A 72,089-nucleotide genomic window follows, 5' to 3' on the forward strand; every position below is an offset into this window, starting at 1 on the left:
CTCTGGCTGCTTCTTTGATTAATTGTGCTGGGCAGTTGTCGCCATGGTATCTAGATGGTTTCAGGGAGGAGATGATTTTCTCCACTACAAGGATAGAGACTTTTGAGAATTTAAATTGATCTGGTTTGTTAGTTAGTATTTTGGGGGTCAGAGTGTGAGCATCTTGTTTGGTAAGAGAGGATTTCTTGTTCGCAATCTTTCCTTGAAGGAGTACAATTTTATTGGCTTAAGCATTCTGTATTTTGGTACACCAGACTTTGGGCCTCATCACGAGTTGGGCAGTATTACTGCTGGGGCTATTAGCCCTACCGCCAAACCCCCGGCGCTATTAGCACCGGATCACAGGTTTGTCAGAATGGTTTGTTCCCATTCCCCATTGGGCCCATTCAGGATTCCCCATTCCCCATTGGGCCCAATGGGGAATTTTCACATGCTATTACCGCCGGCGGTATTAGCGCCGGCAGTAATAGCACTGAAAACCGGCAAAATTGCGGTGGATTTGCCATCAGCTCACAGCTGGGGGAAAATCTGCCAAGCCCATGATCTGGCGGACCCTTAAATGCAGCTGTAATAACGCTAACGCAGCATTTAAGGGTTACTGCCAGACTCGTGATGACGCCCTTTGTCTTTAGTTATGTTGTCAGCTGGAGGGATGGGGGCTTCCATTTCTCTAAGTATGTTAAAGAGCTCCTTTGTGTTGGAACTGGCCTTAGCAATCCTGTCGTTATAAAGGTCTTTCTTTGTGTTGATTATTTCTTTTTTGTAGTGGTCAGCAAATTTGGTCAGGTTCGTTTTATTTTCTACTGAAGAGGTGTGGTGCCATAAGGCTTCCAATTTTCTTTTTTTTTTTTGCATAAGTTCTTTTAAATGTGGGGTGAAGCACGCATTTAGATCGGCTCACGATTTGCTTTTGCGTATTTTGAGAGGTGCGATGGAATCCAAGGGTTTGGTCATAGTTGTATTGTAGGTGTCAACTAGTATATTGTCAACTAGTATATGGGGGTCAGTGGATGACGATAATATTACTAATAAGAGACATAATACCTTTTAATAATTGAAAAACATCCTCAAAACAGTCAATGTCTTATGTGTAATATAATACTCTTTACAGATAGCAATGTATGAATTTCACCTTAAAACAGATACACATATTTCATAATTATTATCGCAACAGGTGATTTGAGCAAGGTGCCTATTGGGCTAGAATATCAAAAACAAGCACAAATAAAGAAAGAGGGTTTCCATTTTTTTATTTGTGCTTCTTTGAGTAATCCTCCGGTCACCTTATTCTCAAAGGTGACCTTTGCGCTAATGTATGACTGGCTCCGAGCACCACTGTAGGTATTGGGAACGCATTTCACAGTGATGGGTGTGTCATTTTGAAATGTAAACAAATCATTAGATGCATTTCTATTCCTGTTTCATTGATACCAATGCAAGAAGCACAGGAAAGGTTCATTCTGCTGACGATGAACTTGACAAAATGCGTGGGAGCGTCAGGAAAAACCCTTTCATACGTTGACCATTCCCCTGCGCCTGTTAAAACAGGCGCAGGGGGATGTGTATCCTTTCTGAGCATTTCAAAGTGCATACCGCTTGTGAATTCGGGATCTAGAATGATATGCCCAGAAATGCATCCTTACTTGAGCAAATGCGCAAAGGGGGACAGAAAGGATATCTAAATGTACACATCTGTGATGTGCAGACTCAGATGTCATTTGTGATTAGGACGCAAACATTTTGCTGCAAATGACGGGATGCATGAGCGCATCTCACCCTTGCACCAAAACAGGTTTTTAGAATCTGTCTACGTATTCCTCTGCGTAGCAATAAGAAGGGGGTGGGATCTGCCTGAAATCAGCTGTAATGTAAAATGATGACATGCACGTTTCCAACATTATGGCACATAAGAGCGTTCTGGGCTTTTGCAATTATTATAACATTTGGGCTGTTCGAGGGTCAGAGGCTCTAGTTGTAAGCCAGTGTACTAAGGGTTCACCATGAACTTTAGCAGACACTGTTGGTCTTGGCACTCTGGTTATGGGCACGAGGCACTTGCTTCTATTGATTGATGCAGGCAATGGATTAATCAGCAGCCATTTTGGCAATTAGATTGGTTGGTTCTGGTCAATCATGGTGTGCTTTAATGGCACTGAGTTACTTTGTGGTGTGTTGAATACCAGGGACCATTCACAATTTGAAGAATATGCCTACTGTTGCAGTGCCAGTGTTCCAAAGGGGCACTGGAGATTGTGCCATCGCAAACAATATCTTACCCCATAATACTATGCCTGGGTAATCATCTGCAGTGCATTAACTCGTATCTGTTGTTGTACAATGCTCAGCTGCGTCCTGAATGTATTTGCTTATTGTACGAAAAACAAAAGTATATTTAAAAAAAAATGTGTTGGCTGTGAGGCATGCGTAAGTGTTCCGCTCGCCTATGAGGTTCACTCTTGATCCTGAAATTAAGCAGATGGAATATGGTGTAGTCAGAGATTGACGGTGAGCTTCAGACGGATCACCAAACTGGATCTTTGACTTCTCTTAGTCTAATCTTGGGTCATGCTTAGGTGGATGGGCGGAGAGTTGGGCAGCGATATGGAGGGTAATGGGGTTCAGCTAGTTCATGAAGGGGAGCACAGGGATACATGGAAATAAAATCATAAGACATATGTTAAGAGGGATTTTCTGAATGAGCCCTGTGGACGGATTCTGAGGGGCCACTCTGTTCTGGTGAACAGGGAAAGACACTAATGTTTAGTCAAACTGCTTCTATCTGGGTAGTGTGACTGGGCAGTACTGCTTAGACTTAGGTGGGTGTGAGAGTGGTAAAGGTTTGAGTTAAGCACACCAAGAGCACTCCTAATAACACCAATTAGACAGACTGTATACAAAGATAATTATTTATTTAGGCCTTAGAGAAACTCTAAGCAATTAAAACCCATTGGAAAGTAACACTCTAATCGGTCATTACTATTATATACACATTCACATTTGGGGTGTTCTGGCTCCTGAGCACTAACACTTATCTTTTGAAACAGCTGGACACTCAGTGATGCTAGGAGCTGCCACAGTGTTACCTGAGTGAATCGGAGTACATCAGGTGAGTAAAAATACCTGTTTTTAACCCCCCTTACATCCATAGAGTTTAGCAGGCATAACGTTCTGGTCAAAGATCCACCCTCGGGCTTCACCTAAGGTGGTTTGATTGAAGGTGGGTTTGCTAATAACTTTTCTACAATCGTTTTACTACTTTGAAATACTTACAGGCTGCCAGTTGGCCTTTGCCAACTCTTGTTCTGACTTGTTTGAAGGGTTCTCGCCTTCTGAAAAGATTTGCATTGGGACCTTTGACTCTAAGGGCACGAGGCACCCTCATGTTAGCCACAGAAGGGTATTTTAAGGTGTAGTGCCTTATTTTATGAGGCTGTGTATGGTGTGTCTAACATCCTTCTTTTCTACATATTAGTTCTCAAATTTGGTTCTTACTTGTGCTCATTCACTTGCTTTACTACACTACAGTTGCTAAGATTGCTTTAGCTTGACTCAAATGTAAAGTGTTAGTGCCCCAGTGCACCCCAAATGTGTATCTGCACATAATGGTAGTGAATGTTTAGTGTATTACTGACTTTTGGTTTTTAACTACTAAGCGTTTGTCAAAGGCCTACATAAATAATGGCATTTTTATACATGCTGCCCACCTTGTGCTATTAGAGTGCTCTGTGTGTGCTTAACTGAGCCCTTCACCATGCTCACACTCACCTAGGTGTAAGCCTTGCTATTCAGTCCCACTACCCACACATAGTTTGGTTAGATATTAGTGGCTTTCCCTGTCCACCAGAAAAGGGTGGCCAGTCAGAATCTGTCATCAAGGCTGATTCAGAAAATCCAGTTTAGCACCATACATGATTTCATTTAATAAGTGTTCACTCTTTGATTCACAGGGTGTAGAGACCGTTTAGACATGCTTAATGCCCTAAAGGGGACTGTATCTTGTGCTCTCGAACAAGACACATTAAATAAGAACATGCTGCTAAGTGTTTTTTTAAATGTAAACACTGGTGTCTGGGCACAGGCCCAATGGAAATGTAGGTTCCAAGTACATAGTTATCAAGAATGCTGCTGTTAATCTCTACAGCGAAAATAATAAAACAAGTTAGACATGTTCATGCACCTACTGGATATTATACGAAAAACAAGATTCAAGGCCGGGCCATTGTACCTATCCCTGTGTGAGGCAAACAAACTCAGTATGCCAAGACTGGATTACTTCTAGTGCCATCATCGGTGTTACAGATGTGTCAAGACCCCCCTACTCCTCCCACCTCCGTCTGAATTGTTATAGATATCCCAGAGATAATTTTCTCAGTCACCACTGTAGTCTCAAAGACCCTATATACTAATCTGTGTTTAACTGTATCAGTAATGTCAGGACTCAATCAATCTTTCACATGATCAATCGAAAGAATATGGATTGGTATTAGGTGTACTAAAAAACAATGTCTGCATTGACTTTTGGCAACACAGATTCTCAAAATCTCAGTTCAACAGCATGCACACACAACCAGAAAAGGTCCACATTCCTAGTGCACCAAGAGGCAGGTTTCGGGACTGGAAGTGGACGTTTTGCCCCAGATAGTTGCTATGGAAGGTCTACTGCTGTTCATCAGATGTGGTACACCAGCTCATCAGAAAAGATCTTTGCTTCTTTACACACTGCTACCCAAATATCACATATAGAAATCTTGGAGGCGCATTGGTGGTTGTAGACACAAGCAGAAAAGAAGGCAGCCAGGTTTGGGTGGAGTTGGCAACTATGGTGGTTGAAGTTTAAAGACATGTGTTACTTATAGGCTATCACATGATGGTGCTGGAGTGTAGCAAGAAATTCAGGGTGTTTTGCGATGGCTGCAGGGCGGCAGTCTGTGACTGATTGTTTGCATATCGGAGGGTTGGGATATGAGGGCACAACCTGGCAGCTGGTCTGTGACCCAGTTGTTTTTAGTCACTGAGAACATTTGCCAAGGAAGATAGAAACTATCTGCTTTGAGAAATTGTAAGGGGACGAATGTTCTTGTGTCATAAAAGCCTAATTTCAGCGACTTGCTTTACCTAAGGAACTTTCTGCCATCTTGTAATGAAGAGAAAGGGTCTTTCCCCTAGTGCAGCAATGGCTGTCTCTGGTTAACAGAGAGAGGCGAGGGCTTCCCGAAGGGTAGGACACTTAGAAGGTAAACCTCCAAGGAGGAAAACACCTCTGAGAGAAGTCCAGTAGTAAGTAGTGGAGGTAGTGTGATTGAGCAAGAACAATCGATGGTTCAGCTGTGGAGAAGTCCATAAAACAGAGAGCACGGGGAAGCAGCAAGGAACGCGTTGGTGTCAGAAGAGCTGACGAAAAAACAGGCTGAGCAGGGAAGGAGAGGCACTAGAAAGGGGAATAAGCAAGAGAAAAACTAGCGGCATTGCAACAGAAAATGTTGCGATGTGCCACTTACCGACTGCTCTCGGCATTTCTTCACTTTTGTTTTTTAAACTTTATTTGTTAAGATTCACATCTCATACAGGTACAATCGTAAATAACACAGACAAGTTAAGCAATGCGATTTACAGGGATGCCCCTATCAGCAGTTCACCAGCCCTTTTCACCAACACACACTAGCACTATACAACCAGCATGGTCAAACATAGCTATGCAGAACCCCACCAATGTTCTTCCAGCAACATAGCATTCCACCAACCCGTGATAGGTACCAAACATCTCTGCACCCCTCAGAATAGGCTTATGGTTGCAGTCCACCATGTTGTTGAGCGCTAAGCAACAGCCTGTCTCCAGAGCTCTGGTTCTCTCTAGGATTGACTACTGCAACAGCCTCCTTCTAAATCTACCTGCCTCTACTCTCCGTCCTCTACAACTCATCCAGAACAGGACTGCGAGACTTGTCCTTGACCTTAAGCCCAGGATCGTATCTCGCAGCACTGAAATCTCTTCATTGGCTCCCAGTGGCAGCAAGGAGCAAGGTCAAGACCCTTTGCATCATCCACAAGGCTTTCTGAGGCCAGGGACCGAAATACGTACACATCTGTCTACCGAAATAGCTTCCTACTCATGCTCTCTGCTCCTCCACCTCCAACTCCTTGAGGGTCAGTCACTTCTCCAAGCAACAAGTTGGGGGCAGATCTCTTTCTTCAACTGGTGCCTCCCACTGGAACAGCTTCCCTGCCTCTCTGAAACTTGATCAGAACCATCTCTGGTTGTGGAAGCACCTCAAGACCTTCCTCTTTGCTTCTGCTTTCTCTCTTCCTCTTTCCTGCTGATCTCCTGCCTGATCCATGCACTGGTCACATGGCCACCCTCTGAATTCGGGCCCAGGTCCCTGCCTGTCCAGCTGCAAACAAGCGCTGCCTCTTGGCACCCCCTGCACTTGTGGTCTGTATCTGTAACCCTACAGTCCCCACTCCTGCACTTATTAGACACTTGTTGTCTACATTTATGAGCACCCACACTTACCACATGTTGCTGCACTACTTGCCATTTCCTGTTGTTTCCTTTGGCCTGCACTTGTCCATCCCCCCATCACTTCTCCCCTCCCCATTCCCTTGAACTTGCACGAACTGAATGTCACTAGGCCTAGTAAGATTGTTATATTTGTTGTCCTCCCTCTGTTCCCCCCCTTGCCTTGTCACGCCCTTACACACTTGTATATAGGCGTGTTATAAATGCCATTTCATATCATAGCCTGAATGTTTCTAGGTTTGTTAACCACTGCAATCATTGCGTAATACTCTATGGTCCATATCACAAAACCTAGTCATGGCCATCAGCCTTGCCTTAGACGTGGGGGGAGTAGAGCCAGTCCACTTCAATAACAAACACTGTAAAGACTGGAGGGGGCTGTCTGTACTCCTGCTCTCTGTTCTGTATGAGGATCCCCCCAGTTGGAAAACCTGTAAAGGAAGAAGCACTACAAGCCCAGTCCATGTATTGTCTATTAGAGTCTTATATCCTTCTATAAAAGTTCTAGCACCACAAAGTACCTGGTTTCATAGAGTTCTTCGGTGCTGTGGGATGTATTTACCCATGCATCCGAGCCGTACCTCAAAACTGTGCAGTACTGACATGAAAACATCATGATGGCCAGAGCTTCCAGAAGGGCCTTTGACGAACTGAATGCAGGAAGGGGAGAGAATTACCAAATTCCTCTCACCTCTCTTCCGGGACAACTACAGAACTTTGACGGGAAGGAAATTCCCGTTGAGGGGACTGCAGACTTGGACGTTAAAATTGGGCGACATAAGTTGAAACACCCGGTCATAGTTGTGACCCCAGAGGGCACCCCTTGTTTACTAGGGAATGACCTCCTGAGAAGGTTGTCACCCCTAATAGATTGTGTAAACAAGGTCCTCTGGACCCAGACTAGCCGACCAATAAAATTAAAACAGAGTGTTAACCATGTTAGTTTAAACGGCACCTGCCACATGGTTGAACAAAAATCTGACCAAGTAGAATTTCACTTCCAGAACAACCAGATTCCAGACGTGACAGTAATAGCAGTAGGACAACAGACTGGTGATGGGGGGTCCTCTCTATTTCTGAAAATCAACCTTCCTTCCAGTCTAAAGTGGTATTCCACGCTGGAAGGAAACACTCTGAAATTCTATACCAATCCACAATCTGAAACTCCCACTCCTATAGTCCAGAAAGATGTGAAATCAGCTCAGAGCCTGGCTGATATTCAGCAAATTGGAGAGCAGTTGTTCATCCCTGTTCAGTTAAATGATGGGAAGGACTCTGTTCTCGCTCGAGTGTGTGTGAACAACGGTAAGAGCTTCATCAGCGAAGCCATGTTTCGCCAACTCCCAAAAGATCCAGCCATTCCCACCTTCAAACTGATAGACAAATGGGAAATGGACCTGGAAGCACCTAATTCCAAACATCTCCTGCCAAGCAGGTGTATGCTCAAAATCTCCATTGGCAACAAGAGCATAGTCCACAATTGTTGGGTCGTGCGAGACGTCCCTGCCGCCTTTTACTTAGGCAGTGACATTCTCAATCGCTTTGCCATTAGTTTGGACCTAATAAACTTCAAAGCTTGGTCCCGATTAGCGGATAATCCCATGGGCTTTGATGATCCAGAAAAAGCATTTAGGTCAGCTCAATTGCTACCTTATGCAGTTGAAATTCAGGTAAAAGAGGAAGTCACCATCCCAGAAAGGACCCGACAATTCTCCCTGGAAGTGAAAGTTAAAAGGGGACAAGAGTTGAAAAACCCTGATGCTTACATACATCTAAATGCTTCTCTCCAACAGCAAGGGTTGGGGGTAAACCCAACTCCATTAGTCAACATAGAACATGACACCATTCCAATAGAGGCGGATAACAGCGACTTAAAGAGTATTACTCTAGCCGCAGGCACCATTATTGGAATGGCGGTTGATGACCGACATTTTTCCATCGACTTAGTAAATGAACTGTTAGGACCAATCCCCAAGGACTGTTTTGACAGTGACAGTGATGACAATACAACACCAGACAGGATTTTTACCCGGCATGGGGGGAACTTCCTGGTGTACACTTCCTGCCCCTATGGTAAGGAAGATGTGACGTGTGACTTCAGGAGGGATGAGGTGATTTTCCAGGTACATGAGGGCTGCCTTTCCCACCTGAAGCCTCCGGTCCAAATCAGCACTCTGACCAGGGACTTCTCCACCCAGCTGGAGGAGGCCGCGGAGATAGCCAAACCAGAAGTCTTTCCAGGCTTCAGGCAGATGGTGGAAGAGAGAGTCAACCTAGCTGATGCCTGTGTGACTCTGGAACAAAAGCAAAAGTTGAAACAAGTTTTCTTGGATTTCCAAGATCTCTTTGCGGTAGACTCATATGACTGTGGTCGCACTGACATCCACACAACAACAATCCCCACGGACCCTGGCATGACTCCTGTGTTTGTGAAGCAATATCGCTTGCCTCTCGCATCAATGGAGTCCCTTACTGAAATAATTAAGAACCTTGAGTCCCGGGGAATAATCCGTCCAGTCCACAGCACCTTCAATAATCCGGTGCTGGGGATATTGAAGCCAAACGGCCAGTGGAGACTCTGCGCCGACCTCAGGGAGCTCAACAAACGGGTCCATACTTCCCGATGGCCTCTGCCCTACATTGACCAAGGGCTGGCCCAGATCCAAGGGTCACAGGTATTCACTGCAATAGACCTGACCAATGGATACTGGACCGTGCCTGTCAGCAGGGAGGACCAATACAAACTGGCTTTTACCTTTGGGGGCCAGCAGTACACATGGACCCGGACTCCCTTCAGATACCTTAACTCCGGTAATGAGTTCAATATTTTCCTACACAAGGCCATGCCCGACTTGGGTGCAAGGGGTAACCTGGCTTATGTAGATGATGTCCTCATCAAAAGCTCAACTGTTGAGGAACACATAGCGGAGATCCGTTATGTTCTGACACAGTTGAGGGCCGCCGGAGCAAAACTTTCCTTTCAGAAAGCACAGTGGTGTAGAACCCGTGTTAATTTCTTGGGGCATGAGATTACTCCTCAGGGCCTCTGTCCCCAGGAAAAGAAAGTGGAAGCACTTCAGAAACTGAAAGACCCCACAACTCTGCGGGAACTAAGGAGCCTCCTTGGACTGACTAATTACAGCAGAAAGTTCATTGAGGGCTACGCAGAGATCACCAGACCCCTGATTCATCTCCTGAAGGGGGGGGTCAAGTGGGAATGGGGTCCAGAACAAGCCGAGGCCGTAAAACAACTCAAAAGAAGCCTCTCACAAGCGCCTTGCCTAGCTTACCCGGTCAGAAACAAGGAGTTCTTCCTGGAGACAGGGTTCTCTAATACGTGCTTGATGGCAGTATTATATCAAAAGCATGACAAGGTCAATAAAGTAATCTCCTATGCGAGCAAAACTTTATCCTCTGTGGAGGAAAAATTCAACGATTGTGAGAAGGCCCTCCTGGCAACGGTGTGGGCATTGAAGAATTACCGCCCGTTTATCCAGGGGGAACACATCATAGTGGAGACTCCACACCAGCCTCTGCAATATCTCCAAAGTGACAGAATCCGGGCCGGAAATGTGAGTAATTCCCGAATTACTTCCTGGATTCTGTCAATGCAAGGCTTTCCTGTGGAGGTCAGATATGGCCAAAACAAGAAGAGTCCCCTCGCGCAAGGTCTGGCTGACTTGCATGATTGTGCCAGAGAAAACTGTCTCGAGGACGAGAGTCTAAAAATAAAGGACAACATGGAGGCATACCTTAATTCCCCACACAAAGTCTTTGAAGAAGACAAGTGTGAGGGAATGCCCACTGTCTATGTGGATGGATGCTCTTACCATGTTGACAACAACGGGGAGAAAGAACTGGTGGCCGGCGTAGGGAATGCATGGGTGAATGAGTCCCCAGAACCCTCCGCTGGATACAAAATTGGTCCCCGAAGTAGTCAGGTGGCAGAATTGATGGCTGTGCATCAGGCCATCCTCACTGCTGTCCAGCATCAACTCCACGAACTGGTCATAATCACAGATTCGGATTATGTACGGAACGGGTTCGTGGAGCACCTGGTTAATTGGAAAACCAGAGGCATGTTATGTGCTAACAACAAACCCTTGAAACATGGGAAGTTGATCCAAAACATTGATGATCTGGTCACCTCGAATGAGATGACCATCTATTGGAAAAAGATCAAGGGTCATTCCAAAGTAGAGGGACCAGACAAAACTGGAAACGACTTAGCTGATCAGCTGGCCAAAACCGGGGCCATCCAAGGGGATCTAATTGAGATTGAGTCCCTGTTGGGGGAAATCCAGGTCACTGCAATCACTAGGTCCCAGACAAATGCTCACAACGACCTTTCAATTGCACAATGGAGTAAGGAGACCCCTGATGCTGATTTGATTACCGCTCAGAAGGGGGATCCAATTATTGGTAAATTTTACCAGCACCTTGAGGACCCTGAGAACTTTCCCCTGACGGATACCGATTACATTGGGAAAGAGGACCTAAGAGTGTTGATGAAATGTCCAAAAATGTTCCGGATCCAAGACGGTTTGTTGGTAAGGAAATCCAAAGCTGGCCACGATCAGTGGGTGGTTCCTACCTCATTCCGAAGCCTGATGTTAAGTCACGCCCATGATGCGGCCACCGCCGGTCATAGGGGGTTTCACACAACATTGGAAATCTTAAGAGAGGTTGCATACTGGCCACACATGGGCCAGGACCTCAACCAATATTTGAAGGGTTGTCTTGTGTGTGCACAATTTCAGCCGACATCCCTCATGCACCGGGCACCTTTACAAAAGAGGGGAATGACACTGCCATGGTCAGATTTACAAATCGACTTTGTGGGCCCTGTGATTCGCTCGGCTAGGGGGAATAAGTACATGTTGACTGTGACATGCTTGTTTACCAAGTGGGTGGAATGTCTCCCAGCCCCAAATTGCAAGGCAGAAACTGCAGCTGCCTTGATGATTAACCACATCTTTTCCCGTTTTGGTCTACCTCAAAGGATTGAGTCAGACAGAGGTAGCCACTTCACCAGTGAAGTAATGACAAAGATGTGGGAGATACTGGGGGTCAAGAGAAAGCTGCATATTGCTTATAGACCAGCTTCTTCTGGGGCAGTAGAGAGATATAACCGGACAATTGTGAGCATATTAAAGAAGTTTGTGGCAGATTCTGGGCCAAGTTGGGATATCCGATTACCTCTGGTCCTAATGGCTATCAGATCTACCCCTTCATCTGCAACCAAAATGTCACCATTTGAGTTGATGACTGGGCGCAAGATGGTGCTTCCTCAGCATTTGCTCTACAGGACCCAGGAGCAGACACTGATAAATGCCTCCACTACTCATGAGTATGTAGAGAATTTAAGGAAACACCTCCAACATGCTTTTGCTTATGCTCAGCGGAATCTAGAAAGATCAGCTGATAGCATGAAGACCCACTATGACCTGAAAACTTAACTTCCAGGAAGGAATATCAGGTGGGGGACCGGGTCTATCTATACAACTTCCAAAGGAACCAGGCCAAGCAGCGCAAATTTTTGCCTACATGGAAAGGACCCTTTGAGATCGTCGATAAGATCTCCCCTGTGGCCTACAAGATCCGCATCCCCAAAGGCGGTTCGGCAGAGGGGGAAGACAGGTGGGTCCACATAAACCAGTTGAAATGTTGCCATCCCAGGCACACTCTGCAACAACTGGAGGAATCCTCTGGAATCCTAGCGGGTACTGTCTCAGACTAATTCAGTTCCAACCATAAAACATACCACATCTAGTCTCTAAAATAGTGTGATTTGCATGAAACTGTCTCTTAGTTATACTGTTTTCTTTATCAAAATAAGAATGTAATGTTTCGTCATGATGAAATGCATATGCTGTCCCACCATCTCAACAGTGGTGGAAAAACGTCTATGAATAGGTATTGCCGCTCTTCCTTTGTCGTCCTAGGAGAAAGAAAACCTTGAGACCGGCGAGGAGAACCGATCGATCCGACCGGATGGAGGAAGAGATGCTGAACTGTGCCATCTATTGGAAGAAGATGAGGAAACATCCCAGGTCTTGCGAGTCCCATTCGTGAAATAGAATGGCCATCGCAAGAGGGGGGCTTGTGGGATGTATTTACCCATGCATCCGAGCCGTACCTCAAAACTGTGCAGTACTGACATGAAAACATCATGATGGCCAGAGCTTCCCAGAAAATGCACAGGGAAATGCAGGAAGAATAGGCTGCCACCCATTTTTGCCGATGTTATGGGCACAGAAGGACGCTGCCTAAAACCACCATTGGACTACCCGCACAGTAGTCTGAAACCATTGGGAATGGCAATGCTGATTGCCAAATGCAACCTAGAATTGTGGGGAATTCATTCTTTAATCCCAAAAATGGGTGCAGTACCAGTACTCACCACTATCCAAAAGCCGGCGTTTTAAAACCACTTTGTTTCCCTGAAGGCAGGTCAAAATGCCTATTTTCAAACATTGCAATATGTGCAAAATATTCACTGAACACCAGCAGACATTTGGTAGAATGGAGTTTTGTGTGCCTACAAAATCTGGGAAATGAAGAGCCCAGAACAATGCTTATAACAAAACTAGCTGAGCTATGGAGTCAGCAGTTTAAGTTGCACTGGATTTAAAGACACTAAAATCTAAATGTTTAAATTGACTGAGTGACCTACTTTTGAGTGTCACATAGGTTGCAATTGTTTAAATGTCATAGTTTTGCACTTAGAATCAGCATTCTAGCTGCATGTGTAAAATTGCAAGTTAATTTAAAAAGCAACAAATAACATGACAGTAGCTGAAAGTCTGGCTTAAGGAACTTAATTCTGCCTGGCCACTACCCCCATCAGGAGTGAAATTTGAGTCACAACTGTGTTCCCAGGCCAACCTTCCTTTTGCTGCCCACACCAAGGATATGCCATCTATCTGATAATTGAATTAACTGGTGCTCTGCAGGAGAGTGAACAAAGCCCTCTTCACTCAGGCAAAGGTTTTTATTACCGCAGTCGTAAAATGTAGCTTCCTCTTGGCAGGAGCTGGGAGGGGCACTGCCTGTGAGAGCAAGCTGGCTTGGCAGAACTGGAAAGAACCAGAAATTCAACCTTGTGCTGAGGGTAAACCACACCCCTTTGGAGCCAGAACATAACTTTAAAAAGATGAATAACTCATAGAGCAGACATGTGAAAATTTTATAAATGACACCATAATTCTTGTGATTTTTCTGCCCACATTTTAAGAGGTTTTTCGACCCGGTGGCGTGTTCAGGGGGGTGTCAGCGGAAAAGTGGATATAACTCTAAATGTATGCATGTTAAAAATCTGAAACTTCATCAGTTAATGTCCCTACTCCCTGCACACATGTATGTAAAGTTGGGTCCATGTCAGAAATTGCAAAATCAGTTAAAAAGTGAAATATGTGCCAGTTCTGAATGCAAGCTCCCAGGAAGAGCAGAGTTTGAACAGGGTATACCTCCTGTAATGCATGATGGGTGCATATGATTTTAAAACAATATGTACCTCTGCAAATATGTATTTGTTTCAAATCTAGATTTGTGTGTAAGTTGACAGGAGGAGTGGACTTTCTGCAGGCTGTAAAATGACATCACTCTGACTCACAGTTCATTCCCCAATCAAATAAGAAATGGAAGTTTGACCAATTAGAAGCTGAGAGAGAGGTAGGGTCAGTGATGCTAGAACACACCCACATTCTAAACACATAAAAGCAGACAGACAGGACAGATAGGGAGCTTCCAAATCCATCTGCAGCGGGACGCTCTGCCGGAAAAATCCATACTTACCTCCATACAACATCCAGAGATCCAGACTTCAAATTCATCAATCTATCCAGAACTAAGAGACCAGACCAGAGAGAAAGCAGTGCTGTACTAAGAGACCAGACCAGAGAGAAAGCAGTGCTGTACTAAGAGACCAGACCAGAGAGACCCAGACCAGCAGAGAGAGTGACCAGAGCCCAGTCTAAAACCCTGACCAGATCTGTGATGAGGCCCATTTAATTCAAGAATATAGTGTGAGTACCCAGCAGAACTGTGTAGAACCAATCTCTTAGTTTAAATTCATCTAATTCAATCTATTTAACCTAAGTAGAACTGCCTCCTAGCTGTCACCTGTCATTTCTAGTTGCAAGCTGCACTTGTCATTTTGAGCTTTTGAAATTTGCAAAACCAAAAACGACCTTTATTAAATCGCTCATATCTCCGCGACCGTTTGGGCTAGAGACTTGCAGTAACTTTCCTCTGATAGCTTAGAATCGTAGCTTTGAATCGCACCAAGAAGCGCATTCCTACCCCTTATAGTTTTACCGCAATCGCGGAACACGCATCCGCGAATTTTACCGCGATTTGCAATTTCTTCACATGTAAAAACTGCTGCTGTTTGCTTTCCATTTGCCAGAAATTCGTTTAACCTGCTAACTATCCCTGCATCATTGCTAGTGTGAGCCTGGACTAATATTAACTAGATACCAATCACCCTGAACCTCTGAAAGGAAATTAAAAAGCGTTTCCAGCATATTTCTCATTCATTGCCAGCACATATCAAAGCATTTGGGCCTGTGTTTTCAAAACTCCTATCTGTGTTTTAAACTTCTGTTGTCTAAGCTTGGGGGGGATTGAACTGATTACATTGATTGCATTTCTGAGAACTGTGTGCTTTCCTCCCATTTCCTTGCTTTACAAAAGAGGGGGGGAGTGAATAGCCAGAGAAAAGTGATTACATTGTTTGGTTGAAATCATATTGCGTATTTTCTGTACTGCATTCATTGAATATTGCATCCACCTGAGCTTACATAAAGCATCCTCTACCACATTATACTTTTGTTCCTATTTACCAGTGTGCTACCTTATCCATTTCATGTCAACTCATTAGTGATTATAAGAAGTGTGTGAGTGCCAGATTCTCCGTTGTTAATCTTTATCATATCAGATTAAGTGTGCTATTCAATTATTAATTTATTATAAAGCGTGATATATATATCTATTTTAAATTATCAAATAAACCTTTTAAACTTGCAAAACAGAACTACTTCTTGGCTCAGTGGGGTCAGGGGGATTCCAACAGAGGGGTGTTATATAGGGGTAGTCATCCAGAACGCATGAACTGGACCTAAAGATATATCAATAAGGGTTTTCATTCAGTATTCTAGACTAGGCGTTAACTTAGCTGTAGTGCTGAATTGAATCCTCTTACAGTGCGTCGTTGACAGGCCCTTCTTAAGCACACTTCCTTTAACGCAGGAGCTGCAGGTCGTCGAGATTTGGTGAAGAAAGAGGTGAACGTTGTCATTAAGGGAGCAGCTTCAATCTTCGCGGTGCTCATTGACGAAAGCTTGTGAACGTCCTGTGAAGAAGTACTCTGCCATTAAAAACTTCACACTGCATTCATACCATTTTCGGGCAGGGCTGTCTCATTCATTGTGTCAAACACCAGATAGTACACACCCACAAGATGAAATGCGTTTTCGTCACACACTCCATTCACCCAGGTCCCACACCACAGGCGTACCCACAACATACAGTCATTAGGAAGGCTCCAGCCAGACTGGCCTGGACTTCCCCACAACACCATATATGGAACTTCCACCCAACAGCCAGTCAGGGGGAAGGGACAGAGTCAGGGCTTCCCGGGACTTCGGGAAAAGTAAGGTAACAGGCGATAGAAAGCAAGAGGCCATAGGGGCCTTCTTGTTTCCTATCAGGAATCCATTTATTCCAATGACAGGGCCTGGACATCCAAAAATGGAGGACGCTCAGGGCACCCGTCAATTCAGCACAGAGCTGCCACCAGCCGTACCCTGCTCTGTGGGCCACACACAGGTGCCCAAAAACATACACTAGGAGTACAGGGTCACACTCCCACCCATGGGTGCCATAAGGGCATCCCAAGGGTCTGTTCACCAAACTAAATACAGGAAGAGCCACACCTCCAGGAGTCCCACGTGAACCCCTGCACAGAAAACATGTCAGAACAAACATGTCAGAACATACATGAATAAAGGAAAAGGATATGGAGGCCCTGTCCCTCCAATGCATTTCCAGCATCACAGTCACCCCCCACAGACTGAGGTTAGGGTGTCTAATCTACCACGAGATAGACACCCTCATCCAGATGGTCAACATACCTTCTGGAAAGGCCATCTGCGTTATAATGACTCTTCCCTGGTCTATGCTCTATGGTGAAGTCTAGCCCTTGCATGCTAATGGACCACCTGAGCAGTTTCGGGTTTTCACCCTTCATCTGTATAAGTCACTTTAAGGGCTATGGTCTGTTTGGACCTTGAAAGTAGATCCTGTAAGGTAGGGCCTAAAACGCCTAAGGCTCCAAACTATACTGAAAGATTCCTTTTCACCAATAGCCCACCTAAGTTCTCTACCCTTGAGTTGTCTACTGATGAATATGATCGGATGTTCCCTCCCTTTGTCATCTTTGTCATAAGACAGCTCCAATTCTGGTGTTGTAGGCATCCGTCGGGACGATAAAGGGTTTGCTGTAGTCAGGTGCAAACAACACAGGTGCCCTACACAGACTTTCTTTCAAGCCAACAAAGGCCCTCTGGCAGTCAGTCTTCTGTCCAATTAACCTTCCTTGGTTGTTTGGGTGAAGTCAGAGCTGTCAGAGGGGCAGCTATGGTTCTATAGTCCGCCATGAAGTTGCAATAATAGCCAGTGGGGCCCAAAAAGGCTCTCACCTGGGTTTGAGTAGTGGTAGTCTCCCAGTCATGTACATCCTGAACTTCACTGTCGAGAGGTTGGATTTGACCCCCTCCTACCTCATGACCAAGATACGTGACTTTCCCTGAGCTATCTGGCACTTGGTGGCCTTAATAGTGAAGGTAGTCCTTTTCAAGGCCTGCATCACTTTATCCAAGTGACTCAAATGCTCCTCCCAAGTGGAACTGTAGACGGAATGTCGTCTAAGTAGACCACACAAAAGGCCTACAGCCCACAGAGTGCATGATTGACTAAACGTTGGAAAGTGGCAGGTGCATTTTTCAACCCAAAAGTCATGACTCTAAACTGGTAGAGTCACTCAGGTGTTGAGAATGCAGTCTTTTCCTTGGCATGGTCCGTCAGAGCTATTTGCCAATAGCCTGAGGAAAGGTCAAAGGTGCTCACAAATTTGGCAGCACCTATGGTGTCCATGAGCTCATCAGCCCTGGGTAATGGGTGCGCATCAGTTTTGGTGATGGCATTGACCCCTCCAATCCTTGGTACCTGTCTGGTAACTTGCCTTGGGGACAAGGACCACTGGACTGGACCAGGGACTGGTTGAGGGTTCAATAACACCCAGATCCAACATCTTGGCGACCTCAGCCTGGATGTGGTTCTTAACTGTATCTGACGTATGGTAGCACCTGCTTTTGACAGGCACACTGTCACCAATGTCATGTTCCTGCCTACACCACAGTGTAAGGCCTGGTGTCAGTGGTCCGGTGTCAGTGAGAACAGAGAGACATACTGCCAGAGCAAAGCCCTGCAGGCCCTCTGCTGCTCTGTTCTCAGATTTGAAGAGAGATGCACTCCCTCCACTGAGATCCTGAGGGTTGCTATGCAGAAAATCAGGAAGGGGCTCACTCTCATACTCTTCTTACTCTGATGCCAGCAAGTACAATGAGACTTTGGCTTGAGCCTGTTAACATGGAATACCTGAGGGGCTACCACAGGGACTCCCATGTCAAACAGATAGTTTGCCCATCTTGGAGATGATCCTGAAGGGTCCATTCCACTTATCTGCCAAAGCTCTAGGCTTGGTAGGCTCCATTACAAGGATCTCCTATCCTGGAGTCCAATCCACTTGCGAGGCTTTAAGGCCATGCCAGTACTTGTTCAATTCCTGGCTGGTCTTGTGATTTGCTGTCACCTGACCCTCACTGGATGGCCAAAGAGTAACTCAAAGTGGCTGACAACAACACCCTCTTGAGGTACCTCTCTGTAAGCGAACAACAGGCATGGCAAGAGGAGATCCCATTTCCTCCATAGAGGCTCTTTCAAAGCACCTAGCATGCCCTTGAGAGTTTTGTTAAATCTCTCAACCAGACCATTGGTCTGGGGGTGGTAAGAGGTGGAGAACTTGTAGGTTACCCCACACTCTTTCCACATGGTTTTCATGTAACTCGACATGGAGTTGGATCCTCTGTCAGAGACAACCACCTTAGGTAATCCAACATGGGTGAAAATGCCCAGGAGAGCCCTCGCAACAACCCTGGCAGTAATAGTCCGAAGGGGTATAGCCTCAAGGTACCTGGTGGCATGATCTACCAAGACCAGGATGAACCGATGTCCACCTGAAGTGGGAGGGTCAAGGGGACTGACAATGTTGATGCCCACCCTCTCAAATGGTGTGCCAACCACTGGCAACCATTTCAGTGGGGCAATGACACTGCCTCCAGTCTTGCCAGATAACTGACAAGTGGGGAAGGTCCTGCAGTGGAACTCCACTTCTACTCCCATCCGGGGCCAGTAGAAATGGGCAGAGAGCCTCTGCTTAGTCTTCTTGGAACCAAGATGTACAGCCAAAGGCACCTCATGTGCCAACTGCAGTAGGAAGGGCCTGTAAAACTTCAGTACCACCAACCTCTTGAGGGCACCAGAATCAGGTTTAGTGGGTTCACTAACAAGCTCACACTCCCAATAGATCCAGAATGTCCTAGGCACTTCTCCCTGTGCCTGGGACAGGGCCTGTTTCCTCAGGCCATCGAGTGAGTGGCACTCTCTGTCCCCTACAGAGATCTGCCCGGGAGGGTCCCCTTTCAGCCAGCAGGCATTGAAGGTCGGGGTGGTCCTCCGGGTTGAGCACCTCTCCCGCAGGAGGGTCTTCTGTCTCTTCTTCCTCAGGAGTTGAGTTTGGGTTGTCAACTGGACCTAGCCCACCAGAGCATAAATCACAATGGGTGCAGCTGAAGCAGCAGGAAGAGAAGGGGTCCCTTTCGCAGAGGCGGCCTTCTTTCTCTTCCTTCTTTGTGCCTTAGGTCTCGCCTTTGGCTCGGGTACCTAACTCACAGCCGGACCGTGTGTCACCTGTGACCTAGTGACTGCAGCAGCAGTCATGGGGAGACCATCAGAGATCAACCCCTACTCTACTAGATCATTGCCTAACAATATGTTAGCAGGGACCTTGTCCTGAACTAGGACAGGAAGCTTTGCTGTCTTGTCTCCAATCGTAATGTTGACTAAGGCTACAGGCGATAATTTGGGAGGCCCACCAGCTAACCTGATAGTTCTCAGAGGAGCACCTACATAGTCATCTGGCTTGAGCAGGGTCCTGTCCACCACTGTCATGCTTGCCCCAGTGTCTCTCAAGCCAGTAGAAGGCTGGCCATTCAAGAGGACACTTCTCAAAAACCTACGGGTGTTCGGTGGGATTGTCGCCAGTACTTTTTTATTTTTTTATTTTTTTTATTTGTATATGGCTTCAAAGAAACCTTTACAAAATTTGTATACAAAAGTTAAAAGCATACAATTTACAGACACATCAATTCATTGTTTTCCATACATATTGAGCCTACAGATTGACTTAGCAGTGTAACCTACACATTATGATTTTTTAACCGCTAAACAAACTATTAGCAATTAGTACAAAATTACAATAGTTTACATTCTACTTTTAAAAAACGTACTACTGCCATTTGTAAAGGTATTTTGTTGTCAAAGAGCATACGCTTCCATAATAGCTCCAAATCTACTTTTGACGCAACGGGGACAAAGCGCTTAAAATAAAGCTGCCTTTTCTGACTCAGCGCAGGACACTCAATTAAGAGATGTTTTAATGTCTCTCTATAACCACTGATTTTACAATGGCTACACAGTACTATTGCCTCAGATGGTTTAGTTCTAACCGCAACAATTTCTCCTGTGAGGAGAACATTAAAACGGAATCTCATAAAAAAGATTCTCCAACTTTTCTGTGGAAAAGAGTGTAGGTACAGTTCCGGAAGACCCATACATTTATAAAAAGATACCCTATGCCTATATAGTTTATAATGACACAGTTTCTCCATTGTGCCGTCCCAGTCTGCATTTCTTAGTAATAGTTTGACTGTGTCCGGGTGATTTATAAGTGAGCTCACTGGAGCCCCTACTCTGTCCAGAAGATGTTTACAAATTTCCACCAATTTTCCCATAAAGACAGATTTAGACGTACCGTTAATAAACTTGGTTGCCATATCATTGTATAAAGTCTCTCTGTTCTTACTTACGATATTCCGAAAAAGCAACAAGCATTTCCATTCAATGGTACTTTTTAGTGACTGTAGCCCTAGTTCATATCTTATAGCTACAAGCGGCACACTCTTTGGAAGATACCATACCATTTTCCGCAATAGGATTGATTCCAATTTGTCTGAGTCAATTTTGCCATGAATAAACGGGAATTCAATACCGTAAGTAATTTTCGGGATGACTTTAAGGATGTAATATTTCACAAGTGGTAGGCAAGAAAAAGCCCCATATTTTTGGTCAACTATTCGCATCTGTAAACAACATACTTTTATTTTCATCTTATAATGGCTAAGTGTTAATGCTCTTTCCGGAATATCACTCACGTACAGTCCCAAGTAGATTATATTATGTTTGACTTATAATTTCGTCTTGTCTATAAACCAGTTTTTATCATGAAGTTTTTTGTTCCGAGTGAGACATAAAACATTTGATTTAAGAGCATTAACCGCTAAGCCATTTTTGGTCATATAAATGAAAAATGCTTCCAGTATGCGTTGCAACCCTACCGGGGTCCTGTCAAATAGAAGGTAATCATCCGCATAGGAGCACCAGCTTAATTTGTTACCTTCCACAGACGGCTGTATAAAAGCTGCTTCCTGCAAAAATGGCCCGATATCCGAAGTGTACAAGTTATATAAGGTTGGAGCAAATATGCATCCCTGCCTTAGGCCATTAAAGGTGTTAATTGGCACTGAAAGAAGGCCATCGTTGTTTAATCTGATCTGAACACTCGAGCCATCGTGTAGGTGAATTAAGATGGCCAAGATCTCTATCGGCATACCCAATCTTTGCAGTTTGCCCCAAAGATGTCCCCGATTCACTAGATCAAACGCCAGAGACAGATCCATACTGGCGATATATACTGGCGGAGCATTCTTTTTCCAGCCTATCTCTTGTAGGAGATTTATGAGAAGGCCCCCTGCCAATGTACCACATTTTTTTCTGAAACCAAATTGCTGTGAGCACAAAATAGATTTATCAGATATCCATTCATCTATTTGGTGCAATATCAAACCAGCAAAGATTTTAGAGTCTGAGTCTAGAAGCGCAATAGGCCTATAGTTGGAAGGTACAAGTCTATCGCCCTTTTTGTATATTGGCACAATGAATGACATTTTCCACGTTAGTGGGATAGATTTGGTGCACCCGATATCTTTGAATACAATTTCCAGCGCTGTTGCCCAAGTGTCAGGATCCCCTTTCATTAGCTGATTGGATATACCATTAGGTCCTGCGGCCCTCGACCGGCTAGAGGCCATCATTTTCTCCTTTATTCTCAAGAAGGAGAAATCACATTTCCATGCGGCTGTTTTTAAATGTTTTAAGATTTCTGTCTTGAATAAACCTAATTCGCCCTTTGCATATAAATTAGATATATGTTTCACCCAGACATGTTCATTAATAGGATTTAGGGAGCCTTCCATGTTCATAGGAGGATTTTTGTTGACCAATCGCCAAAATTGGCGTGCCGAGTTATGGTTTAAGGCAGCTACCATATTTTCATTATCAGTTTGATATAATTTACATTTATAGCCTCTTATCCAATTTTTATATTGTTGTTTTAAATGTCTCCCACCATCCCGTAATACAGAATCGGAAATTTGCAAGGATTTTAATTTTCTTAAATGTCTACGTAGGAGGATCTTGGCCTGCATGACTATTGTGTCGTGTTTATGTATGTGTGGTTTAATTACAATTGTTGACCTTGGTTTTTTCACAGATATGTCAATCAGATTCTTAAAGAAGTTCCCCACATTTGCATGCAACAAACTTACACATTTCTCTGTATAACTAGTCCTGGAAAAAACATTTCTTAAGGATGTGTTACACGCTTCAATATTTCCCTCATGCCAAATTATCCTGTTCCCCCTTTGATTGGGAAAAACATCAATTTGCATTTTTTCATGGGCCTCACTTTCTCTATCAACCATCAAGTCCAGTTCCAGCATACCATGATCACTCATCAAAGTCATACTTATTTCAAAGTGTATTACAAGGTTAAGGAGCGTTTCTGAGGCATAAATGTAATCAATCGCGGAGACCTTATCCCCCGAAGACCAGGTTGTGTATTTTGCCTCATTTCTAAGTTGTTGGTGTACTGATCTGAGGCCCCATGACTTAAAGAACCAATTCCAGATTCTCGCATCAGATGTCTTATCCGATTTGCACATCTTAACCATACACTCTGAAGTCTGATCAAATACCTTAGCTGGCACTATGTGGGCATCTTTAGTGTCTGACATCAAACGTAACATATTCGTGTTTAGATCACCCATTAACATCACTTGGGCTCCCGGAAAGCTTACTGCGCAGTCCACCAGTGTTGACTCTATATTTAAGAGAAGCGTATATAAATCACATCCCGGAGTCCAGTATATATTCCATAAAAGAATATGAGACAATAAAGGGGAATCACAGATTTCCAATAGAGTTCCCAGAGCATGCAGGAACTCTCTATATGTCTCTTTGATCAAAATCCCACATTTGAGCCTTATTGCTGTAATAATACCTCCTGACGGGCGGCCAATAGGGCCTTTAGTAGCCAATAAGTGTACACATTCACATCCGTCCATTTGTTCCCTATTCATCATCCATGATTCTTGAATACATATTATGTGTTTTGATTTTAGTTTACAGCATAGTTCATTCGAAGATGATAAATAGGAATGCCCTCTCGAATACCAGCATACTAAAGAAAGATGTTTCTGTGTTCCTAAAGATTTTGCTTTAGTGATTCGAGTTTGGAGATCGAGTCTCTTAGGCTTAATGCCAGCCATCTCCAACTTGTTTCCTGTTCTGGCACGTGATCTGGAGCCCTTGTTTGAAAAGACCCACCTGGATAGAGAGGCCTAGAGTTGTCATTTATTTCATTTTCAGGGGAGATCTTTGACCCATCAGTGAATATCAGTACATCGTAGCCCCTTCTATTCAATTGATTCGATTCAGATAAGAGTTTGTTAAAAACGAGTTGTGAGTGGAAAACTACCCGAACGTGATCGTAACAATACGGGTGAATAAAATCAACCCTTTTGATATCGGGACAGGATAAGTCTGCTAATGATGGAATATCATTAATTAAGGTTAGAATTCGGTTTCTGTTCAGTGCAGGTTGTTTACCACAATCAAACAAAGGATACAAAAGAATACTAGGAAAATCCAAATGGCAGGGTTTCCTCCAAACCACATCCCTCAAATCCGTTTCCATATAATGTTTGGGCGCTCTCGGATCTCCTCCTCCCTCATAGGTAGTCGAATGGACAGCCCGTTCCCGTGCAGCACCCTAGGGACATGAAGGAGCCTCCCCTTGTTTTGGCTGCCGTAACTGGGGGGATCGAGCAAGGCTAACGGCCCTCGCTTGAGGGGAATACTCGTCCCCTCTTGCTGTTCCTGCCAAGGCATCGTCAACTTGTACCTCGGTCGACACCTCTCGACCTTCCCAATTTTGCTTTTGTTTGTCCCGTTTCTCCTGTATTATACCCACTATTGCTTTGTCCGATGAGGGTACCCACGGTAGGGACTCACACTTAAGCTTGGTCCTAAGTGCCTCCTCCACCGCTCTACTCACCATTAATGCAAGCTCATTTTGCATTATGTCCGCAGGAGCCCCTAGCTTTTCCTGAAGGATTGCTGGGGCAGGTTTCCTGGGACAGTCAATCGGTAACTTATCTATTTTGTTACCTGTAACTTTCGTGGCGACTTCCCCGATGGGTTTCAGGTGGAGACCCTGTTCCTTTTCCTCAGTCAACCTCCCAGCCCTACCTTCAATTGGGAGATGATTTTGAGCCCCCTGCTCAAGGTCTTCACTGGGTTTTGGCGCTAGTGGACCCTCCAGCCCTAGGCCGGCCTTTTCCGGAGGTTCCCCTACTCCTGTCTGCCACGTATCACCCTATCCCTGATATTCAGTTTCCCCTAACTGAGCATCCTCCCATGTTGGTTGATTTTCTTTGGGCTTAGCAAAAAGGCCATACATTTCTCTCGTGGGTTGGAGGGAAGGAGGATTTACCCCCTTCTGCCCCTGCTCCTCCCTCAAGGGGTTACTCATCTGCTTTGTGGGGGCTGCACTTTCCTTATCAACCAGTGTCTTTTTACGAGCCAGTTCTTCAGATAAAGAATTGGTGGGGCAAAAATATGCTGGGTTCTGGCCTTCACTCCCATCCAGATTTGAGCTCAAAGCCTGTCCCACTTCTTCCCTAATAAAGTTTCTCCAAGTGTGTTTTGCAAAATTTTGGCTATTCACATGCGTGAGAGAACTTTTTTTTAAATTATTTTTCCTATTTTTTGGAGGATTTTTCTTTTTTTGTTCCAAGTTACCTTTCTTGCCATCCAACAGTGTTGGTATCTGCTGGCGGAGGGCAATGTCTACAACCTTGCACTCTGGTGCCGCTGGAATGACTGAGTCTGCCTCACTCTCCCCCTCTGCCACACTGTCGTCTGCTTTCTTTTCTAGGGGATTCGCCTGGACCAGCCCCAATGATATCAGACGCGTTATCGTTCTTATAGGAAGAGATTCCATCAAGTCTGCACTGATTTTTGCCTGGGCTATCTGGCGCTCAGTCAAAATTCTCAGCTCTGTAAAGCCCCGAGAATGTATTTTTAATTCTTGGAGAATTTGGGTAAAAATCTCGGTTGTAGCCATATTTTGTTCAGGAAGTCCCCTCATTGCGGATGTTTGTCGAGAGGGGAGCTCGTGTAAGTGTTGAGACATATTGCATACTTCGGCCTCCGCCGTAGAAAAATCTGGTGGGGTATCCAGAAAGGAAGAAATAGGTATAATACTTCCATTTTTTCTCACAATATTCTCAAACAGGGATGAACTAGATGCTATATCCTGCTTATTTGAGATATTTCCTCCTAAGGATAGCATAGAGGAATGTGCCATGGCTGCTCCCTCCAATATCAGAGAGTCACTAGGCTCCGGAGGTGAAGGCGGCAAAGGCATACTCATTGCCATACGCATCGTGTTCTTTACTGGAGTAAAGATCAAAGGGGCTGAGAGAATATCATCATACATCCTTACCCCCAGACCTTGTGCAGTCCTCATACCTAGACCATTTGCGGAAGGATCACTAGTTGAAGAACGACTATACACATATTCAAAACTATTGCGACGCCTCAACATTTTCAAAAATTTTTGAACAGGGTTAGGTAACAATCCAGACTCTACTCTACACAGTGGGGGCGAATTCAGGAAGTACTAATGCCTGCCTCCAATGCTATTCCAGTAATCACCTTGGATATTCTAACTCTACCCTTCAATGCAATTTCAGTCCTCCCCGCCTCCACTATCTGCCACAGTGTCAGCGTGTCATCACCGCCCACCACCCAAAGACCCAACATGCTGTCACGGATGGCACTCTAATAAGAGTGGCACAAGACACCCAGAAGAGTTTGGGTGCTGAAATAAAGTGGACAGACAAGTACACACACTGCAGAACGGAAAGAGAACGAAGAATAGGGAAGAGTAGCAAGGGAAAAGGTACAGAGTGAATACCCTCTTGGGGTGTATGCAGAATAGGAAAAGAGTATTCCACGAACCTTGGAAATACTCTAGCCTTCTGCACAGTTTGCTATAACAGAGTCCCACGCTGTTTGCTCATGACTTGGAACAGCAGCTATGGGTGTCTGTAATGTAGAAACAAGACAAAGGAAGGGGCAGAGGTTGACTGATGGAAACCAACAGACAAGCTCTGAACAAAAGGGTCAACAAACAGTACAAGAGATGTTACTACAGACAAATCCAGGAAAGGAGGAGGTAGCAAACTAGCAGAAGGTATAGAAGGGAAAGTCGAGTAACAGGAAAGGATAGCAGAGGACAGTAAGGTACAAGGTAGAGAGCTGCGAGGAGCAGGGAAGTAGTGAGTAAGTCCACAGGAGTAGGACGGTAAGGTAGAAAGCCAGAGGAAAAGGGTTTAGGGCAGCCGGAGAGAGGTAGGCTGTAGAGCAGGGAGCCCAGAGGACAAGGGCTAAGGCAGCCGGAGAGAGGTAGGCTGTAGAGCAGGAAGCCCAGAGGACAAGGGCTAAGGCAGCCGGAGTGAGGCAGGCTGTAGAGCAGGGAGACCAGAGGACAAGGGCTAAGGCAGCCGGAGTGAGGCAGGCTGCCGAGCAGGAAGCCCAGAGGACAAGGGCTGAGGCTGGAAAGCAGCAGAGCGAGATCAGCTGCAATGTGGAGAGCCCGCAGGGCAAGGGCGGAGGCTGGAAGGCAGCAGAGCGAGATCCGCTGCAATGTGGAGAGCCCGGCAGGGCAAGGGCGGAGACTGGAAGGCAGCAGAGCGTGATCCGCTGCAATGTGGAGAGCCCGGCAGGGCAAGGGCGGAGACTGGAAGACAGCAGAGCGTGATCCGCTGCAAGGTGGAGAGCCCGGCAGGGCAAGGGCGGTGAGGAAGGGAGCCTGGAAGGCTAAGGCTGGAGGCAGCAGGGTGGAGCAAGCAACAAGGCAGGGAGCCCAGAGGAGCTGGACTGTAGCAGGAGCCCAAAAGGCTAGGGCTGTAGGCAGCAGGGTGTAGCAAGCTGCAAGACAGGGAGCCCAGAGGAGCTGGACTGAGGCAGGAGCCCAAAAGGCTAGGGCTGTAGGCAGCAGGGTGTAGCAAGCTGCAAGGCAGGGTCCAAGCAGGAGTGATGGGTAACAGCATACAAGGATCCGAAGACAGAGGCGAAAGGTGGAGGAAGGACTCTTAGATGCAAGAGGCTGAGCCACTGCAGGCAGCAGCCTTTATACTGCCTAGCCCAGCACAGAGGCAGGCTAATTGGTTTCACCTGGCGAATCACACCTGCAGGCAATCGGCCACCTCCCTTTCTGTTCCTGGGCTGGTGGAAGCAGGACCAGACTCTAAGGCTTCTGGGGGGTGTAGTTCCATAGAAAACCAATAGGAACGGCCAGGAAACAATGCTTGCGGCCAGGTGCATTATGGTATGCGTAGTTAGTTGACAATAATCATTAAGCAGCAAAGTCCAAATGGAGCATAAATGGATGTGCCCATGGCGCAGGCATGACAGTATGCCCCTCTCCAGGCCCCTCTCCAGGCTCCCTGAAGACCGACCTGTAGGAAGAGTGTCTGTTCCACAGTACAAGAGTCTTACTCCAAAAAGACACATCATGAGGCACCAGAAACGAGTTGTAAGGTGAGAGTCTTGAATGACGGAGCCGGTACCAATGTTCTGAACCTTTGATGTAGAATTCAGAAAAGATGAAGTCTTTGGAACACAGACCCCAACTGTGTGTGCATGAAGAGAGGAACTGCGAAAAACTGCTGCAGGCTCCAAGATAGATTTTGCCTTGACGGGCAACAGTATGATGCTGGGAAGTGGAGCCATAGGTACAGCAGAGTTGGTATCTTTAGGAAGGTTTTCCAAGACATCCGAAGTAGTAATGACAACATTAGGGTTAGCCATAGAGAGTTCAGAGGATACAGCAGCGGTGAGATCTTGGATGGCTGTAGGGGGTATCGAGGCTGTAACAACTAGGTGTGAGGAAGCCATGAGAGAGCCAGCGGGCTGGAAAGCACCTGAGACTGGTAGAGTAGAGTCTGGCAGTCTTAGTGCTATAGATATACCAACAGGAACAACTGGAGTAGTAGTTTCAGGATTCACAATAGCTATAGAACCTCAAGATCTGTAGCAGGGACTTCAGGAGTCTCAAATGTGTCCGGGGGTTTAGGAACCACAGCAGCAGGCAGATCATGAATAGCAGTTGGAAGTTCGAGTGCTATAGCAGCTACAGACAGATCAGGTGTTGCAACTACTGGTAGATCGGGTACCACAACCACTGGCGATTCAGGGGGTATCGAAGAAACAGAAGATGTTAATTGCACGAGAGTGATGTCTGATAGCAGAGCCACACTTTGGCAAGCCCCGCTTGCCACTTCTGCATGCTCGGTGTGAACTGTGCCAGTCTCTTCAGCTGCCATTGTCATTGCAGAGGAGGTTGTAGGTGTGAGTACTGGACGATAGGCAAGGGTGAGGGCGGAATCATCCTTTGACTCAGAGGGATTTTCAATCATTAGACAACCCTTGTCTTGTGGTGTAATGACTGTGTGCGTGATTTGACCCACCGGAGGAGTTAATTCTTTTCTGTCAGTACAACAACCTGAGTTTCTGCGGCTGGAAGGGGAAAGAGCTGTGTCAATCTCTAGAAGGGATACATATGCTATATTTAGGTCTTCCATCTGCTTGGTAAAAGTCTGTATACTTTTCTGTATGGCAACTCCAGGCCTTATCATGTCGATCTCTAAAGATAAGATGTCAGGGGTTGAACATATTGTCAGAAGGTCTGGTGACTTGTGTCCCTTCATAAAATTCTTATAATACAAAGAAACAAAGTCGTCATAAAGGTCTTCGGTCTTTCTTTTAAGGCGTAGGAGTTGTTCGTGTAGCAGGTAAGTATCATTAGTTTGATCGAAAGCTTCAGAAGCTGGTGTGGCAGAAAATTCGGTTGTAGCAATGGGAAGACTGACCTTAGGGTTATCGTGGTTAGTAGATATTGTGGAAGTATTAAGACAACCGATGGTTAGTATAGGTCTTTTGTACCCAGAACCAGATGCACAAACCTCAGGGTAATGACTGCCTTGTCCTGTCAAATAAGGGTTTCCAGCATTCTGGGGAGCTTGCCAAGCTGAACTTGCGCATATTACACTGGCAACGGCGTATTCTGGTTTAGATTCTCTCACAATGAGTGATATGTCCTTAGCTGTTGCGGTGTTAGAAGGCTTATCAGAAGACGCAGGAGAGTTTTCCACTGTTTGGTCTAACAAGGTCTGTAAGAATTCATTATCTTGCTGTAGCTCTGCAACAGATAAGGACTGCGGATCAGAGTCGCAAATGTCATAATAATTGTACATGGAAGAAGGGTCAGCTAGCCAGAGAGTATAGTATCGTGCTTGTAAATCTTTGTTTACTAAGGCGAGTCTGTCCTTTAGACTGGGTTTCTTGTCTGCTGTCTTTAGGGAAACCATAGGTTTATGCAAAGGTTTCTTAACTCGAAAGGAAAGCATCTTAGGTCTGTGTGTGCCTTTCCGGCCAATGAAATAAGAAATTTTTGGCTCTTGCATTCTGTCACGGATGGCACTCTAATAAGAGTGGCACAAGACACCCAGAAGAGTTTGGGTGCTGAAATAAAGTGGACAGACAAGTACACACACTGCAGAACGGAAAGAGAACGAAGAATAGGGAAGAGTAGCAAGGGAAAAGGTACAGAGTGAATACCCTCTTGGGGTGTATGCAGAATAGGAAAAGAGCATTCCACGAACCTTGGAAATACTCTAGCCTTCTGCACAGTTTGCTATAACAGAGTCCCACGCTGTTTGCTCATGACTTGGAACAGCAGCTATGGGTGTCTGTAATGTAGAAACAAGACAAAGGAAGGGGCAGAGGTTGACTGATGGAAACCAACAGACAAGCTCTGAACAAAAGGGTCAACAAACAGTACAAGAGATGTTACTACAGACAAATCCAGGAAAGGAGGAGGTAGCAAACTAGCAGAAGGTATAGAAGGGAAAGTCGAGTAACAGGAAAGGATAGCAGAGGACAGTAAGGTACAAGGTAGAGAGCTCCGAGGAGCAGGGAAGTAGTGAGTAAGTCCACAGGAGTAGGACGGTAAGGTAGAAAGCCAGAGGAAAAGGGTTTAGGGCAGCCGGAGAGAGGTAGGCTGTAGAGCAGGGAGCCCAGAGGACAAGGGCTAAGGCAGCCGGAGAGAGGTAGGCTGTAGAGCAGGAAGCCCAGAGGACAAGGGCTAAGGCAGCCGGAGTGAGGCAGGCTGTAGAGCAGGGAGACCAGAGGACAAGGGCTAAGGCAGCCGGAGTGAGGCAGGCTGCCGAGCAGGAAGCCCAGAGGACAAGGGCTGAGGCTGGAAAGCAGCAGAGCGAGATCAGCTGCAATGTGGAGAGCCCGCAGGGCAAGGGCGGAGGCTGGAAGGCAGCAGAGCGAGATCCGCTGCAATGTGGAGAGCCCGGCAGGGCAAGGGCGGAGACTGGAAGGCAGCAGAGCGTGATCCGCTGCAATGTGGAGAGCCCGGCAGGGCAAGGGCGGAGACTGGAAGACAGCAGAGCGTGATCCGCTGCAAGGTGGAGAGCCCGGCAGGGCAAGGGCGGTGAGGAAGGGAGCCTGGAAGGCTAAGGCTGGAGGCAGCAGGGTGGAGCAAGCAACAAGGCAGGGAGCCCAGAGGAGCTGGACTGTAGCAGGAGCCCAAAAGGCTAGGGCTGTAGGCAGCAGGGTGTAGCAAGCTGCAAGACAGGGAGCCCAGAGGAGCTGGACTGAGGCAGGAGCCCAAAAGGCTAGGGCTGTAGGCAGCAGGGTGTAGCAAGCTGCAAGGCAGGGTCCAAGCAGGAGTGATGGGTAACAGCATACAAGGATCCGAAGACAGAGGCGAAAGGTGGAGGAAGGACTCTTAGATGCAAGAGGCTGAGCCACTGCAGGCAGCAGCCTTTATACTGCCTAGCCCAGCACAGAGGCAGGCTAATTGGTTTCACCTGGCGAATCACACCTGCAGGCAATCGGCCACCTCCCTTTCTGTTCCTGGGCTGGTGGAAGCAGGACCAGACTCTAAGGCTTCTGGGGGGTGTAGTTCCATAGAAAACCAATAGGAACGGCCAGGAAACAATGCTTGCGGCCAGGTGCATTATGGTATGCGTAGTTAGTTGACAATAATCATTAAGCAGCAAAGTCCAAATGGAGCATAAATGGATGTGCCCATGGCGCAGGCATGACACATGCGTAACAAGCATACACTTCTAACAAGCACTTCAGAGGTGCGTTCTGGGAAGGCCTGAAGCCCACAGTCTCCTATAGAGGGACAAGCCAAGGATGAAAAAGTAGCTTACACAGAGACTCCAATGATACTTGCAGCGGGGCACTTACCGCTCTTAATAATGCGGGAAGCAAAAATATATGGCAGGAAGTAGACTAAGTTGCGTTCTCAAACACCAGGAAAGCATAAACTACCATACATAAGCAGGGTGGGGGGAACCTTGCAGCCGCCTCCAAGCTCCACGCGAGCCGCAAACAGCCAACAGTACTTGCAGGTACTTGGCTGGTGCGCGGCGCTGGTGCGCGAGGAGGCAGGATTTTATTGAGAACTTCCTGAGCGTCACGCAGCACAGGGGGAGGGGCCTCCTGTGAAGAGGAAACCTGCGGACGGGGAGAACACAACAAAGCAGGGGATTAGACACTCCTCCAAGACAGATTTTAAATAAAAAATAACAAAGGAGTGAAAGGGGAGGAGTTCCCTTCCCTGGGAACAGTTCGGATTTAGAAAAAGTCACCTCCTTTCCACACGCAGAGGTCAGGCAAGCTGTGTCACACAGAAGGACGTCCTCCAGCCTTCAAGAAGTCCGAGCCGTACAGACGGCAAATAGAGCAGAGGAACACGATAAGGCTCAGAGCCTAGGCAGCGCTGTATCAAGAGTCCAGAGGGCAGGGCAGTCCATTCCACAGCCAACAGTACTTGCAGGTACTTGGCTGGTGCACGGCGCTGGTGCGCGAGGAGGCAGGATTTTATTGAGAACTTCCTGAGCGTCACGCAGCACAGGGGGAGGGGCCTCCTGTGAAGAGGAAACCTCCTTTCCACACGCAGGGGTCAGGAAATCTGTGTCACACAGAAGGACGTCCACGAGCCTTCAAGAAGTCCGAGACGTACAGACGGCAAATAGAGCAGAGGAACACGATAAGGCTCAGAGCCTAGGCAGCGCTGTATCAAGAGTCCAGAGGGCAGGGCAGTCCATTCGACCGCCAACAGTACTTGCAGGTACTTCTGTGTACTGGTCACAGGCCCCTCGGGACACTAGGGAAATCTCTCCAGGAGAACCAAATGTGATTACTATAGAGGAGGGGAGGACAGTGGCCTCCACCTCAGGCATTGGGTAAGGGTAGATAAGGCTGACAGCCTGGACTCCAAGTGCCTTACCTTTACACTTGGGGTCACCCTTCTTGTGATCCAGAACCCCACAGTCCCAACAAGTGCCAGGAATGCGGGTACAGTACTGGAAACAATGGAGGCCTGCTTTGCAGCAGGTGGACCACTACTCTTACACCCACACACATAGGTCTTATCCCAACTAAATGATTGCCTGCTTTGCAGCAGGCGGACCACCACTCTTACTCCCACACGCATAGGACTTATCCCAACTAGATGATTGGGTCTTAGGACAGAAAGGTTTTGGTTTACTCGATTGTGATTGCTTCTGGGACTCCTCAGCCTTCTGAGAGGTCCCCTTTTCTTTGTGCTTGTCCTTCCCACTGGAGTACTTAGGGGACACCTGGTGGGAGACCCACTTATCAGCCAGCCTGGCCAGCTTCAAGGGAACTAAAATGTTCTGGTCAGCCACATACTGACGCAGCTCTGGTGAACAGCCTTCAGAAAAATGCTGAAAAAACAAAAGGTGGGACAATTCAACAAACGTTTTCACTTTGTAACCATCAATCCAAGACACATTCTCTCTTTTCTTAAAATCGCTGAACCTTTTAAGGTATTGGTTAGGTGTCTTGCCAAACTTGGCAATCAAAGCAGACTTTGTGCACTCATACTGATCCCTTTCTTCCACACTCACGGCCCGATTCTCATCATGGTGCAGTGAACGTGCTAAATAGCACGATTCACTGCGCCATTTCTTGACGCCCAAGCACCACTGCTATTCTGAAGGGGGCCTGGGGGCATCATCGCAAAGCACAACAGTGCTTTTGCTGTAATCCGCCTGTTTCTAATGGAAACAGGCCGATTGCAGAATCTCTGCAGCATTTAGTTAAATAACGAGGGAATCATTATTTAACGAAAATGCTGCCGATAAACCAAAGTGACCAGCTTCACCATTGCAGGATGTTGAAGCTGCTTACTTTGGTGTATAGGAAAGTGTTCATATACAGCCTTGTGGTGTTTATGAACAGTTATATTTAAAGCGAGCAGCTTCAACGTTGCATCCTGCAACGTTGAAGCTGCTGGCTTTGGTGTAAATGAAAGAGTTCATATACAACCGTACGGTGTACATGAAAACTTCCATTTTTACACCAAAGCCAGCAGCTTCAACTTGCAGAATGTAACATTGAAGCTGCTCGCATTGGTTTAAATAAAAGTGTTCCTATACACCCGTGCGGTGTATCGGGACAATTTCATTTAAAGCGAGAAGCTTCAACGTTGCATCCTGCAACGTTGAAGCTGCTCGCTCTGGTGTAAATGAAAGTGTTCATATACACCCGCGAGGTGTATATGAACACTTTCATGTACAGCAAAGTGAGCAGCTTCAACGTTGCAGCAACTTTGAAGCTGCTTGCTTTGGCGTACATGAAAGTGTCCATATACAACACGGGTGTATATGGACACTTCCATTTACACCAAACAAGGCTTCTTGTGGCACTCCTCCAGTTTAACGACACCAAAAGGGTACCTTATATGTGCGCTAGTTTAGCGCACATATTAAACTGGAGGAGTGCCACAAGATTAGGCTTCCAAAAAGCCAGTTTACAAATGTGGCGGTTGCTAGGATGGTTTCCAACCCATCCTAGCAACCGTCACATGTATTCCGAAAGTGGCGCATTCCTTCCGACTTCGGAAGAATGCGCCACCTTCAGAATAGGTCTTAACTACCGAAAAGGTTGTTAACCCTTTTAACGTCCTTTTCGGTACTTAACGCCTTGATGAGAATCGGGCCCTCAGTTTCAGAATACAGTCATATCCAGACTGAGGCACTCTGTTTAACAAATACTTAGCCCAATCTCTTTTATCAACATCATGAATTGCATAAGCCATTTCAAACGCTTCAATCCATTGGAGGATATCAGAACCTTCCACATACACACCAACCAAATCTTTCATAAACTTGGAGGCTGGGGACCTGCCACTCTCAACTGGTTTGGCTGAAGTCTCGCCTTTAGCTTTCACGAGCTGAATTTTCTGGTGCTCAGTGTCCCTGTCTTTGAGTACCACTTGTTGTGCCAACTCCTCTTTCTTTAACTCCACTTCTGTTTCCAACTTTTTGTATTGAAAGGCTAACTAACTGTTCCTGTTGTAGCTCCAATTTTAAAAGTTCAATCTTCAGGGGTTCGGAACAGAGGCAGCAGGAATGGTGGCGTTCCCAGAATCCGATTCAACAACACCCCCAGGCGTAGGGCCCTCATTGGTTACATCCCCCCCTTCAAGAGCTTCACAATCTGTCTGGTAGTCCACCAGGGCATCTATCAGCTCAGCCCTAGACTTATCCTCAAAGTCTAATTCCCTGGCTTCACAGCACTCTGGAGAGACTCTAAGCTCATCCAAGTCAATTTACCATTTGCAATAGATTCCATTGCTTGTAATGTAGTTATCCTGTACACAACTAAACTTCAGTTTAACAAAGTGTAGATATTTTGTAAGTGGCAAGGTTACAGACTGATTCTTAAAACATTAAGCATCCCACCACTGCCACCAGTGTAAAGACTGGGGGGGGGTGTCTGTACTCCTGCTCTCTGTATGGTGGAGGAGAGGCAGAGAGGACCCCAGCCAAGATTCTCTATTTGGTAAAACGTGGGCGAGCAATCAAGGCTTAGCTCTCAGGAGGTGATGCGGGTTGGTTCTTAAGTACAGTGTAGTCCCCAAGCACCCACAAAAGAATGTCCACACACTATGTTAGTTAAAACACAGTCTTTATATAAATAAGGTTCACGGTTATATACACAATCACGATAACACACTTTGTGATCTGACAATTCTAAAATGGTAAATATATACAGTTCTAGGTGGTACCATTATTACTCTGATTCCATTAAAATGCAGCAACTGTACTCAGTTCAAATAACATACGAATTAACACAGCAAAACGATAGCAACCATAGATTTAGGAGGAAAACAAGTTGGTTAGACAATTGGCAGAACACTGGCCCCGTTACCTAGACACAGTTCTGTATGAGGATGCCCCCACCTGGGCAACCTGTAAATGAAGAAGCACTGCAAGCCCAGTCCATGTATTGTCTATTAGAGTCTTATATCCTTCTATAAAAGTTCTACTGCCCCAAAGTACCTGGTGTCGTAGAGTTCTTTGGTGTGTCGTTGACAGGCCCTTCTTGAGTGTACTCCCTTTAAGGCAGGAGCCGCGGGTCGACGGAATTTGGTGAAGAAAGAGGTGAACGTTGTCATTGAGTGAGCAGCTTCGATCTTCGCGGTGCTCGTTGATGAAAGCTCGTGAATGTCCTGTGAAGAAGAGGCATGCTGTGCACCTTGAAAACAAGTGTTCTTTGCCGCAACGAGTCAATGAAGAACTTTGGCCAAGCAAGGGCGTCGGGTCGTCAGCGTCTGGCGTCGGCAGACGGGACAGGACCATGGCTGGCTTCAGTAGCTTCGTCGGCGTCTCTGAGGTTTTCTGGTGGCGGGAAACCCACCGGCGGATTCTCCTTGGTCTCCAGCAGGGCGAAAGTGGTCGACGATGATGAGCAAGGCAGTCCTTGGATCAAATGTTCTTAGGCAAAGGGAGCACTGCGGCTCCGGTCAGCAATGGTGGATGGCTGTCTGGTGCTTCTCTTTCATTCTCCTCGCCGGTCCCCTTCTCCGGTCGGCAGTCTTTTGTAGGTCTGTCTACCAGGGAGCTTTGGCAAAGACCAGCTGGTGCACAATGGTCCCTCGTAGCTCGGGAAGAGGTCTCCTAGCCAGGTCCTCTCTTGGATCAGTTCTTGAAGGCATAGCAGCTTTCAGATTGCAACAAAGGGAGCAGCGGTTCACCTTCTTCTTCTTCTGGCTCAGCTTCGAGAGTAAGCATCAAGTATCAACTTCAGCTTCTGAACGGCGTCAGTTTTGATGTCAGTGTATACTTCAGCTTCTAAACGATTTCTAGCAGTGAAAAGCCCCCAGATATACTGTTGATCTCCCATTCACTCTGCTGGGTCACACTCAGGCAACCAATCATTCAGTAGGGCATTCAGGCAGCAGTCAAGCAGCCAATCAGACTCATAGTGCATTCAGGCCTTTCTTCTCCATCCAGACACTCACAACACAGGATGTGAATTCGGACAAGTACTCTGCCATTCAACACTCCATACTGCATTCATAGCAGTTTCGGGCAGGGCTGTCTCGGTCATTGTGTCAACCACCAGATAGTAGACACCCACAACATGAAATGCATATTCATCACACATTCCGGTTACCCATGTCCGACCCCACGGGCGTACCCACAACATGCAGTCATTAGGAAGGCTCCAGCCAGTCTGGCCTGGACTTCGCCACAACACCATATATGCAACTTCCACGCAACAGCCAGTTAGGGCTTCCCAGGACTTCAGGACAAGTAAGGAAACAGGTGATAGAAAGCAAGAGGCCACAGGTGCCAGTTGTTTCCTGTCAGGAATCCACTGATTCCAATGACAGGTCCTGGGCATCCCAAAATGAAGGTCACTCAGGGCACCCGTCAATTCAGCACGGAACTGCCACCATCCCGTACCCTGCTCTGTGGGCCACACACAGGTGCCCAAAAACATACACTAGGAGTACAGGGTCGTACTTCCACCCATGGGTGCCATAAGGGTATCCCAAGGGTCTGTTCACCAAACCAAATACAGGAAGAGCTGCACCCCCAGGAGTCCCACAGGAATTCCTGCACGGAAAACATGTCAGAACATACATGATAAAGCATGATAAATCACCAAAGGACAAGGATATGGAGGCCCTGTCCCTCCAATGTATTTCAAGCATCACAAACATCACTGTGCTAATATCATACAAGTAATCAGTAACTTGCGGTATCCTTTGGGTAGACCCTGCAGCCAACCAAACATACAGCAAAGTATTTCACAAGAAACCTCATGGCTGAGCTTCTTCGTAAACATAGCTGTCACCTCCTTCCAGTAGTCATGAATGTGAGGGTATGTCCACAACATGTGAATAAAGTCTGCAGACTCCACTCGACGTCAAGGGCATCTATTATCATTGATGGGATCAAACACCCTACGACATTCAGGGGTCACATACAGCCTATGCAGGGTTTTGAAGTGAATAATTTAAGTCCAGCGCTAACACCACTGGTATGCATACACTCACACATGATAGCCCACTGTTTATTAGAGAACGCAGTCCCCACATTTGCTTCCCATTTTTCCCTACAACTCAAGTCCACCTTCGGGGTACTGTGCAAGATTGCCCTCTAAATGGGTGTGACCACATGCTTTGTATTAACCGAACTGATAAGGTACTACAACAGCGGGACTGCCACCGGCTCCTGTGGGAAGGATGGGGACCACTCGCTAAATGCCAGCCTTAAACGATATTATTGAAATTCACGATGGAAGTCTTGACCCACCTTCTCTGCAAATTAATCATAGCTCACAAAGACCTCCTCCGGATACATATCAAACATATATCTAATACCCAGACCTTCCCATTCTCTTGCTAATGCCTCATCACAAGTCGGGTGCAGAGCTTCTATATTCCATATTCTGAGCTTGGGGGCATACAGAAACTCCACCTTCAAGCGCGTAAGTACTCTCCTCCGTGCATGGATAGTACAAGCAACCGGGTCAAATTTACACCTGTCGTGTACCATCAACGACAAAAGCGCACTTTGCAACAAATAAGAACAGACAGAGCATCGCTCAATACACACATGGTGTTAAAAGCAGTTCCTGGAATTCAGTACATAGCAAAGTGGAGTTGTGCCACTAGAAAATATCACTCCATATCAGGACCCCCCAACACACCGTCCACATATGTTTGGTCTGAAGATCTTGTAAATATGCCAAATAGTTCGCACCCAGTAGAGTATCCCGGGTCATACTCATTTGTATCCCCAAATACCGAACAGAACTTTATTCCCACCTATACCATCATTGATTCTGGTGTTCCCTCGTATTTTTGTTTAGCAGAAACAGGAGCGACTGTACAGTTCATGCAGTGTCCCGAGATTTCCCCAAAATGTTCCACCTCCTCCGTCAATGGAATCAAATTAACTTTCTGGTTTTTAAGTTTTTAAGGTAGTGAACAATGCCATCCGCATAAAGGGACAACAGCTTGTGTCCACCTCCCAAAGCGAGTCCACACTCGCGATGCAACTTCCGCAGTGGTGCTGCCAATGGCTCAATCACAATTGCAAAATGTAGAGGTGACAAGGGGCAACCCTGTCTTGTCCCATGCCTCAATACTAATGCAGCTGAGTGCTTACCAAAAAGTCAATTCTGAGTGCTAGCACACTCATGCAGGACTTTCACCACAGTTAAAAAGTATTCCTGGTCAGTGACCACCCTCAGAACTGAAAACAAGTATGTCCACCCAGAAGAGTAAAAAGCCTTTTTTCAGCATCTGAGAAGGCGGCCACCGCTTGGGCCTTGGGCCTTGGGATCTATTTGCGAAAGAATGGTGAATAACTGCCACAGGTTCAGTTCTAAACATTCACTAAGCACTGCATCAACGGCCTTCAGCTATATAGACACACATAAAAAGACTGAAATGTTTCAAGGATCAGAGCCGGGTCTGAGACTACAGACCCACTCTCAATACGCACAGCTGCAATATATCGGCCATACCCCATTCCTGTCTAATTACGTTTCCGAGATGATGACTTGGCCTCCCATCCTCCTCATATTTCCTAACCAATTCTGGACGAACCAGGTACATAACCTCCCGTTCTGCTTCAGATCTAATGCCTCGTTAATGAGTCCCAGCGTACCAACATTGTTGCTGTTGCACAGCTTAACCTCCAGGTCATTCAACTCAAGCTCAATTCTGCTAAGGTGCCTCCTTTTACTCCTCAGCACTCCACATTCCAGTGCCATGCACCTACACTTAAGAAATACTTTGAAGGCCTCCAACATGGTGGCCATAGCCTCAACCAATCCCAAATTATGCTCAAAATACAACACTATCATATCAAACATTTCACTACAGAAGACGATATCTGTCAATGTTAAAGCCTTAAACATCCGGAAGGGTCTAGCCACCCACTCCATACCTAGATCAATCATCCACCTAACCGGAGAATAGTCTTACAGCGTTCAGGGGAGAAGCACATACCCAACAGTCATACGCATCAGTGCCAGGCCAGCCAAGACATAGTCAATCAAGGATGCCATGTTGTGGACCGATGAATAATACGAATACTCCCTGCTCTCAGGGTGAAGCGTCCTCTACACATCCAACAGGTACATAGCAGTCATAAAACGCAAAAGGTTATGAGCTGCCTGGGAAAGAGGTCTAGTTCTTCCAGCAGACGTATCCATAGCCTCATTCAGGATTGTATTGAAATCACCTGCCCAAATAATTTTAGCATGCATGTATTTATAGCATTTAAGCAGGAGTGCTTTGGAGAAATCAGGCTCATCAGTATTCGGCCCATATACATTAACTATGGAAACGGGGGTATGTGCCAAAATCCCTTATACAAATATAAACCTCCGCTCCGGGTCATTCACCTGCTCCAGATGACGAAATTGATGCAATTCATGAACTAGGGTCGTAACCAGTGTTCCCTCTAAGCTGTGCGCATGTGCGCTTGCCCAGCTTCCTTCTGGGTGCCGCTCAGAAGATTTTTAGCAGCGCACACAGACAATTCTCAGATATTCAAAAATATGTAATAAAGCACAAGCCACAGCAATTAATTGAAAGGAGCTTTCTCTTAAAATAAGCAACTATCCTTGATATTCTGCTCATTTGCATTACGCTACTATGCAAGGGTGACAATAAACACCTAAAATCCCTAAACGCAAAATACACACATAAGAGGTTATAAACTAATATGAAAAACTGGCTCCATTAACAGAAGATTCTAACCAAGATACGCCTGCACACATTAACCATAATGTTCCCTCCCCACCTATGACTCCTAAACTTGATTCTACCACGCTTTGACCTTATGACTCTAACTTCTGCCCCAGAGCACATTAAGATAGTACCGGACAACCTTGACTCCTCCTCTCTTGGCTCTGCGAAAGGTTAGCAGATGTGCACCTACATCCACTTGATATGATATGGTTTTATGTTTGTTGTAATATGAATGATACGAATAACAGGAATAACGTTCAAGTGCCAGATTTTCTGTTACTCATTGTGTCTTACCAAAAGCACGATACAATCTAACTACCAGCTAAAATATTGGATACTGACTGTAAATAAGCAGGCCACCTGGATGTGTAACCTTATCCCATACTTCCTCTTCTTTGTACATATGTGACGCAAGTGCTTTGAAGCCGCGCCCTTGCTAGTGAACACATTATAAAACTCAAATATGAATTTGCCCTATAAGGATTTTTAGAAGACAAATGTGACGCTCAGCGGCTCCTACTTTAGCATTAATAACATTACCCTATAAGTAGAGAGCTACATTGCAATATAATTTACTTTGCCAACAAGGGATAATTAGTATGAACTATGCCTGGGATTACCCGTCCATATTATCAGGGCACCGGATAGTCAGACAGGAGAATGATTTTACACAATCTGCCTCGTTTCCAAGTGTTCAGAGTTCCTTTGGGCATAGACCATCATACATTATATGGTAACTCGCTGCTATGCAAAAAACTGCGTAATCCTACACAATGATATAAGTGTGGGGTATGTTGCAAACAATCTTGTATGCGCTGCAAAATAATTGCGTACATGCAGAGTCATGGCATTCTTAAAATGCACATATTTTGAGGCATTAAATATTCCTTGCTTGCAAAGTATTGTGGCTCTGCAAATATCCCAGTGAGTGCTTACTACTACAATCCCTCACGTTTTACAGTGCTCTATCAACTAGTATTGTAGGCAACCACAGGGGCCGGGGAAGGGTAAGAGTGGAAGAACACAGGTCATCACTTCTTGCGGGTGATGATCAAAGCAGCAAATTAAAAAAACCAAGTCAGAAGTTTCGGCAGTACACTGAAGGAAATGTGTTGCTCGTTTGCTAAAGGATAGGAAATTCTAGTACCCGTCTAGACAACAGCACCTTTTTCTTTCTATGCTCAACTGCTAAGGTCTTTTCAATATAACCATGCACTCTGTATCATCTCTAGCATCTCCCTGCATCTTGTTTAACTCATGACAAAGAATTACAGAACAGGGATCCACATTTACAGACGAAGGGACTCAATCTGTTCTATCTCTCAAGATTTGATGCCATTAACTGAAAAGGCATATATATGTGATATTCTTATATATTTATGTCGCCTGTCATTTCATTTTCTATGTTGGGGTTACAAGCAAGGCTCTAATCAGATTTTGCTCCCTACCTGGAGCCAAATGATTTTTCAGGGAGTAAAAAAGTGATTAGCTTTGCCAATAGGAATACTTTCTGATTATTAAAAGATGTTCTTCCCCTTAAAATTCCTGTTGAGTTCAGGCATTAATATTAGAAGAGTTCCTTCCTATGCCACTGCTCTACTGGTCACCAATTCGACAAAATATCAGTGGAGCTTTGTGGGTTGATGAAACAAAATGTTCATTGTTTCTCATTTTTGGTGGGCACATTTTCATATTTAGGGAGTAAAAATGGATGGTCTATATGTCTCTTAGCTGTAAGGCTGGTGTTATCAATACCCAAAGGACAACGTAATGTGGATAGTAAGCAGAGGCACAGGAATATTTGATCATCATATTCTGAGGTGCAGCTATTCTGATGCAATTATCATCCTTACACAAATTATTAGATGCATGTTCTCCTGGCCCTTGAATTACTTCATTAAAGTGACACTTGAACTCCTGTCTGAATTTCTTGGCAGCCACATCAGTTTGACGACATATACTTGTGTTTTGTAGTACACATGAGTGATTTTCCAGTGGCATAAAACATTTGCAAGGTACTGTGGCAGATGCTGAAGTCTTGGACTGGTTGAGTTTTCTGTTTAATCACATATAACATATACTATTTTAGCCTTTGTGTTTGTAAAAAGTGTAGTAAGATTGTAAGATTTGTCAAGAATCGAAGTGGCCGGGAAGAGGAAATTACTTTCCAAACTCTCTTCTGTGACGGTAGTTCACTACATACGCACGCTCACAAAGTGGCTTACCTCATTAGTCAGTTGCGCACATGGAAAATAATGTGCGCACAACAGCAAACCAGTTCCGCACATAGAGCAAAATAATTAGAGGGAACATTGGTCGTAACCCCTCTAGAATATGTGGAGAATGACATATAATATCTACTACTCCCCTAATACCTGGCCACCTCCTCATTTGCAACCCTCACCAGATGAGTTTCCTGTAACAGGATGACTTTGGCCGCATGTCTCTCACCATCTTCTGTACCTTACGCGGGTTGTTATGCCCGCAAACCTTTCAACTAAGGATAGTACAGGATGCCATTTGATCTATTCCAGACTGCACTTCCCAGGACTTGACATCGACTGCACTCATCTGTGGTTTCCTCGCGCTTTCAGTCCCACACATTTATGCCATCCCCTGCAGGGACGTGAACCATTTTCAACTTTAACCCTGATCCATCCATAATATTCCATTCCAGCCCCTTCCCACACTGCCCAACCGAAATTGCAATAAAATACCCCCCCATACCCTCCATCAACTTCACTCCAGAACAACTCGGGCAAACAGCAACTCATTTTGCAATCCCTGCAAGGAGGAGACCAACCCCTTCAAGGATCATAGCAAGTTAACTGCACCATTACAATATTGACAATGATAATGCCAGTGGCATATAGTGCGGCAGACCAAAAGCACACATACCCCTTCATAGTAACCACACATGTTTTGAAATATCACATGAAAGGTTTCATAGCAGACTTTATACCAGGATCTCCTGGAATCCACAGACCACTCCGTACACACAATACATTGGTTCTTAGGCAATCACTCCAAGATGTCCTGCACCTCTGAGGGGTCAGTAAAGAAGTGAGTCTTGTTATTATGGATCTCTCTAAATTTAGAAGGATAGAGCATTGTATACTGTAGACCTCCCTCCCTAAGAGAGAGCTTTGTCGCCAACAAGGAGAGAGGGTCTGGCTGGACTGAAGGAGTAAAATCTGGATAGAATGTGACCTTAGTCTTCTTATACTGGAGATTGCTGAGCTCCCGATCCTGACCAAGCACCACATCTCAGTCTTCATAGCTCAACAAGCGTGTGATAGGTGGGTGTGGGTTCTGACCCAGTATTGGCACCCGTGATGGCGTTCGATGGTCCCGCTCCACCAAGAACTGTGACGAAAGTGGGAGGGCCTGTAGATCTTCTTTAATAAAGTCCTCCAGGAAGACATCCACATTCTGTGGTGGAATGGACTCTGAGATCCCAACCACCCAAATATTGTTCGTTTGGGGCCCCAGCCCTTTCCTCATTCCTGTCTTTAATATCCTTCACCTCACGCTGCAACGTGCGCAATTTCCGGTTCATTTCCCCATGAGAATCTTCAAGTGTCCCCACTCTCTGTTCCGCTTCTGATATGCAGGCACTTGTCTTCTCAATATGTTCCTGCATTCTATCAACTTTACAAGCCATACCATCCAGCTTCCTGTTAATGGCTACAAATCAATTTTTCATTTTGGCAAGCACTATTTCCAAAACTAGGGCGGGGACACCCCCACTGTGGCTAGGGCCCGGGCCAACAGAGCACACCACCTTTTCCTTTTCCACCATTGCTCTTGGATAAGACATTCTATCTGAGCGGGCAGGCATTCCTTCTTTGTTCCCAAACAGAAGCAGGCCTGTTTCTTATTGCCCATAGCCATGTATATGGTCTCTACCCCTTCTAGGCCAGTCCCCAAAGCACACCAGGGGGGGGAACAGCAAGGGAAGTGTCCCCACAAAAAACCAGAGTCGAGACAACAGTATCCAGGTAATGGCACAATGTGGCTCTATCCCTAAGCCAGCCCACCAGATCAGTTCCACCAATGCGTACAAGCCAAGCCATAAAATACACCACTGGAGACGGCTCCCCTTCAAATTAGATGCAAGCCACCATGGCGGGCATGGCACACCATCAGGGTATTCATCACCTTCCACCGTGCACAGAACTGTAGCCTATATCCAATGTGCAGCCACAGCAGGAGCCAAATCCATACATCCTCCCGAGCCAAAAACAGACACTCTGGCAGTACAGGTGCACTGCTGCAGCGGTCCTCACCCCAGGGAGCGGTTCATCAGCATTTAAGCTAGGTAGGGCACCTACTTCCAAGTAGTCATGCTCAGCAGCAGAGCGGGAGTCCCGGGCAGGTGGAGGGGGTGATCCAAGACCAGCCGCTGCACTGCCCACATCCGACCATTCTCCCTTGCTGCCAGTGGGGCTCCATAGAGGCCAGGATGGGCGATGTGCATCCCCAGAGAGCCTGCTCCTCTCCCATGGACCGTGGTGCCATTCAATTAGGTTAATGGACAACAGCGTCCCAACAGCCGCCCGCCACCTCAATCGCAGAGATGCGAGGCACACCGGGATCCCACTGGAGCCATGATGAACGACACTCTCAGCAGCCACTCACTCAGGCCACAGCTGCTCTTCACTCTCAGGTCTCCTTGCGAGGAGCAGAGACCACCAATCGGCCTCAAATTGAAACACCAAGCACTGCTGGTACTCCAGCAAACAAATCCAGTAATCAAATTAGCCATGTCCACAGCCTTAACGGCTAGCAGACCCCTCCTCTGGACCTCCGCTCACTAAGCAAAAAGAAAGCAGCCATCTTGGTCACAAGCTTACAAACACCCCCCTCTCACCATTTCTTCTGTTGTGACCCTCAGGACCGCCCACCATGCCAGGACAACCTCACGTAATAGAATTCGATATTGGAATGGAGCGCAGGTGTGCAACAGTACACTATCTTGCTGTCCAGTCATTTGGTCGACTACAAACTGGTCGACTGCAATTTGGTCGACGTCATTTGGTCGAAAACCAAATGGTCGCATTTTTTTTATTTTATTTATATATGTGTTTTGTGGGTTTTCGTGTAGAAAAAAAAAGAAAAAAAGGGGTTTGGGGGGGGGTCCCCCCAAAAAAAAACAAAAAAGGGGTGAAAATAAAAAAAAGAAATTCGACCATTTGGTTTTCGACCAAATTGATTCGACCAGTTGTCCAGTCGACCAATTGTTTTCGACCAAATGACTGGCAACCCACTATCTTGTTATGGCCCTGAGCTGGTGTTTTGCTCTCTGTCGTCTCCATAGAGACAAGGAAGGAACATGGAGCATTCGAGTTCTGACACCTAATCACTGTGCAGAACTTAACGGATGGCCTACTCGACAGGAAAAGCAGCTATTTGTAAATAGCAAGGGAAATTGCCTCTTAACATCTGTCAGAGTCTCTCCTGAGGAAAGCATGATTCTCTGTCCTTATCCACTTTCAGTGCTCGATGAACCAAGGTAGTGTCCAGACCCAAGAAACATCTCCTTCCGTGTGTGAGATTGCAGGTGCCTGCCAAAAAAGGCAAAATAAAATCCACAGGCTTTATTAATAACAACCCCAGTTCTTCATTAAGTTATATCCTATTGACTCAAAACAATATTGTCAGCATGATGCAAGTTATGCTTCACTTCACTGTTTCATGCCTTCTTAGATATGCGTGCATTACTGCGATAGTTCTGGGAAATTTACTTCAACAAATTCCCAGTCTATCTGTACTTTACATATCAGCAGTTTCAGCTACCATTCTGTATTTCTTGATATAACCGCAATGCCAATAGGTCCTTTCCTCTAGCCTAGCTGGAGCTTTGCTTTGCTGGAGGCTTTGTCGGAGTCAGAAGCAGTGGGGCCTGTGATATTTGGACTTGCGACCCGCAGAGAGGGTTGAGAGAGCTGTGAGGGCTATGAGGACTTCATAAGGATTGGCTGGCTGGGCATTGAGATCTGTACCGCTGTCAACATCATGAGACCTAAACCAAAGCCAAAGCTGTGAGTCGTCTTCTGTGAAGAGTTGAGAGCCCAGAAGGTGAACCGTTCTCACCTGCATTAAGCTGCAACCTGCGGTGAGTTCAAAGAAAATATTACATTTTGAAGCCAGCTAATAAACTGCTATCAGTCGCATCACCTTATTACTGAAGCTCTGCCTGAACTCTGTGCTTTCAGTGTGCCCAGGAACTGTTGCTGCCACTATCCCTTTAAGGACATAAACCTGGAGATTGGTGAAAACAAGGACGTCAAATGTCACAGGGTGCAGGGGGCTGCGTAGCCCATCATGGATGAGAGTGGGAACCAGAGAAGTATGCGCTCAAGAAGGGGATGGGAGCTTGAAGACTGCTCTTCACCACCAAAGTTGCCTTGGGAGAAAGCTAGGAGTTTAAAAGGAACCACGGGTAACATCGGAGGTATGCAAAACAAACTGGAATTGGAATTAGCTTTAACACAAAGTACTTTCAACTTTTCCCCGTCCTCCCCAGATGTACTTGTGGTGATCCCAGTGGCTCCCGGAAACACTAGTGCCACCTGTGGATTTGACCCCTTCTCTGCCCCCCTGTTCCCTTCAACATCCATCATCCCGCTGAGCTCTATTATTTTAAACGCCCCATGCAAATTTCCCCGGGGCGAGTGACATAATTAAAGTCGCTGTTACTACGATCACTACTGAGAACGCTAATTTTATAAGATTGGAGGTTATCAGTGATAAAGACGGAGTAACAGACAAGAGGGCCTGTATAGCTCCTATTACGTTTTGCACATTGATGACACCTATAGGCCAAAAGGAAATAACTCAATCCCCTCCTCTAATTTCATTACTCCCAACGGAGGCGGCTTCAGAAGTGGAAGCGACACAACCCCCGGAGGCAATCATAACATCCAAGGAGGCTGTGCGGGAGCCCTTGCCTGAGCTTGCTTTCGAAGGACCGAGCAGAATAACAGCACAAGTCTACTGTAGCCACAGGGCCATGGGAGTAATCAGCGCCACTTCTACTTCAAACAAGACTTTACCTTTTAGCTCCTCCTTGCACCATTTTACCCAAAATGTTGGCAACACACTCCATTATGTGCAGAATGAAAACACAAATAATGAAAACAAAGAACCGATTGTCGAGGAACACACATTTGAAAAACCTGAGGTACCCAAAAGGCAGGGTGGATTGGAAGACTATTTATTCACTGAACCATAACCGGTCTTATTGGAGGGCCGTGTGGACCGTCTGGGCAGGGAGAACCCTACTGACGAATCGAGATGTACAGCTCAAAATGAAGAACACTGGAGTATGGGAGAGCAAGACCTTACAGATTGGGAAATGCTTCTGGGAGTGGAATCACAGGTGAACTCATTGCCCGAGCCAGCATCTATTCAAAATGGGCTTGTATTACCTGCAATAAGTGAATTAACTCTGTTTGCCGAAAACAAAGGAATAACTGAGAGATTAGCCCCAACACACCAGCGTGAATTATAGGGAACTCTGATTGACCAGATGGCAGCGGGAACTTCATCCCTAGTCCAAACAAAACATGATGAAAATGACCATCTAACATCAAACTCCTGAATTACAAAAAGACTTACACCAGCATGCCAGATCGAACAGAGGAATCATTTGCCAGGGCCAAAGAACAAGAAAAAAAGATGAAGAGATCATTAAAATTAGACATCGCAAGGATTGAACAGATGATCGACCTGGCTGAAAATAAACAGGTACCACAAGTAATTCTTGCAACAGAGTTAAAAATAAAGATCAACAGGTGGCCAATGTAGCATTCAGGGAAACTCTGGGGGCCTTGGACAATAATCTCTTAGACCCGGCTGAGTGAGATCATGAGATGGATCGGCCTCTACCACCTCAGCAAGGGACCTGTCAATTTAAGAATATTCAAATCCAAATGATCAGTTAAGTGAATAAGGGCTGATAGGTAGAACAAGACTATCAAGAAGACATAAAAGAGGAACAATATGAAATGGAGGGAAGACTCATCAACCGAAGCGTTCGCACATATTTGAACAAGCTAGTCACATGATCATGTTGACGATCTCACTCGCGCCCTTCACCAAATCATATGAGACCCTGAAGAACACTTTAAGGGACCAAAGCACACTGATTGCAATGATGCACTCTAAATTAATATACATGGAAGGCTATCTCACTGCAACAAAAAAAATAAAAACATACCATCAGAAGAAGTAACCCGAAATATTCGACCCAGAAGGCCTATTCTACACCCAAACACCAACAAGAAGTAAGAGGGGTGGTTGTGCCATGTATGGCCCATGGAGCATCATTGGACAAGGAAATCCCTTAGCAAACCCAGGTAGGAAGGAGGGATGTGGCCTGCCAAGGGCTCCTGGAAGATGGACCTGAAACTGAGATGGTTCAGGTACCATCCAAGGGTAGTAACGACATCCCGGGGCCAAACATTAATAACAAGGAAGACCTTCTGATGCAGGTAGGATCACAGGATGAAGTTGAACTGGTGGAGGTGGTAGAAGGGGAAGACGTGATACAGCTTACATATGGAGCCAACTCGGTGTCAGGAGCCATGGAAAAAACATTCCCCATATTCAAGAAAACACAGAGGAAAAAAACGAAAGGGAGTAACAGCACCACATTGATCACAAAGCCTCAACAGTCACTATTCAAGGGCAGATCGAATGATTCACGTATTATTTTTTTTTAAATGAACACCTTTAATGGAATCAAAACCAAAAAGTAAAAAGTCTGGCAAGAAAGTAGCTTTAGATACGGTGGCCGAGATAGAGGAATTAGTGACAACCGTAGATCACTCCCTTCAGGATGAGCTGAGGAATTGGTATGTACATTCAGTGGGAGACCCGGAACCGTTGGTGGCCTTAACCTCCGATGTCCAACTTGCTATATATAACAAAATGGATGAGGCTGGCAGGAGCCAGGAAGTCGACAGAGAAAACAGTGTGGTAATTCCATCACCAGAATTTGTGACACGGGCAGAGAAGAGACAGGTGGCCGAAGAAAGTTATAAGCAGTCCTTACTAAAGAAAAAGAAAAACTACCCAGAGTACTCAGACGTTGGAACTATTCCCTGAGGAGCCCTTTGCACAGAAGGTATTGGTTGTTCAAGGCCGGGCTGCGCAGCAACTACACCCTTTTAAACTGCTTGAAACCTTAAAGGTGTGCAAGGAAACTAACTCGAGAAAGAATGCAAGATTAAGCTCACCCATGAGGGATCTATTGAATGGAAAGAAGAGAGAAAACTTGAAATGCCTATCTGCTTGAGTTGACGCATTGTATACCCACTGTGAGACAAATTGGCTCGAATGACGTAAAAGTAATTGAGCTTGTGGATGAGCTTTGCATGGACCATGCATACCTCCATATTCCCTCTCCACTCATCCAACAAATGATGTTAATGTTAGGCTTTGTCCTAACAAAACTTAGATCTCCCAACCAGACTTCTGAATTCCCTGGAAGAGACAGAAACTTTGATCGAATGGATTTAACCGAGGTACACCCCTCACTGCTGCCTAAAGAGGAAGTTTGGAGATGGGAAGCTACACACCAAACTCAAGTTTTGAGGGAAACAGAAATAACAATTTTAAATGAGGGCCTTCCAAGGAAAGAGATTTTCGCAATGACAGTTGAATGTAAAAAGGCTAAGACTGGGGAAAGAACAGTGGTTACATACAACCGCAGAGAGGCACCTGAATTCAAATTCATGGGATTGGCTATCGGTGCCCTGGGAGGCTTGACTCCACAATAGCAACCTAAGAAAACAGAGTCAAAATATATGAAGATGGGGTCCTGGAATACAAGGGGCCATAGACATCCGACGATGAAAAAGGCTAAAAACCTAGGGTGAATTCGACCTCCTCTGTTTTCAAGAAACATGGCTGCAACAGAACCCATCCTTAGATGGGTACTCGGATATGTTAAACCCAGCCAAAAAAGGCCCAATGAGGAGGCCAGTTTCGGGACTCTTAACTGACAATAAAACGGAGCTCGCATGGAAGTGCTAAAGTCACAGTCCCCTGACCTATATACTCAATGAGTAGTGGTTATATGGAATATTAACAGCTCCCCTAAACAGAATTGTCAGCTGTTCATTATCAAAATCTATTGGAACCTGATGGCTCTGAGTGCAGATGATTTAATAGGAAAAGTAGCTGACCTCATTAACGAATCTTACAGAGAAGATGGGGCTGGATTTATCATCCTATGTGGCGATTTGAACTCAACTTGCTTGAACAAGGATGGCACTGTACTAAATGGAGAGGGGTCAGTCCGGAGTCTATCTGAAAGGAGAGGATTGGAATGGATAAAGCTCATGCGCTCAAGAGACTTCCATATGTTAAATTGTTGAAGGAGACATACCTAACCAGACAACCTGGGCTGAGAAGACCAAACAGCCACAATAGACTATGGGCCTCATTACGACCCTGGCGGAACAGGTTAACGGGTGCCGCAAAAGGATGCACACCCGTTAAACTCGTTCTGTCACATTACGAGGTCCCCTTGTGGGAGCCGGTAAGCACGCCTGGTAAAACCAGGCGTGCTTACCTGGTCCCGCGAGGGGGAGAGGGAGCAAACAACGGGCCACTCGTAATCGCCCGTTGTTTGCTCCCTCTCCCATTCCCATTCAGCCCTATGGGGGCTGGAATGGGAATGGGGAAGGTCCGGGTCCAGGTTCTAGGAGAGAGGAATTACCGGGCCTTTCGAACTCGGAATGGCCCGGTAATTCCTCATTCTGTGAACCCGGACGGGATTTTGGCAGCAGCCATGCTGCCAATAGCGGCATAGCTACCGCCGAGGTCGAAATGAGGGCCTATGTTTTTTTGTCCAGACCTATGTTGGCCTATATCCATACCTTTGGGGTTGTTTGAATGGCTGCCAGCGATCATGACTTGCTAAGGACGTCTTAGGTAGTGGGAAATGGCCAAAGGGCGTGCACTCCTGACTGGTCTGGGAGTTATCAATGACAGAAATAGGCGTTAAGGGACAGTTTGATGACGCCACACCGCAATGACGGCTGTGATGCCATTAATGTAAATAAAGCCGCCATCGTATGACGTATGGTGTAATCAATGTTCCAAAGAGTATTCAATGTAAATAACGACACGCTCGCATGACAAGAGGTCTAATTAGTGATCTAAAATAAGTAGGTCTCTTCTTATTTCTTAAGCAAAAGTGCAATGTGCAAGGCATTGTGGCTCCCTAATCCTGTTAGGCAGAAACAAAGGCAACCAATGTATTTTCGCAAGCGGTTACCAAGAGGTGAAGAGCTATTGACAGTTTATCATGTGTGCCCTGTCCTGAGTGTGAGATGCAGTCGGCTAAACAAGAAATCCTGGAGGTGGGGGCGAATGCCTCATTGCCCCAATGATCATTGTGCACCTGAATCCCATCAGGGAAAGATGCCAGCCCGGCCCCACACTGCCCCCTGTACTGGGCTTGGAGTGCAATGCCCACTGCTAAATGGTGGTTGTTTCTGTATCAAAACTGCAGCAGCTGGACTCACTCTGACTGGGCTTTTATTCTGCCGTGATTAACAGGCGTCAACCCTCCACCCTCGGAATTCCTCCAGGCTCCAAAGAGTCTGTAGGAAAGGAAACTGAAAGTAAGATGTGCTTCTTCCTCCAGCCTGGCCAGGCCACCTATCAGTACCACGGCCCGCGCAGTGCTTTGCACCGTTAGAACAACATGGCCAGAAATGAGCATGTCATTATGTAATCCCTGAAACCAAAGCAGAGCATTGCACGCGTGGCTTTACTGGATTCAAACACACTGCCGCTGATGAGAACGAAAAGCAAGTTTTGCAATAATTACATGATTATTTGGTCACACAATTGCAAAATGCACACTCAACTGGGTCCTGAATGAAAAGGCCAGGTAGCCCAGGCCTACCCCATACCCTCCTGCCACCCGCAGCTCCGCCCCTGCCGCAATGTCCAAACTAAAGCTTTGTATAGATTCCCACTGTTTGGTTGCGGGGTGGGGGCCATGGGGCATAGTGTTTGGTTGGGTGTTGAGGGGGCCATGGGGCATAGTGTTTGGTTGAGGGGTGGGGGCCATGGGGCATAGTGTTTGGTTGAGGGGTGAGGGGGCCATGGGGCATAGTGTTTGGTTGGGGGTGGGGGCCATGGGGCATAGTGTTTGGTTGGGTGTTGAGGGTGCCATGAGGCATAGTGTTTGGTTGGGGTTGAGGGTGCCATGGGGCATAGTGTTTGGTTGAGGGGTGGGGGCCATGGGGCATAGTGTTTGGTTGGGTGTTGAGGGTGCCATGGGGCATAGTGTTTGGTTGGGGGTGAGGGTGCCATGGGGCATAGTGTTTGGTTGGGGTTGAGGGTGCCATGGGGCATAGTGTTTGGTTGAGGGGTGGGGGCCATGGGGCATAGTGTTTAGTTGGGGGTTGAGGGAGCCATGGGGCATAGTGTTTGGTTGGGAGTGAGGGGCCATGGGGCATAGTGTTTGGTTGAGGGTGCCATGGGGCATAGTGTTTGGTTGGGGGTGAGGGTGCCATGGGGCATAGTGTTTGGTTGGGGTTGAGGGTGCCATGGGGCATAGTGTTTGGTTGAGGGGTGGGGGCCATGGGGCATAGTGTTTGGGTGAGGGGTGGGGGTGAATTGGGGCATAGTGTTTGGTTGAGGGGTGGGGGCCATGGGGCATAGTGTTTGGTTGGGGGTTGAGGGAGCCATGGGGCATAGTGTTTGGTTGGGGGTGAGGGGGCCATGGGGCATAGTGTTTGGTTGAGGGTGCCATGGGGCATAGTGTTTGGTTGGGGGTGAGGGTACCATGGGGCATAGTGTTTGGTTGAGGGATGGGGGTGCCATGGGGCATAGTGTTTGGTTGAGGGGTGGGGATGGAATGGGGCATAGTGTTTGGTTGAGGGGTGGGGTGCCATGGGGCATAATGTTTGGTTGGGGGTGAGGGTGCCATGGGGCATAGTGTTTGGTTGGGGGTGAGGGTACCATGGGGCATAGTGTTTGGTTGAGGGGTGGGGGCCATGGGGCATAGTGTTTGGTTGGGGGTTGAGGGAGCCATGGGGCATAGTGTTTGGTTGGGGGTGAGGGGGCCATGGGGCACCCTCAAAAACATATTCTTTTTCCATGTGTTTAATACAAATTGAGGGTTTAAAAAGCCTCCTGCCACGCCCCGCCTACCGCCCCGCCCACATTTACTTTTCAGCCCACTATAGTCCTCATGTAAGGTACTTTCGGCCCTCTGTCAAAATCAGTTGTGCACCCCTGGCGTAGAAGAACAGTTTTGGTAGGAGTGGCCAAAAAGGGAGCATAGGGGAGCTGAAAGGCATCAGTGGGAGGAAAAGGTAAAGAGGCCACCCGAGCACCATGCAACTCGGTCACACCATTTCAACAGCCTGGGAAGTTGACCTTTTCATTACCAGATTTGTATTAAGGGTTTCGTCTATCATTGACTTTAAATAGGAACTTCAGCCTATGTATGTCTAGTTTCTATATAAGATGTCTGGTACCTTTGAAAGAACTCCTAGTTTATTCGACGATACTTTTAAACTCTTACACTGGAGTTTGTGCATATATGAGTGAATGTAGAGGAGCGAGTGACAGCTTGTTGGCTGTCAATCGCGCGCAACTAGCCTTGTACCTGGATTACTGTTCTTGTGCAACTTGTTTTACAATATACAAACACGCACATTTCATTAAAGCTTGAAGGTATCAAAACACCTGCTCAGGAGACAGGCCTGAAAATGCAATTTGCAATGGCCCAAGGCAGTGGGCTCGCTTTAGGGAGGCAGACATGGCAGGTATCCTCATGCCCTTCCTTTGACACCCTGCAATGTGAAAAACACTGTGCCTTCAGAGCAGGAACATAGCAGTAGTGAAACGACGCTTCTATTTTGAGACTCAGATGCAGGAAAAACAGGTTGAGGCACGTACCCCCTGTCACTCTGCCCGTGAATGTGCCCTACGTGAACTGTTTCTTCACTGAGAAAAACATGCTTTATTTACCAAAAGAGGAACACTTGTTCACCGCGCTGAAAGTAGCACAGACTTTTAGAGCAAACACCTCAGTCAAGTCTGTTTATCAGGCAGCCAGTGATCTCCACGATGGGAGGTGCCCCACATGGCGAATTCGGGGCAGTCCAGAATTCTGCCACCTTGTACTGCCTGAGTTTTTGGAAGTTTGATTTTAAAAGATTCAGGGCCTCATCACGAGTTGGGCGGTAACGCCGGATTATTAGCGCCGGCGCTAATAGCCTACCGCCAAACCCCCGGCGCTATCACGGGTTTGGCGGAAGGGTTATTGCCCATTCCCCATTGGGCCCAATGGGGAAAATTTGCGCTATTACCGCCGTTGGATTTCCCGCCTGCGGTAATCGTGCCGTAAATGGGCAATTTTGCCGCGGATTTCCCACCAGCTCAGAGCTAGGGGGAAATCCGCCAAAGCCATGATCTGACGGACGTTTAAATGGGGAGGTAATAGTGCTACCGCCGCATTTAAGGGTTACCGCCAGACTCGTGATGAGGCCCTGAAAAGCTTATTTCAAGTGCCATCTTTTACTTCAGCACGTATGTCTCATCTTCTCTCTATTGACACATTTACGTCCATACCTACTGATGCTGCTGCATCCTCCTTTTCTTCTTGTCTTACTGATACTCTTGATCTTATCCTTTTCCCCCTAATGTATACCACCCCAACCTTGGATCTCCCCTTCTCTCTGCTCTATCTGACAATCTTTACGCCGCGCTGAACACCGTCAGTGCAAATCGCGGTCTAACTTGGATCTTGCCTCACTGACTCCCCTGCATTCTGCTTATGACTCTTTACTTGTCTATGCTAAACAGCAATACTTTCAATCTCTTTCAATACGGTTTGAAATGTGGGAACATAAGGAGACAGATTTGCATGAATGGAAATCAGGCGATTTTTTGACAAGCCAGTTCAACCGTGGAAAATTAAGCAACAGAAAAAACGTTATTGATCTATTACAGACAAGAATATATATCCATTGTACTCGTTTCATTGGCTAACCTATGATCACTGACCTTCTATATTATAGTGCAGTGGTCGCCGCGCTACAATTAAGGTGAGTAGCATGATCCCTAGGAAACTCGTAAATTGAATTGCTAATAACAATTGACTTGCATGAAGTATTTGGTTGATATTTTGCAAACAGAATGTTTGTCACAGGCCTCGCCAGATTGGAACTGTTGGGAAATATTCCTTAAAAAATGAAAAAGTTAAAATAGTTAAAAAAAAACTCAGTTTTTGGCCTACTCCCATTCCTTTTCCCATTCTGAAAAAGTCCACATTTCGGTGCAGCGCAGGGCAAAAACCGCTGGACGGAATTGGACCAAGTAAGAAACAACTTGTGCACAAAGCGTTGACTTTATTTTTGGGAGGGGCCTGGGGTTATTCTGTTCAGTAGTTTTTAAAATATTTGATGGGGCGGGGGGTGCTCCTTCTCCCAAAATTATAGCAACATTTTTCAGAAATGAAAAAGCCGCCTTTTTTTTGCTTGCTGGGTTCATAACTTCAGTTAGCCTGGGGAAAGCTGACAAAAAAGTGAAAAAAAATCTATTTGGGAAGGAAAAAGGATGAAACTGCAACAGAGTAGAGCTGACACAGCAGATGTTCAGCAGACTTCCTCTCATTGAACAGAAATATTACCAAGTTAATTTTCTGAGGAAAGCGGATCGCGGGTCGGAAGATAACATTCTGTAGGCAGCGGTGTCAAATAGCGGGTTAAAAAGAAGTCAATGTTGTGAAAATATATATAGTCGCCTTTGACCTGCGTGGCAGAGTTTCTAAATAATTTTGACCTTTTTCTAAATAGCTTTGACCAGCCGGGCATATAATTTGGCAGCTTTTTTTAAAAAAAAAAGGTCAGCAACATCTGCAAGTTGGTATGTTTTCTATCTACTAATAGTGCTTTTTTATTACTACTCACTATAGCTGTTCGCGAAAAAGAGAAAGGAAATTGTGGCGGCCCTCCATGAAAATGTAATAATGTCAAACACCCGAGAGACAGGGATTCATAAATGGTAGGCTGTCGTTTGTAAACATTAAGAAAACATAGAAATAGTTTTTAACACCAGGGATGCGTCCTTTAAATAATTTCAACAAAAAGTGTTCACTACTACAAGAAGGCCACTGCCAAAATAGGAATAAGAGATCAAAGATAACATAGAGGATAAGCAATCAGCACGTAATAGATACGCATAATGCAAACTACAAAAATCACTTCATACAATGAAATCATGTAAGCGGGTTGAACAATAACAATAGTGAGCTCGAACCACTGTGTCTAGCTACTAAAAAGCACTGTTAAATCGACCTATTTTTAGTGAAGACGCTTTTCCAATAAACACAAACAGGACAGTAATATCTGTATTTTCCCCATTCTTCTTCCTTTTCTCCTATATGTAGAATCGTAGTGCTTTCAGAGTGCTTTTTTCACAATTGGTCCTTTCTTAAAACGCGATCTGTGGAAGAGAAGAAGAAACTACCACACTAAGGACCAGGCAAATAAGTCTTTCGCCTTTGGAAAGTATGAAAAGTAAGTGCAACCAGCTGTTCCTCTAAAATTTGGTGATACAATGATGTCCCAAGATAAACAGAAAACGATAAAGATGGAAAAAGAAAATATAGAACTGCATGGTCGTGAAAGAGGAAAAATAGTCCCCTGTTGTTTTAGAAAAATAGTCTCCTTTTTTAGAAAAACAGTCTCCTGTTTTTTTAATACGCTCTAAAATAATCTTGTTCAGGTTATGTGTAAACCAGTTTTGGTGGTGTGTTTGCCACCTTTCGGTCCTTTCACAGCCTAAAGAATGAAAGTACTGTGTCAAAACGCAATGTTAATAAGAAGTATAACCCGCGATCGACAGAACCGGGACTACCTAGTTTGCTTTTTAGAATACTATGGAATCTCTCAAGGTAATAACAATACGTTTTGTTACCCTGAAAAAATGCGATGCTACTCTGAAGATTGTGGGAGATCATGACTCACTAAAATTAAAAATAGCTTACGTCCAGATGCTAAACGGAAGTTGTGTAATTCCTAATTACTTTGAAATTAGTAGAGATTTGCTCATGTCCATGTGTGAGGATAGAACAGAGACTGATTTGGCCACCAAATGTACTGCATATAATGTACACTGTCTTAGTTTTAATTATGAATCGCGCCATGAACCATAAAAGTGTGAGCTTGTGTCTTTTTTATTTATAGTGCGATCATTTTTGTACCATGGGGGTATAGAAGAGTAATGCAATACAGCAAAAAACCTTTGTCCTGAAGAAGGCCAGTATAACAACTTGGAAAGGACACCAGAGATGGTGTCTCATTAAGAAATGGGTCCGAAACATGTCGACGATCTTATGAGACTGGAATAATAGCAAGTCTTGTTGTGTTTTTCATGCTTGATAGAACAGAAATTGATGCTGAAATCTAGAAAAAGAAGGATTTCTGCAAACGGTACCAGACTAATGCAACAGATACCGATGCCAGTGAAAATTGAGAAAACAGAGAACATTTAGTTTTTTCCTCTGTTCTTTAAAAAAATGTTTTGTTCTGTTCTGGTAAAAACATTGTTAAAAGGGACAAAACCACCTGGTCTAGATATTTCAGTGAACAAAAACAAGTGGGCCAGATATGTGATGTCATCTTTGATGTCATGGGTGGTAGTCCTTGTAGTGCACAGTGGTGGCCCGAGTTATGGTTGCTTAGTTTACCAAAACGGGCGAATTTCTGGGGTTTTTCAGTTTTACTAGTAACCATAATAGGGATAGGTTGTTATTAGTGAAAAGTAACTATAATCTTCCTTTAAGAAAGCTTTTGCACTGAATGTGATGGCTTTGTATTAGGGCAGCTGAACCATAACATCCTTTTAACGTTTTTTCACTGAATTTCATAGGTTTTTACCAGGATACCTTTAGTTTGTATTGATGTACCGTACAGCATACTGAACCCTCTAGCTCCATGTTGATGGGCACGGTGGTTGTGGAATATGTGTCTGTTCGTGGACATCGGGTAGCATCCAACCTGCTCAGAAACGCAGGGGTTCTCTTACATAGTAGTACCATGCAGCAAAGTCAAGGGACATATACAAACAGCATTCCCAAAAGGAAGTGGTGGCTCTGAAAAGAGCCTTTTTGTGCTGTTTATGTTTGGAAGGTTTGAAGTGGTGAACACCTACTGGGTAAATGTTTGCTATACTTGCAAGAAGCACTGCACTGCATTTTGAATATTACGCAGACACAGCTCATTGCTAGCATAAATAAGATGGACTCCATCTGAACAAACAAGTTTGGTACTACGAAATGTAATGTTTTGAATGTGGAAGGAGAAAATGACAATGGCGTGCAAAAAGTTGCAAACAGCCTTGTTCACATTGGGCCTCCCTTTCTCTATTTGTGGCCCAAATGAGGAAGAACGCAGCCACACCTGTCTCTGGTTAATGCAAGAACAAATTACTTATGACTTTGGAAACATTTCCATGACTTGCCGAAGTGTCTCCTTCATCACAAACTGCAGTGAGATGCCGGTTATATGTCCTAAACTGTTCCCTCCACAATGAATGATAATAATGTCTGGATGATTGAGTGTCACCAAAGTGGCACAAAGAGGAGCCACATGCAGCCACTGCATCCCACGTACTCCGTACCATTGGACATCCACATTATGGAACCCAAAGTGTACAGCCACTCCACAGCGTACACTTTCACCCAATGTATCCAGGAATCACGCAAAAGCCATACACTCTGCTTCCTGCAAGGCACAGCCATACCCATAGCCATGTACACTCATATTTGCAAACACATCTGCTGGCACAATCTGTCCGTACACACAACACCCAGGAAATCTTATTGACCAATCCCCAAGCCTGCACAGTCCCATTTCCATGCCAACCACATTCAAAAGACGTGTGCACCTCCAAATGCCGCGGTGTCCACTGACATATTGTCCTTGGTATGTGGGTGTGGAGAAACATTTCAAGCAGGGTGGAGGATCCCCTCTAGATTGGTAGTTGGTAAAAATGTGTTTTTTTAATATAAAGCAGCTTGTAAACAAACATCTTTCTTTTTTGTATTTGTTGGGAATTGTTTTCTTCTTCTACTCCTTACATTATTAAACAAACTTCTCCAACATTTCTTTTAGATTCTGGAACACAAGAGCATTTTCAAGGGGGGACAAAAAAAAATAGCTCCACTGAAGAACCTAACATTTGAAGCACTAAGGTTTTCATGGGCACAGAATAACATCCTAGCATTGAACAGAAAAGTAGACATGCCGCCGTTTACAAGACACCTTTCCTTCTCTACCTCGGAAGAATGTACATCGGGATTGTTCCAGACTAGTCTTGGTGGTATACATGAAAAAATCACTGTCGCAGTGGGAACAATGTGCATCGCTGCTTTTAGAACCTCCTTCAGTTCACGTGGCAAACTTTCAGCAGTGCGAAGAGTCACATGCAGTGCTCCATAATGCAGAACTAGTGTGTCAACAGTAGTCCAAGTGGCCATATCTCTGCACTCTGTAATGACAGCTTGCTAGCTCGGTACAGCCACACTGTGCCACAATGCATGAACTTCTTCCACACCAAGGTTTTCATCAACTCTGCTACCCTGGGCATATGTATGCAGGTCACCCACAAATGAATCACCGACAATGAGCACTCTCACCCTCTTCATCTGCCATCATCACTGTACAAAGCAATTAAAACAAGTATGACCACCCCTTCCTATTAAGCGAACCCTCAACACCTGATTGGATAATCCGCAATCCCATTTCCATGCCAAGCATAGTAAGAAGGGCAGCATGCAGCACGTGCGCTTCCCCAACTCCCACGAGGGCCGCGCCCTAGTAAAGCAGCAACAGTCCTTCTTCCTTTCCAGTACTTTTGTTGTCAGCACTCCCTCATTGGATGCTGTTAAACAGTCACATACGCATCCACCAATCACATCCCACACCTCTGCATCTAACACTATCATCTCTGTTGAACACTCCACATTAACCGTTAAACACTCAGAGTGCAAGTTTCCTGTGACTCAAAAGAACCTCCACTGGAAAGCACTGTAAAACTATCTACGATTTCTGAATCCAGATTCATCCACATCGCCACGCATCATCACAACCTGCAGGTATCGATACTTTTTGTACAGTATGTTTGCAACTGTTTTATAACAGCCTCGAAACAGGGTACCTGCGACTGAACTTCCATAGCGTACTCAAAAAGCAGGTTCCATGTAATAATGTTGCCACAAAAATATCGCCATGCAAAAATATCGCCGAAAAATTGTCGTTTTTTGTGGCGACATTATTGCATGGAACATGCGGGGGACACCCCCGCAGCCCCCAATTTTATTTTTTTTGCCCCTGTCGCCATATATATGGTCACCCAAATAATATTGCCATGACATTTTCCCGCTGATATTATTTACGGCGACCATATATGTGGCGATATTATTACCTGATAACAAAAAGCATACTGTTATTTCCCCCATCACCTACCATCAAATGCCACCTACAGTGATATGTGCTTCCAAGGGTGGCATTTACCCATAGCAGCTATTGTAATATCCAAACGGTTACTCTCTTCTTTCTTTCAGTCAATTTTATAATCTTTTCCCCCATTAACGCACCTCCTAAGAAATTCGTAAAAATCGCACACACAGAAAACGTTCCTTGAATGTATCCTACCAAACTAAACCAAATGCATACATTCCATGCATTACAACAGGTTGCCTGCCACTTACCTTGCATATTTCATAGATTGCAACATTACTTAAAAAAATAATAATAATTATGTGTGCATTTACAACAGTACCATTCATAAATGTGCATAAATAAATGAAAGAACTGAAACAATTGCTCCAGTCATGTATAAAGTATATATATGCAGAAAAGTAAATGTAATTGCACACACAAACAATTGGGCCTCATTACAAGTTTGTCGGTAAGCCTGCCGGTACCGTAGTTACCTGACCGGCAAACTACGAGTTCTGCTCGTGGGTGCCTTTGCACCTGCCAGGACTGGCCTGCCGGGCGGAACAGCACCCGCGAGCATAGCATGTTGGATGCACCAGCGGCATTCTCAATGGTGCCGGTGCATCCAACCTCCCCATTCCCATTAAGCCCTATAGGGCTCAGTGGGAATGGGGAGAAAAAGTTTTCAGCCCCTGGCAATGGGGAAATACAGGGTCCACCAGGGTTGTAATGGCCCTGTATTTCCCCATTGCCAGGGGCCAGGAAAATTGTCAGGTTTGGCTGCAGCCTGCGGTTTTACCGTCAAGGCTACCGTCAAACTTGTAATGAGGCCCTTTCTCCTTTGCAGCTGTACATCTTTCTGAACGTTTTTCTCACCCTTCTACAATGAGAATTTGTATTTGTATTTGTATTTTATTTATTTGTAAAGCGCACCAGGCCCAAGGGCATCCGGGCGCATAATTTAGGTTACAAGTATGTTACAGGGTATATACAGCAATATAACAAGGGGAGGGAATAAAGGCAATTATAATGATAAAGAATGCAATTTTTAAAAAATATACCATTATATACAATTATACAATTACTATACATAATAACGATCATGCAGAGCAGCTAGCAGATTTGTGCAGGTTTAGCGGAGTGCCAGTGGATGCTAGTAATCAGACTGCTCTTTGGCTGCCAGCCTGGCTTTGGCTTTGCTCTTGAAGGCCAGGAAGGATGGTTCTGCTCTAAGTGGATTGGGAAGGGAGTTTCAAAGTTTCGCAGCCATGACTGGGAAACTGTTCCCGCCAGATTTCTGGAGGTTGAAGCGGGGGATGGAGAGGCAGTTGGTTTGGGCGCTTCTGAGTGGTCTTGAGGAGGTGCATAGAGAGAATCTGCTGGCCAGGTAACTAGGTGCTCGAAGCGAGAGGCTTGTGTGTGTTAGTGATAGTGCTTTGAGAGAAACTCTTTGGGAGACTGATAGCCAATGGAGATTTCGTCTGGTGTCTGAGATGTGGAGGTTCCTGGGGATGTTAAGTGCCGCTCTGATGGCATTATTTTGAATGATCTGTAGTTTGCTGATGTTGCATTGGTTAGTGCCCAGGTAGAGGGCGTTACAATAGTCGATCTTCGAAAGGACAAGGGTCCTGGCAAAGGTAATACAGTCGGCTGGTAATAGGAATGGGCGACATGCAGTGATGAGCTTGCATGTGTATGATGCTGCAGAGGAGACGGCGTTAACCTGTCTCGAGAGTGATAAGGTGGCGTCAAGATAGATCCCAAGTGTTTTAGTATTTTTGGCCACTTTGATGGTATTGCCTTCAATTATAAATGATTTGAAGGACGGGTCTAGCTTGCTAAGTCTTTGGTGAGAGCCTAGGATGAGAATCTCCGTCTTTTCATCGTTCAGGCACAATTCATGCTGCGCCATCCAGGCCTGGATGACTTGATAGATGGAGTTGATGGCTAGATTGTCAGTTTTGTGGTCACCTGTGATGGGGATGAGTATCTGGGTGTCATCGGCGTAATTGGTATATGTGACACCCAGATAGTCCAAAATATCAAAGAGTGGTTTCGTGAACACATTGTAGAGTGTCGGGAAAACACACGAACCTTGAGGGAACCCTGCAGGTGACAGGCGCGGGATCCGCCATGACGGTGGGGGAAAAGATTCTCATGGATCTGTTTTCCAGAAAGGAAGTGATCCAGGCCGTGGCTTTGTCCGAGAAGTTGGCGGCAGTTTTAAGGTGACGGCAGAGGATTTGGTGATTTACTAAATCGAAGGCTGCAGAGAGATCTAAAAGGAGTAGTAGGGCAAGCTTGCCCTTGTCTTTTAGGTCTTTGATCTGAGTTTTTAGATGTAGAAGGGCAGTTTCCTTACCATACCGAGGGAGGAAGCCTGATTGTCTCAGTCCCAGGAGATTATTGGTTTCCAGGTAGTCCTGGATCTGCAAGTATACAGCGTGATCAAGAATCTTTAAGAGGAAGGGGACTGTTGCAATGGGTCTGAAGTTAGTGGGTATATTACCATCCAAGGTGGGTTTTTTGAGGAGGGGAATGACCCAGGCATCCTTGAGGTTATCAGGGACAATCCCAGTACTGAAAGAAGAATTTATGAGTGTGGTGATGAAAGGAGCTAGACTGTGCGATGCTTCTTTAATAATGATGGGAGGACATAAGTCGCCCTGACAATTGACGGTTTGAGGTTGTTAATGATGTGCTCAACATCAGTAGTGGATAAGGGAGAGAAGGTGAATGGTTTTAGGGTATCACGGTTGGTGCTGGCACTGGTCTGATAGATTTTGTGCTGCACGCTAGTCTGCAGGCTGTTTTTTTTGTCATTGATTTTGTTTTGGAGAGTGGTAATTTTGCCAAGGAGGGCCTTTTGAATGTACACCAGGTACTGTCTTTGGAACAGGTGTCAGGAGAGGTTTCAGGTGACTCCAGTTCCTTTAAGACTTTAAATAACTCCTTTGTGTTTGACTGGGCTTGTTCGATGCATTTGTTATACTCATCTCTTTTGGTCTGGATTATGGCCTCTTTGTAATTTAGAGTGGCAAGAATAACGCTAGCTTTGTTAGTATCAGTAGGGTTACCTTTCCAACGTGATTCAAGGTTCCTTTTTTCTTTGCGCAGGGTTCTTAGCTGAGGCGTGTACCAGGAGTTGAGGTGGGCTCGGGGTCTAGGTTTACAAAGTTTGGATGGGGCAATGAGGTCAAGGGCTTTTATCATGGTCTGATTGTAGGTGTTTACAAGGGCTGTAGGGTCAGAACATGAGCGGGAGAGATTGTTGAGAGCAGGGAGGATAAGTGGAAGTAATTTGGCGCTGGTTATGTTGCGCTTGTTTCTTGTGGCGGTGGCAGGTGCGATATCAGTGGTGGTGTGGATCATTTTGGTAGGGATGCTGAAGGTGATGAAGTGGTGGTCGGTCCATGTACATGGTTGGTTGGAGGCAATGGCGGTGTCACAGTTTAACGTAGCAATCCAGTCGAGGATCCTACCCTTAACGTGTGTTGGTGTATTGATATGTTGTGTGAGGCCGAGGTTCAGTAGCAGGTTGTTGATGTCGTGTGCGGGGACATCATGAGGGTCTTGCTAACCTAGGTTGAAGTCACCAAGTATAATGATTTGGCTCTTAGACTTAGTGTTATCAGCAAGGATACATGAGAGATCCACAGCAAATGTCGATAGAGGACCAGGTGGTCTGTAGATGATGTGGACTGTGATAGTCTTATTGTGGGTGATCGCTAGCTTTACTGTGAGCAGTTCGGCGGAGTTGATTTGGAGAGTGGTGGTAGGGCGAAGACTAATGGTATTTTTGTGTCTGAAGGCAATACCGCCTCCTTTGGACTGGCCGGAGTTGTGGTCACCTCTTATAATGGTGTAGCCAACAGGGATCGCTAGGGATAGGAGAGGGCCTGAGGCTGCATGGAGCCAGGTTTCAGTGACAGCTAAGAAATCAAGGTTGTGTGTAGTGATAAGTTCAGCTACATCGAGTGCGTGTGCTGTAAGTGACCTGGGGCCTCATTAGGACCCTGGCGGAGAGGGTGTTACGCCAGCGTAGTGCATGGCGTACCTCTCCGCCATACTACGAGTTCCCGTAGCGCCATGGCGGCCTTTTCCGCCTGGTTTTACCAGGCGGAGAAAACCATGGCGCTACGGGACCTCGTTGTTAATTACGCCACCGTATTTTACGGTGGCGTAATTAACTCCTTCCCCACTCCCATTATACCCTATGGGGCAAAAATGGGAATGGGGAAGGGCAGAATGGGGATTGGGGATTTACCGCTCCGCCGAGGTCGGAATGGGGCGGTAAATCCGCCAACCCCCATGGCGCTATCGGCGGCTTTCCGCCATGCTTCGCGGTGCATTTAGCACCGCGAAGTCCGCCTGGGTCCTAATGAGGCCCCTGGTGTTGATTAAAGCAGCCTTTAGAGGTGCTGTAGGAGTGTGAGGCTGGTTACTGGTAATAGGATTGTCATCCACTGTGGGTGTGGGAGGGTGAGGGGGGGTGGATACTCTTGGCTCTGGGTGCGATGAGTTAGTCCGTAAGTTAATGTTGGTGCGGTGGTAGGAGGCATGATGTAGTCTAGAGCCAAGTCGAAGATTCCTCGCGGGACCAATGCATGGTTGGTTGGGGGTGGGTTTAGATGCAAAGTGTTCAAGCCAAAGGGAGGGTGAGTTAAGATAAGGGTTGCTAGGGCAAGTGGCAGTGGTATTAGCTGGGGCAGGGTTTGGCTGCTGAATGTGGCGAAAGGTGCCACTGAGTCATGTAGTAGGAAGGGTAGTGGACATGGTGGTTGGGCGTTGTGGCGCACAGGAAGGAGGGTGCGTGTGTGGGTGGGTCAGTGGTAGGGCTGCAAGTCGAGTGTTACTACTGAGGAGGGTAGGGGCTAACAGTGCAGCTAGGAAGAGGGTGCAGCACAGCGCGCAGCAGATGCAGACGATATGCGTCTGCTGGTTGACCATAGTAACAGTGTGCAAGTACGCAAAGGCAGTAGATAGCACGGAGCAGCGAGAGAACAAGTGCGCCTAAAGGGTGCAAAGTATGGTCACAAGTGCAGTGGCACCGTGAAGGTTGGATGAAATGTATGTGCATCAAGTAGTTACAAGCACGAGGGCATCACAGTGGCAGTGAGCAGGGGTGCGACACTAGCGTTGCGACAGTGTAGGCCAGTAGCTGTTTAAGCGTACAATGGCATCACAGATGCAAGGCATCACAAGTATATTGGCATTGTAATCGCTAGGTGCATGCGTGCAATGGCATCACAATGGGCAGGTGGGGCCATGGAGGCAGGCGGAATGAGAATAAGGTGTACAGGCAAGATGGGCAAGGCAGGCAACTGAGTATCAGGAGTATAAATGGTCATCAACAAAGTCGGAGCAACGGGCGATGAGGATAGAAGGGCAGGTAGTGATAGGATCGAGATCAAGGCAGGTGAGGGATGACTGAGCCAGAGAGAGCGGGGGCGGTTTCAGGGTGCTGGAGGCATGCACATGGCGGATTGAAAAGAGCAAAGGCTCGTGTGAACGGGGTTATGGGGGAGCACACAAACAGTAGTACAGGGTGGAAATATAAATGTTGACAGTACTACAGAGTCTTACTTTTGCTAGATTATGATGAAACGTCCACGGTGACAGCGAATTTCGTCAAGGTCTGCAAGTAAAAGGCTATCTGTTCATGGGATCGATGCTGGACATGGAGTCTGGGCGAACGGCGAGGAAGGCTGCGGACAGTCTGAAGACAGGAGTCAGCCTTAGTTCTCAGGGCCTTTGTGCTTCTGGGCTGGCTAAATGCCTGCCGGCTCCCGATTGGTGCAAAGAAGGATGCTCCAGCCAATCGTGGTGCTGAGGGTCTGCGGTCGGCCATATTGAATTGTACAAACCTCGTGGTTTGCAATGGAGAAGTAGAAAACATCAGCATAAACAGCTGATCAGCTCCGGTGAGGGCCTTCACAATGCAGTATTACGTGCAGTGCAGATTTATGCTCAAGGTAGGGCGATCGAGGCACAAACGCAATATGATGCTGCCAGGGGTGCAGCAAGCCCAGGGGCTTACCTAAATAAGGCGGCAGATGATCTGGACCCAAAATAAATAGCCCTACACCAATGCACACACTTGCCAAAGAGCATGTCATACAACACACTTACAAATAACCCACTTACCCCCTTTCCAAACAAGCTGATGTTCCAAAGCCCCCATTTATATACTAAACAATCCATTTATACACACACACTAACTCTTCCTGCCAAGACATCGCCCTACAATTTTATAGAATGTATTCTCCAAATGTAATCACTATGTCCTTAACAAACATATTTTCTTACAATCTTCTTGTACAGTTGCAGTACCCACCTGTATCCTGAAACCACTGGCATGTGAACTTCAAAATACAATCTAGAATAAACCTACTCTCACCAACCAACAAAGTAAGTACCGTACGATTGTAGTGTTTTACGTCTTACTAAGAGAGTGCAGTATTCTTGCATTGTAAGCTACAGAATTGCGTCAACCCACCTGTATGTGCTTCATCCTTACTCATGCCACCTGTACAGCTGCTCACTGTATATTGTCAGCACGCCACCATAATACTAATCCCCAGATAGTAATATAGTATTTCCCAACCGAAAGTTAGAGCCCAATACACAATGACACACTTCCATTTATATGCCTACCCTCATATTCAACCACTCATGCACACTGCACAACCACGCACGCAGCTACTACAGAATGCCTACCAAACAGCAACTCTGTAGAAAACAAAGCAAACCTATATCAGCGCAACCTAAAAGCATAGAAAGTAGCCATCCACCCCTTGCAGAATTTGTACATAAAAGAAGAGCTAATACAGTCACTAACGAAAAGGGAATCACCTAGCAGTAAGGAAACTGTAATTCCTCTGTCAAAATGTAGAAATGAAATGAAATGCACTAAAAAGAGTGCATTTCGCACTACTGCTAACAGAGCATGTACAAATGATAATGTCACCACAAGGAACCATTCCAAAAAATGTATTTTACAGATAGTTTTCCACAGCAGAGTCCTTCAGAACCTTATAAATAGAGGGGAGAAATCACGCTCAACCCTTAAAACTTACAGCAGAAATGTAATCCTGGAAGCTCTCACCAGCAAAGAGGCATGCTTCAATGAAGAATCACACAAACAAGAGCAAACAAACCAAATTGCCATACATTGCAGTGGACGAGGGTACGAAAAGGTACGCAATACCATAATGGAAGAAGAAACACTGCTCTCACAAATATCCCCATCAAACCTAGATGCCACTGTCCATTCCACCGAACCAATACGCCTCACCTATGAATGGCTTTGCACATCAACGTGTAACATTCGTCAATACAATATAAAATCTCAATAACTATGTGAAGGCCAACAACAAAGGAAAAATGAAAATACTACAAACTATGAACTCCTGTCCAGTCCGCAAATACACAGGGCTATGAGAACATTCCTTAGCCTGTATTTCTGGACCTACTTGCAAAAGCATTTTCCACCATATCAAAATGTTAGCAACACACCATTCTACTGTAAGAAATCTCATTTACAAACTGTACTATGCAAAAAGTCCAGCTTTAGAACTTCAAATTTAAATGATATTCTCCTGCACGGTACAGCCAAATAACTGCTTGACGAAAGAAAGCACATCCAAAGGAAATATTTTGGAACAGAACAGCACTTACAAACTCCAGCACTTTCAGACAACAGTAGTGACAACTTTGCACATTTCAACTTTCTATGTCACACATACAAAAAAGAAATGCGAAACTTCAAAAGCACATCTGCTAAAGTGCCAAACCAAGTATGTGTGTGTTGTCGCAGAACTTTCTATAAAAAGAGCACCAAAACTGTAAACATAATGCACAACATAGAAGACAATGAGGAATCCCAATGGTTTCAATTAGCTCTGTACCTTATAGCTGAAAACAAATACCAAATTACTAACACCTCCATACTGTACACATACTGCACTTCAAAACTTGACAATAACCAAATGCCATCATGGGCGATCAGTAATAATTTGTAATTATTTCCACTGCCAAACACACTCCAGCAGCTTAATTTGTATGAGAGCATTCTAATCCAAACAGTACACCCATTTCAAGCAATAATACAACTTCAACCAAAAACTGCCAAATTGCCTTCCACCGAATTACTAAGAGGCATTCGTGGGAAAGTAGTTTATTTACCATTGGAGCTGAAACAAAATGTAGACACTCTACGAGTGCAAAGGCCAATAGAACAATCTTTGGTTATCCTGGTAAATGGTGTACATACAAAAGATTTTAAAAAATGGCAGCTACTAGTGGACCAGTTAGGAAAGCCTTTCAACACCTTAAAGAAAACAATGAATACTACAAAGAAATAAATGTTGAAGAGAACCTAATAGAAACCACTGAAATAATTCAGGACTCCTCAACAACTGGCCAATTTGAACTTCTAGATCCTAATGCATCTTCCAATGTTTTAGATCACTATACAATTCACCCACTGTACTCCAAAGACACCATAGACGATGCACTAGAAACATATCAAATGCGGCAAGCCAAAGGATCGCCAATTAGTATATGGGAAAAAGTATAGCACAAGCCTTACCTCTACTCTTCCCAACTGGAAAAGGTGGGTGATACGATGAAAGATATACACAAATAACAGCATCAGAATACCGCTCTTTACGAATGTATTCTGAAGACCATAGATTTAGACAAAACATGGAATACATATTTCACCTCCTTTTTGAAAGTGAACTAGCAACGCTATGTTATGGAGTTGCACACACATTGAAAACCTGTTCCCATTTTCAAAACATGTCTGCTACACAGCTACTTCAAAAGGTCCAAGACAGGGAAAAAGTTTTATAGGCAAGTATTACAAATCTCTTGGCAAACATGAGTGGTGCGAAAGAGTATTGGATCCGACGGCACGCAGATGTACGGTGTATATTACGGCACCTTGGCCCACCCACATGGTTTGCCACTTTAAGTTGTGCAGAGTATGCATGCAACGACTTGCACACTTTCCTACGCATAGCAAAAAAAATAAAAAAACAGGTGTAGACATGAAAACACCAGGAGAACTGTACACTCTAGATCCTGTTAATGTATCAAGGTACTTCCATCATCGCTTCATTGCCATGCTGCACTTCATTTGCAATAGGGCACTGCCTCCCCTCGGAGAAGTGGAACACTTCTTTTGGAGAAGAGAATATCAAGCCAGTGGAACACAACACATCCACATGCTTTTGTGGATTAAAAATGCTCCTAAATTTGGTGAAGACAGTGATACAACTGTTTTGCAGTTCATTCACAAATATATCACTTGCAAAATTACTTCAGAAAGTACACATAGTGGCCTACATGCACACATTTTGCAGTTTCAAAGACACAAGTGTGGCAAGTATTGTCGATGCAAATACAAGAACAAAGGCAAATACTACACCAAATTCCGCTTAGGTTTTCCTAAACCAGTTTCAGCAATATGGTAAGTGAACAGCTTCATGTCTTCGGTTCGACACAGTGTGAAAGGGAAATCTCCTAAGAACACATACTGCATAAAAATAACCGAAGCATCAAAGTACATCAAGGATTAGAATGCAATAATGGCCCTCCTATGGAATGCAAATGTAGATGAACAGAACATTGCAGACAATTTCACTGCACTTGCACAATATGCCACAGCCTACTTAACCAAAGCAGAGAAAACTGAGCTGAAAGCCCTCTGGGATAACATATCATCTGACAAAACACTGGCACAGAAATTGTACAGCTTTGGCATAAAAATGCTGTCCCATAGAGAATGTGGCAGCTATGAATCTGCAGACCATTTAACCGGCACCACCATATATGGTAAATCTGAAAACATAGTGTGGCTAAGCCTTGATCCTACTGCATCCAGAAAAAGAGTTCTGAAATCGTACGGAGACATAGAAACAATAGCCAAAAATGATCCCAACAGCCATGGCATTTTGAAAAACAACTTATTAGACACATACTTCCGAAACATGAGTGTTACTTTAGAAACCATGTGCCTGTACCAGATAGCCCAAAACATCTCATACAAAAATAACATGAAACCAGATGAGAAAAAAGGTAGATACAGAGTCAAAAGTTGTGAAGACAGCCTGGTAAAACTTACCAATCACAGCTTGATTAATCATATGAAATTATCATTACAAACTCCTCAACACAAAGAACTGTACTACATGGCTCTACTGCAACTTTTCAAACCATGGAGAAAAGAAGAAGAGTTATTAGCCATCCACGCCTCCTAAGTAGATGCTTTCAATGCAAGTGAAAGTACCATAACAGATATAAACTATACACAGTACAAAACAATATTGGACAATGAACGCCAACAAGAAGAAGAACTTCAAGCACAACTAAATGTAGACACTCCTGAGAGCAGTGAACCTTCTGCAACAGGAAGCCAAGAACCACTTGGCCAGCCACTCATAGCAAATGAGGCAGAATTAGCCATGACAGAAGTAAAGACCACCATGTGTCAGTATGAGCAATCTGCAGAAGAGTTAGCTGTACTAAAATCCCAACTAAACAATGAGCAGCGTACCATTTTTCTAGAAGTAAGTAAATAAATTGAACATGGTATATAGCACAAAACTAAAACTTGTACCTGTGAAAACTACAAACCTGTACTGCTATATGTCAGTGGTGAAGCTGGTTCAGGAAAAACATTCTTAACAAAAATTATCAGTAAATTCCTCCATAAATTAACAAACAACAACCTTTCAGCTGTTCTAACCGCCCCACAGGTTTAGCTGCCTACAACATAGGTGGTGTCACTTTGCACTGATTGCTACTGCTTCCAGTAGAAAACCAAAACAAATTAGAGTACTACAAACTTTCAGCAGAAGATGGTATGGAGCTGCGCACAGTTTTGAAACAAATGAAAATGTGCCTACTAGATGAGATGAGCATGGTTTCCAACCTAATGTTAGCTTTGACTCACCTCAGATTGCAATAGTTCCTCAAAACAGACTATGAACACTCTTTGGAGGAAAACAGGCCTCATTACGACCCTGGCGCTAATGGGTTAACAGTGGCGTAAAAGGCTGCGGCGCCGTTAGCCCATTAGCGCCTTACTACAAGGTCCCTTTGCGGGACCCGATCTGAACGGCTGGTCTAGACCAGCTGTTAAAGTAGG

The sequence above is a fragment of the Ambystoma mexicanum genome, chromosome 1p, assembly GCF_040938575.1.
Source record: "Ambystoma mexicanum isolate Mex_15411 chromosome 1p, UKY_AmexF1_1, whole genome shotgun sequence".
Classification (NCBI taxonomy): domain Eukaryota; kingdom Metazoa; phylum Chordata; class Amphibia; order Caudata; family Ambystomatidae; genus Ambystoma; species Ambystoma mexicanum.